Source organism: Hibiscus syriacus, unplaced genomic scaffold (assembly GCF_006381635.1).
Source record: "Hibiscus syriacus cultivar Baekdansim isolate YM2019G1 unplaced genomic scaffold, ASM638163v2 tig00113725_pilon, whole genome shotgun sequence".
Classification (NCBI taxonomy): Eukaryota; Viridiplantae; Streptophyta; class Magnoliopsida; order Malvales; family Malvaceae; genus Hibiscus; species Hibiscus syriacus.
Window position 1 is genome coordinate 196,252 of NW_024063471.1, and position 72,089 is coordinate 268,340.

General features: G+C 36.0%; 2 pseudogenes; both read left to right on the plus strand.

Moving 5' to 3' along the window:
- Nucleotides 1-37,521: 37,521 nt before the first annotated feature.
- Nucleotides 37,522-39,340, plus strand: LOC120187499 (annotated as a pseudogene).
- A 542-nt stretch (nt 39,341-39,882) lies between these two features.
- Nucleotides 39,883-48,024, plus strand: LOC120187372 (annotated as a pseudogene).
- Nucleotides 48,025-72,089: the final 24,065 nt, after the last annotated feature.

Sequence of the window (72,089 nt, forward strand, 5' to 3'; positions counted from 1 at the left end):
TAAAAATGATCTGGAAATTTGAATCTTCAAAACGTGGAGGTTGTTCCACATACACTTATCTTTTATAAAACCATTTAAAAAGTACTTTTAACATCATTTGATATAATTTAAATTCATTAAAACATGCAAATGCTAATAACATTCTAATTGCTTCCATCCTAGCTACGGGAGCATATGTTTCATCATAGTCTATGCCTCTTCTTGAGTATAGCCTTGAGAAACAAGTCTAGCCTTGTTTCTCACTATATTACCACTTTCATCAAGCTTATTCCTAAACCCATCTAGTATCTACAATAGATTTATACTAGGCCTTTCAACTAATGTCCATACTTTACTTCTCTCAATTGATTAACTCTTCTTGCATAGCAATAATCCAATGTTCATCATTTAATGCTTCTTTAATATTCTTAGGCTATGCATGAGATAAATGCAACATAATTATAAATATTTCTAAGAAGATCGAGTTGTTAACCCTTTGGATGGATCACCTATTATTCACCATCCTTGACATAGTTGTATTCCCTTGGGTAAGAGACTTCCCTTTTCAATGGTTGGATTCTCTAGAGGATCTTGAGTTTCCTCATCTTTGTTTTCCTTTGATGATGGTTCTCCAACGTCACGTCCAACGTCATTATGTTATAATACCTACATCATAAATCACACAAGAATCCTTCCTCGGAAGGGATTATCATTGAAAACAACATGTATAGACTCTTCTACAACTAAAATTCTTTTATTAAATACTCATAGCTTTAATTTAAGGAATAACCCAAAAATCATCCTTTAGCATCAAATTTGTCAAGATTGTCTTTACTGTTGTTTAAATAAAACATTTACATCAAAAGGATGAAATAGCTAATGTTAGGAATTTATTTTAAAAAGTTCATATGAGTTTTCTTCAAAATAGGCCTAATCATTACTCGATTAATAACATAACAAGCGGTATTTGTACCTCCGCCAAAAATTTTGGCAATTGTTTTCACAAGAATGGTTGTTGATTAATCGATTGACGGAATGGCCAAGAGGGGGGTGAATTCGCAATTAAAAATTTGGTGGAAGCTTTTGCAAAAATTGAAAGTAATTGCACAGCGATTAGAGTGGTTCGACTTTCTCAATCAAAGTCTACGTCCACTACCTTAGCTATTCACACTAAGGATTTTCCAACAAATTCACTAATTGTTCTTTCTTTTGAGGCCAAAGAGATAACCTTACAACACCTCAAGAATACCCCAATTCTTGAGAAACTCTTTCCCAAAGAGAAGATTACAAATTTGCAACTTACAAGGAAAACCTCATAAGGTAAGATGTTTGCACAATCTAGAATAAGAAAAGAACACTCAAAGATAATTACAAATGAGCAAATGGTGTTCTGAAAGCAAAAATGAATATTGAAAGGAAAATTGGCTTGATTTGCACAAACTTGGTGTTGATGATTTCTCTCTTTTCTCTATAATTCTTATTGATCAAGGGCTTCAGAACTTGTTTAAATAGACCTTGAATCACTTCTGAACGTTGGGGATGATTAGTGAAGATCATATCGTTTTAGTGTGAAAACAATTAATAAAACATTTGGAGCGTGGGGGGAATCGGTACCCCCTATGGGAATCGGTTCCCTAAGTGTAAAATTCAAATATTTCAACCGTTATACAAGGGGGGAATCGGTACCCCCTTGGGGGGGGGGGAATCGGTTCCCTGAGCAATCTAGAATTTTGGCTTTGAAATGGTTCGAATACTTTGTAAAATTATTTTGAAATTGTTTTAAGATTAAACTTAATTTTACACTTTGAGTAATGATTAAAATGATCTTTGAAAGATTTGGAGTAATGTTCTGATATTCGAATAATTCTATCGAATATACTTAGAAAATCATTTGGAAAATCTTAAAATTCATTTAACTTAATTTGTTATATCGAAATATCAAAATGTTTTCAACAATCTCCCCCTTTTTGATATAACAAAACTTTTAGTAATTTTAAGATTTTGAAATCAAGTTTGAAATTACTCCCCTTACTTTAACACTTCTCCCATTTATCATTTAAAAACACTTTAACACTTCTCCCCTTTTTGTTAAATCAAAAAGACATTTTAAAGAATTTAAACAATGTTTGAAACATTTAGCCAATTCATATATATAATATAATCTGCTAAGATCACAAGCAAGAGAAACGTTAGCCATTAGTTTCATAATCAATATTCATAATTAATGTGAAATGGAAAATTGGTCATATATCTAATCATGAAGTTAATGATGCATAATGAATAAATTAATCACACCAAATAGATAATTTCTAACCATTCAAAATCCAAACAAATTCAAAGTCAATCAATCCACAAATTCAAACATTCCAAAATATTCAAAATGTTAAAACAACAAGTTTAGAGTTTAAAGAAAAACATTGAATCACATATCCGGATCAGGAGGAGGAAAACGAGCTCGCATAGCGTCATTTCGTTAGTGAGGTCATTAATAGTGCGTTGGTTGCTTCATTATTTGCACGCATTTCCCGAAGAATTTCTAATTGTTGAGCTCCCATTGTGGATAAATGGGACTCTATAGAAGTAAGCGCGAATCCATAGTAGCGTATTGAAAATCGAATGTCTCCATAAAGGATTGGAAATATGGAGGCATTGAATGCGTTTGTTGTGCTTGCTCTTCGGGCTGTTCCTCGGGCTGCTCAGGTTCATCTTCAGCTTTATCGATGTCTCGCATTAATTGCTCAAGCTCGAGATCTTCGTCAGCTTCGGGTGGAGCTTGTGAAGAACTAGTCCCGGAGTATTTGCAGAAGATCGAACCATTCACCGGTTCCTTATCCTTAATCCATCCCGCTCTCGTTAAGGAAAGAAGGTTAATTTGTTTCTTAAGGGGAAAAACGACATCTAGACCGACTCTAAGCCCATCTTTGGGAAACAGATTACTCAAATGCAACCGTAAACAAGAGATGAACAGAGTTTTTTGTTAGGAACAAGATTTACGGTTTAACAATTTCAGTAAAAAATCTGAGGTAGGTTGATTTTAATATTGTTTTCAAAACAATGTAACCACCAAAGATCTAAGGCTCTAAGAGTAGAATAACGACCTCGATGGTCGAAACCACCAAGAAATCATTAGATGAAGAAACGTTCATGAAGGTCTATGACACTTGCACTATCCCTTCTTTTATAACGAGATCCTAAAACCTATTTTCATTTGAAATCACATCATTATCTAATCCGAATATATTGGCTATGTAAGCTGAGTCAATATATAAGAATTTTCTAGAAGGTAGGAACGAATTCCTATGGTTTCGGTTTCAGTTTGGTTTTTAACACAACGGCATTAGAAAGAAATACGAACAAGTTGATGGTAAACGATGGGTTCAAGGTCAAAGAGTTTATCAAATTTCCACTCTTGTAAAAGAGGAAGATATTTAAAATTGATAGCTAACATAGCTTGACGAGAAGGAATACGTTCTTCCCGAATTTTGTAAGAGTCGAAATATTGATAATACCAAAAATGATTATTTCTAGGACCAGGATGATTGAAACACGAATTTTGAATAGTCAAATTATGATCAATAGGATTAGGATTAGAAATTAGAATAGGTGGAGGATTGGAGGTGGATTGGTTGACGGTGTGAACGACTAGATGAAGACCTAGCACGTTTAGGATTGGACATGGTTTAGGAAATCAGAACAGAATTGATAACCTGCAATTTAGAAAACACATGTATGCAATTCAATCAATCCCAAAACTCAATTGAGTCCTCAATATTTCAAGGTTCTCTAAATCAATCTAATGGGCAAAGTTTTTGAAAACTTTGAAAAATATGGTTTTGAGAAACACTATATGTATAGTTTTCATAACAACAACATAATTTAATCAAAACACAATAATTTGAAAATTAACTTTTTTTTTTAAATTTTGAAAAAAATTTGGAAAATTCTTGTGTTTTTGATGAAATTGGTTGTAATATCTAGTTTCTAATCACTAAACAATCAATGCCCGATCTAAAGTTCATCCTAGAACTAATTAAAACAAGTCCTATGTTCAAAATCAATAAAATAGAGAGTTTAGAAAATTTTACCTTGAAGGATGAGATTGAGTGGATTTTGATGTTGTTTGCACGATTTTAATGATGATTGCAAGTTTAGGAGATGATATTTGAAGTGAATTCCGATTAAAATTGATGATTTGAGGCAAGAATGGAGATAGGGAGAGAGTTGAAAGGGAACGACGGAAGAGAGAAAAGGGCTTTGAACAAAAATAAGGGTTTTGCCCGTGTATAACCAGAACCCCAGGAGGGTATCGATTTCCCTGTGGGGGGGAATCGGCTCCCCTTCAAAGGGGGAATCGGTTCCCTCATGGGGGGATCGATTCCCTCTGCACCAAAATGCTAAAATCCGATTTTAAACACTCAAAATGCTAAATTAATTTCCTCTAGTGGTATTGGCAACTCATATATTGAAAATTAATCATGTTCAACAATTCAATTAATATTTAAACGATATTGAACATAAAATTAATTTTCATCACGAATCATAAACTCCCCCTAACTAATAGCAATGAATGCAATCAAAAATTTCTATTATAAGCATTTTTCATTTATTATTAAAAGTGCTAAAATTATTTTAAACACTCAGTGAAGATAGATTGGTGAAACCTAATTCTCTCCTAAGTGTCCAAAATCGTTCCTTGTCTAAAGTTTTGTAAAGATATCCTAATTGGTGTAAAGTATCAACAAATTCTAGAACTACATCTTCGGACATGGTCCCTAATGAAGTGATGTCTTATTTCAATGTGCTTAGTTCTAGAGTGTTGGATGGGATTTTTAGTTAGACAATAGCACTAGTATTGTCACACTTGATAGGAATGGTACCTACTTCAATTCCATAATCAAAAAGTTGTTGTTTCATCCATAAAACTTGTGCACAGCAATTACCAGCTGAAATGTATTCGGCTTCAGTGGTAGATAATGCAACACAATTTTGTTTCTTTGAAAACCAAGAAATTAGCATATTTCCAAGGAATTGGCAAGTACCGGAGGTGCTTTTCCTATCTAATTTGCATCCTCCATAATCCGCATTAGAAAAAGCATGCAAGCTAAAGCTAGAGTCTCTAGAATACCAAGTCCTAAATAGGAGTGTCCTTAATGTATCTAAAGATTCTCTTAACAGCTAGTAAATGTGATTCCTAGGGCATGATTGAAATCTAGTACATAAGAAAACACTAAATAATGTCCGGTCTACTTGCAGTTAGATAAGTAGAGATCCATCATTGACCTATATAATTTACCTACACATTTACCTTCTTCATCTATGTCAAGCTTTGTGAAGAGCTCATTGGAGTGTCATGAGGTTTCCCATTTTCCAGTCCAAACTTCTTGAGCATATCTTTGACGTACTTAGCTTGATTGATGAAGTGGCATCTTTTCTTTGCTTGATTTGGAGTCCAAGAAAAATGAGAGCTCCCCCATCATGCTCATCTCAAACTCACTTTGCATTAGCTTAGAAATTCTTGGCAAAGAACTCATTAGTAGAACCAATATATATTATCAACATAAATTTGAACTACTAATAAATCTTTACCTTTATGCTTCAAAAACAATGTAGTGTCAACCTTCCCTTTTGAAAAACCTTTTTCAATTAAAAAATTTGACAATCTTTCATACCAAGCTCTAGAGCTTGCTTTAAACCATAAAGAGCTTTTGTCAATTTTAAAACATGATCCGGAAAATTTGAATCTTCAAAACCTGGAGGTTGTTCCACCTACACTTCTTCTTTTATAAACCATTTAAAAATGCACTTTTAACATCCATTTGATATAATTTAAATTCATTGAAACATGCAAATGCTAGTAACATTCTAATTGCTTCCATCCTAGCTATGGGAGCGTATGTTTCATCATAGTCTATGCCTCTTCTTGAGTATACCCTTGAGCAACAAGTCTAGCCTTGTTTCTCACTATATTACCACTCATCAAGCTTATTCCTAATACCCATCTAGTACCTACAATAGATTTATTACTAGGCCTTTCAACTAATGTCCATACTTTACTTCTCTCAAATTGATTTAACTCTTCTTGCATAGCCATAATCCAATGTTCATCATTTAATGCTTCTTTAATATTCTTAGGCTCTATGCATGAGATAATGCAACATAATTACAAATATTTCTAAGAGAAGATCGAGTTGTTACCCCTTTTGATGGATCACCTATAGTTCACCATCCTTGACATAGTTGTACTCTCTTGGATAAGATATTTCCCTTTCTTCAATGGTTGGATTCTCAAGAGGATCATGAGTTTCCTCATTTCTCGTTTCTTCTTTGATGATGGTTCTCCAACGTCATGTCTAACGTCATTTGTATTTATAACACCTACATCATCATTCACACAAGAATCCTTCCTCAGAAGGGGATTATCATCGAAAACAACATGTATAAGACTCTTCTACAACTAAAGTTATTTTATTAAATACACGATAGGCTTTAGAATTTAAGGAATAACCCAGAAAAAATCCTTCATCACTTTTAGCATCAAATTTGCCAAGGTTTTCTTTACCGTTGTTTAAAACAAAACATTTACATTCAAAAGGATGAAAATAACTAATGTTAGGCTTTTATTTTGAAAATTTCATATGGAGTTTTCTTTAAAATTGGCCTAATCATTACTCGATTTACAACATACAAGCGGTATTTGTGGCTTCTGCCCAAAAATATTTTGGCAAATTATTTTCACAAAGCATGGTTCTAGCCATTTCTTCTAAAGTTCGATTTTTCCTCTCAATAACTCCATTTTGTTGAGGGGTTCTAGGTGCTGAAAATTATGGCTAATACCGTTAGAGTTACAAAATTCAGTAAATCCAAGATTTTCAAATTCAGTTCCATGATCACTCCTAACACTAGTTATAGAGTAAACCTTTTTCATTTTGGATTACTTTTGAAAACGTGATGAATTGTTCTAATGCTTCATCTTTAGTATTTAAAAATAGAACCCAAGTATATCTAGAAGTCATCTACCAAGACAAATGCATATTGTTTTCCACCCAAGCTAGTTCTAGTTGGCCCAAAAAGATCTAAATGGATCAATTGTAAAACTCTACTAGTTGATACATCATTAATGGATTTAAAAGAAACTCGCTTTTTTTTTCCTTTAGCACAAGCATCACAGATTTTATCATTATCAAATTTAAGCTGAGGCAACCCTCTTACTAGGTCTCCTTGAATTAACCGTTGCAAAACACTCATACTAGCATGTCCTAGTCTCCTATGCCATAACCAACTATCATGTTCATCCTTAGCAACTAGGCATAAATTAGTCATCTCAAAAGAATCTAAATGCACCATGTATATGTTTCCTATTCTATGACCAACAAGCATAATCCGATTAGATGCAATGTCAATGACTTTACAACCATTAATTTCAAATAAGACATTGAATCCTTTATCGCATAGTTGACTAATACTCAATAGATTAGCTTTAATCCATTCACATATAAAACATTTTTAATTTGTATGGAAGAGGTATTACCTATTGTACCAATACCTTCAATGTGACCTTTTGAATTGTCTCCAAAAGTCACTTCTCCTCTATTTTTGGCGTTAAGCTCAATGAACCGGCTTTTATCTCCGGTCATGTGTCTTGAGCATCCACTATCAAGGTACCATGAATTTGAATTTGTTTCCCGTGCCTTGTAGCAATGCTCCTTTCCCTACAAACATAGATTAATTTTTGATTTTTGGTACCCAAATTCTTTGGGTCCATATTCATTAGTTTCCAAAATCCTAGTCCCCTTAGGTATCCATTTGTGTAGGATTTTTTATCTTTAGTAGTAATGAGTTCTTTAGGAACCCACATACTTCTAATGATTTTTCCATTAGAGGTTCTTTGGGGACCTCTATGATTGTAGTTTCTAAAACTTTTTCTAACAAAGTTGGATTTTGAATTTCCACCTTTTTCAAAATGTTTTGTTCCAACTTTATCAAAGAAGTTTTAAGATCATCAATTTTCTTTTGATGATCATCATTGATCTTTGAAAGTAAATTTTTTCAAATCTAAATTTTTCTTTTCAAACTCTTCTAGTTTGATTTGCAAATCTTTGATTTTACTTTCAAGATCGTTGTTGGTTTTGGATATGAGTTTGTTTTCATTTTTCAATTTTGAAACTCATTTTTATATTTTAAAAATAATTTCTCGTAATCCAAAGCCAACCCATTATATTCCTCTAATAACTCATCATAGGATAAATCATCAAATCGGATGAGTTAGAGGTTACCTTAGAATCTTCCCAAATGCCATCAAGCACAAGTTAGCTACTTCTTGTTCCTCTTCATCGGAACTTTCTTCATCGCTCCATGTAGCCACATGAGCCTTGTGCTTATTCTTTGATTGACCCTTTTTCTTCAATTGTGGGCAATCATATTTGACATGCCCTGGCTTTTTGCATTCGTAGCAAATGATTGGTCCTTCACTTTCGTTCATTTTTGGGCCTTCATTTCGTTTGAATTTTCTTCCTCGATAAGGTCTCATCATTTTTCTGAACTGTTTGGCAAACAATGACATTTCCTTGTCTTCGTCATCGTTATTCGAATCACTCTCATCTTTTGTGGATTTAAGAGTAACTCCAATGTTTTTCTTCTTCTCCTTCTCCTTTGGTGTCTTGTCAATCTTGTCGAGGTCCACCTCATCTTCGAGCATCATTTCATGAGTGAGGAGTGACCCAATTAGCTCTTCAAGAGTTAAGGACGTTAAGTCCTTAGACTCGATGATTGTCGTCTTCTTTGATTGCCACGATTTTGGGAGGGAGTATACTAACTTCCTCACAAGCTTTTCATTTGAAATGATCTCCATATGATTGAGACCATTGACAATCGTTCAAAATTTATCATAGCTTTGATATCTTCATTTGGTTTCATCCTGAAATTTTCATAGCTATGCGTTAGAATACTAATTTTAGATTTCTTTACCTCATCGGTACCTTCATGAGTGACTTGAAGTTTGTCCCATATTTCTTTAGCGGTTGTACACGATGAACTCCTTTCCGTATTCATCTGGTCCAAGAGCACAAAAAATGATATGGATGGCTTTGGAGTTGAGCTGGAACATTCTTGTCTCTCCTTCACTCCACAACCTTGGATGAGTGAGAGGTTTGATGTATCCTTCTTCTACAGCATTCCATGCTCCCATGTCACTTGCTTGAATGAAGTACATCATTTTATTCTTCCAATAGGCATAGTTAGCTCCATTGAAGAAAGGAGGCTTGTTGACGGGCATCGAGTCGAGACCAGAGTCGAAGTTTGAAGCGGAGGCCATTGATGACTTTGATTATCGATATAACTCTTCCCGAATCGACTCAAGAGGCGATTAAACCTTCAAATGAGTTAGGCTCTGATGTCAATTATTGAGTTAATTGATTGACGGAATTGGCCAAGATGGGGGTGAATTGGCAATTAAAAATTTGGTGGAAGCTTTTGCAGAAAATTGAAAGTAATTGCACAGCGATTTAGAGTGGTTCGACTTTCTCAATCTACGTCCACTACCTTAGCTATCCACACTATGGATTTTCCAACAAATTCACTAATTTTTTCTTTCTTTTGAGGCCAAAGAGATAACCTTACAGCACCCTCAAGAATATACCCCAATTCTTGAGAACACTCTTTCCCAAAGAGAATATTACAAATTTGCAAACTTACAAGGAAAACCTCACAAGGTAAGATGTTTGCACAATTCTAGAACAAGAAAAGAACACTCAAAGATAATTACAAATGAGCACAAATGGTGTTCTTGAAAGCAAAATGAATATTGAAAGGAAAATTGGCTTGATTTGCACAAACTTGGTGTTTGATGCTTTCTCTCTTGTTTCTCTATAATTTCTTATTGATCAAGGGCTTCAGAACTTGTTTAAATACACCTTGAATCACTTCTGAACATTGGGGATGATTAGTGAAGATCATATAGCCATTTTAGTGTGAAAACAATTAATAAAACAGTTTGGAGCGTGGGGGGAATCGGTACCCCCTATGGGGAATCGGTTCCCTAAGTGTAAAATTCAAATATTTCAACCGTTATAAAAGGGGGGAATCGGTACCCCCTGGGGGGGAATCGGTTCCCTCCGAGCATACTGGAATTCTTGGAGCCAAACCATTCAGGGGGGAATCGGTACCCCCTTGGGGGGGAATTGGTTCCCTCTGAGAGAAATCTTGAATTTTTGGCTTTGAAATGGTTCGAAATACTTTGTAAAATTATTTTGAAATTGCTTTAAGATTAAAACTTAATTTTACACTTTGAGTAAGGATTAAAAATGATCTTTGAAAGATTTGGAGTAATGTTCTGATATTCGAATAATTCTATCGAATATACTTAGAAAATCATTTGGAAAATCTTAAAATTCATTTAACTTAATTTGTTATATCGAAATATCAAAATGTTTTCAACAATGGTTCTAGCCATTTCTTCTAAAGTTCGATTTTTCCTCTCAACAACTCCATTTTGTTGAGGGATTCTAGGTGCTGAAAAATTATGGCTAATACCGTTAGAATTACAAAATTTAGTAAATCCAAGATTTTCAAATTCAGTTCTATGATTACTCCTAACACTAGTTATAGAGTAACTTTTTTTGTTTTGGATTACTTTTGAAAATGTGATGAATTTTTTTAATGCTTCATCTTTAGTACTTAAGAATAGAACCCAAGTATATCTAGAATAGTCATCTACCAATACAAATGCATATTGTTTTCCACCTAAGCTAGTATTTCTAGATGACCCAAAAAGATCTAAATGGATCAATTGCAATACTCTACTAGTGGATACGTCATTAATGGATTTAAGAGAAACTCGCTTTTGTTTTCCTTTAGCACAAGCTTCACAAATTTTATCATTATCAAATTTTAGCTTTGGCAACCCTCTAACTAAGTCTCCTTGAATTAACCGTTGCAAAACACTCATACTAGCATGTCCTAGTCTCCTATGCCATAACCAACTATCATGCTCATCTTTAGCAACTAGGCATAAATTAGTCATATTTATAGAATCTAAATGCACCATGTAGATGTTTCCTATTCTATGGCCAATAAGCATAATCCGATTAGATACAATGTCAATGACTTTACAACCATTAATATCAAACATGACATTGAATCCCTTATCACACAATTGACTAATACTCAATAGATTATGCTTTAATCAATTCACATATAAAACATTCTTAATTTGTATGGAAGAGGTATTACCTATAATGCTTATACCTTCAATGTGACCTTTTGAGTTATCACCAAAAGTCACCTATCCTCTATTTTTGGAGTTGAGCTCTATGAACCGACTTTTGTCTCCGATCATGTGTCTTGAGCATCCACTATCAAGGTACCATGAGTTTGAATTCGTTTCTCGTGCCTTGTAACAATCCTCCTTTTACTACAAACATAGATTATTTTTTTTATTTTTGGTACCCAAATTGTTTTGGGTCCATATTCATTAGTTTCCAAAATCCTAGTCCCCTTAGGTATCCATTTGTGTAGGATATCCTTATATTTAGTATTAATGAGTTCTTTAGGAACCCATATACTTATAATAATTTTTCCATTAGAGTTTCTTTGGGGACCTCTATGATTGTAGTTTTTAAAACTTTTTCTAACAAAGTTGGATTTTGAATTTTCTCCATTTTCAAAACGTTTTGATCCAACTTTATCAAAAGAAGCTTTAAGATCATCAATTTTCTTTTGACGATCATCATTGACTCTTGAAAGTAGATTATGCAAATCAATATTTTTCTTTTCAAACTCATTTAATTTGATTTGCAATTCTTTGATCTTACTTTCAAGATCATTGTTGGTTTTGGACATAAGACTATTTTCACTTTTTAAATTTTGAAATATCATTTTTGTATTTTGAAAATAAAGTATTATAATCCGAAGCCAGCCCATTATAATTCTCTAATAACTCATTATAAGATAATTCATCTGAATCGAATGAGTTAGAGGTTACCTTAGAATCTTCCCCGAATGCCATCAAGCACAAGTTTGCTACTTCTTGTTCCTCTTCATCGGAGCCTTCTTCATCACTCCATGTAGCTCCATGTAGCCACATGAGCCTTGTGTTTCTTTTTGGATTGACCCTTTTTCTTCAATTGAGGGCAATCGTATTTGACATACCTCGGCTTTTTGCATTCGTAGCAAATGATCGAGTCCTTCTCCTTTGGTTCAATTTTGAAGCCTTTATTTCGTTTGAATTTTCTTCCTCGGTTGGGCCTCATTAATTTTCTGAACCGTTTGGCTAATAATGTCATTTCCTCATCATCTTCATCAGAATCACACTCATCTTTTGTGGATTTGAGAGCAACTCCAACGTTCTTCTTCTTTTTCTTCTCCTTCTCCTTTGGTGTCTCATCAATCTTATCGAGGTCTACCTTATCTTGAAGCATAATTTCATGAGTGAGGAGTGAACTGATTAGTTCTTCAAGAGTTAAGGACTTTAAGTTCTTAGCCTCGATGATTGTTGTCTTCTTTGATTGCCATGATTTTGGAAGTGAGTAAACCAACTTCCTCATAAGCTTTTCATTTGGAATGATCTCTCCATATGATTTGAGACCATTGGCAATCGTGGAAAATCTATCCATCATAGCTTTGATGTCTTCATCCGGTTTCATCTTGATATTTTCATAGCTATGAGTTAGAAGACTAATTTTAGATTCTTTTACCTTGTCGGTGCCTTCATGAGTGACTTGTGGTTTGTCCCATATCTCCTTGGCGGTTGTACAAGATGAAAATCTCCTGTATTTATCCGATCCAAGAGCACAAAAGATAATATGGATGGCTTTGGAGTTGAGCTTGAATATTCTTGTTTCTCCTTCACTCTACAATCTTGGATGAGTGGAAGGTTTGATGTATCCATCTTCTATAATATTTCATGCTCCCATGTCACTTGCTTGAATGGAATACATCATCCTATTCTTCCAATAAGCATAATTAGCCCCATTGAAGAAAGGAGGCTTGCTAACGTGCAATGAATCAAGACCGAAGTCGGAGTTTGAAGTGGAGGCCATTGATGACATGATTATCGATGTAACTCTTCCCAGATCTACTCAAGAGGCGATTAAACCTTCAAATGAGTCAAGCTCTGATGCCAATTTTTGAGTTAATCGATCGATGGAATTGGCCAAGAGGGGGGTGAATTGGAAATTAAAAAATTTGGTGGAAGCTTTTGTAGAAAATTGAAAGTAATTGCACAACTATTTAGAGTGGTTCGACTTTCTCAAACAAAGTATACGTCCACTACCTTAACTATCCACACTAAGGATTTTTCAATAAATTCACTAATTTGTTCTTTCTTTTGAGGCCAAACAGATAACCATACAACTCCATCAAGAATATACCCCAATTCTTGAGAACACTCTTTCTCAAAGAGAAGATTACAAATTTGTAAACTTAATGAAAAACCTCACAAGGCAAATGTGTTTGCACAATTCTAGAACAAAGAAAAAACACTCAAGAATAATACAATTGAGCAAACTGAGTGTTCTTGAAAGCAAAAATGAATATTGAATGAAATAGGCTTGAAAGTACTCAAACTTGAGGTTTGATGCTTTCTCTTTGATTCTTGTTGATTGTTGTTTCTTGTTGTTGATCAATGGCTTATAAGCTTGTTTAAATACTCCTTCAATTGATTCTGAACATTGGGGATGATTAGTGGAGTCAATAAAGTCGTTTAAGTGTGAAAATAATAAATAAAACTACTTAGAGTGTGGGGGGAATCGGTTCCCCCTCATAGGGAATCGGTTCCTTCAGTGTAAAATTCAAATATTTTGACCGTTGAACAGGGGGAATCGGTTCCCTCCGAGCATTCTGTTATTTCTCGGAGCCAAACCATTCAGGGGGGAATCGGTACACACTTGGGGGGGAATCAGTTCCCTCAGGGCAATCTGCCCCTTTTGGTTTGATTTTAATTAAGAAGTTATTTTTGACTCGATTAAGGCTCGAAATACTTTGTAAATTTGTTTAACATATTTTTACACTTTAGTCAGGATTAAAGTGAACTTTGAAAGACTTGGAGCAATTTTTGATATTCGAATAATTATATCGAATATACTTAGAAAATCTTTTATAAAATCTTAAAATTCATTTAACTTAATTTGTTATATCGAAATATCAAAATGTTTTCAACAAGGATCATCTATCGAAGGTGGGGGATCTACTCGTATCTCATCTGTCAGGTCTGCAAATCTAATCGCTCGAACTCACCCACGGCTAGATCGACGACCACGTCTAGCATTCATCTTGGTGGATCTCGAGTTTACTACAAAATATAAATCCTAGGGTTAGATTTACACTTAGAGTCCTAAACACAATTAAACTCGTAAAAACTTTGTGACATGACATTCGTGACTTGTTTTGTAAAACATTTCAAAATTGGATTTTCAGTTTGGACCCACAGTCCAAGGTTTAAAAACATAAAAGCTTTGTTACCAATTAAATATAACCCCCTAGACCCAGTCTATTCGTTTCGACTAAATCTAGCAGATTACATTAAAGATTCTTAAAGGCATTTTCCAAAAATGTTATTCGATAATTTAAATCATATTACAAATGACATTTATAAAAGTATAAAAATATGATACAACTCGTGAGTATAAAACTAAAATCAACCAGGTAAAATAAACATGTAATAAATCTGGAGCACAATAAATTAAATATCAGTAGCAGAAGCAGTAAACATCATAAAAAGATAAGTACTTCAAAAATAATGCACATGTCACTATAATTAAAAGCAAATCGGAAGATAGAACCATTACAACAAAAATATCTATATTAAATGTGCTAATCCTCCAAGTGGCTGATACGGAGTGCCTATCCAAGAGTATCTAAAAGGGGGTAAAACAATTTGAAAAGTTAGTTAGAGGCTCAGTATGTCCCAACAGTGCAGAAATAAAAACATACATTTATGCTTTTAAAATCAATGCAGATCACAATTATTAAAACATTAGAAGAGTTTTTAGTTTAAAAACTCAGAATCGTCCTCCAACTGAACCCACATGCAGTTCCCCAGAACTGCATAACCTAATGGAGTACCTTGGGCCTGAGAGCCTACCCAAGACAATTCTCGGGGCCACAGAGGCTTACCTAAGAAAAATCTATAGGCCGCAGAGCCTACCTAAGGGTCGCATTAGGTTTATAAGGAATTACCAGTTAGTGCTGAACCTATCCAAGGAATTACCAATAGTGACTGAACCTGCCAGGGTCTTCATACCAGATCCCAGAGTACCCTGAAGAAAACATTTTTCAGAGTCTTCATAACCAGTAGTAACAGTAAATCAGAGTTAAGACAGATCAACAATTCAGTAAAACAGTAACCAATGATCATAAGTCAGGCAATCATGCTTTAAATTTCAGTAAATCAAAAATCATGATTCTAATCAGGTAAATTTTACAGTAGTCAAATCAGTTTAAACATTATATTTCAAATCAGAGAAAATAATCATGTAACATCCTCCATACCGGGTTAGTGATCAAATTGTGAAATTATAAAATTCAGTGACCAAAGTAGATAAATTGAATAGTTGAAAGATTTAATGGGAATGTTTTGTGTAGATCAATTAACAAGAAGAGGAACTAAAGGGGTAAAGCAGTCTTTTAATAGGGAAGAATTAATATTAGATGAGGATATTTAAATCCACGTGGAAGGCAAATGAAGAGAACAAAAGTTTCCAGATTTCTCTTCTTCTTCACTTCTTCATCTTCATCGAGAGACCAAGCTAAAGGTGAGTTTTCTTGTTGATTAAATTCTTGATGAATTTAAGGTTTCTTATTGATCCTTAGTTGATAACTAAGCTTAAGGAAAGCTTAGATTATCTTAAAACCATAAGATGAGGAGAATATGAAGAATCAAAGAAAGGAAGTAGAAAAGTGAAATCTTGGATTAGAGTTCCTAATAAGAATTAGAAGTGGAATTTGACTTGTCATAAAGCTAACTAAGATATGAGGTGTTAGAATTCAAATTAGAACATGTTGGAATTTGGGTTAGATTCTTAAATTCTACATGGAGAATTGATTTTTAAGTTTCAAAAGTATGGAATGGATAATAATTAGTTTAAGCAAGAGTATGCAAGTTAAGGATATATAAAGAGGGGAAATATAAAGTCTTAAGTATACTAAGAAGAGATTTTCGTGCTAAAATGACAATTCTGGGAAATGTGCATCGATGCACATTCATTGTGCACCGATGCATCGATGATAAATCCCAGAAATTGTTTAAGGTGCATCGATGCACATGCAGTTCATCGATGCATTAATTTAAAAAGAAAACATCGAATAGGATTTATGCATCGATGCATAAGGAGTGCATCGATGCATCCCCATTAATACAAACATCGAATAGGATTTATGCATCGATGCATGGTGTAGTGCATCGATGCATACCTCAATTAAAAGATGAAAATGACTTTTCTTTTAGCCTAAGAAATGATAGTTTAGAATATATTAATTAGTATACTGATAAGTATCAATGAATTACTATGTAGATATCGAGCCTAAACGAGTTCCGGAACCATCAACAAGTAGGATCAATAGAGGGAAAGACAAAGAAATCTAGGTGAGTGCATATGCATAGCATGAATATGTATTTTATTCAGTTCTAGACTTGTGATAAGTCTAGATTCAATATTTTGATACATGATAGTATTTCATATTATGATATATGACATGAATCCATACCATATACATTATGGGACATGAATATGCAAGAAAAAGTTATATGAGTTATGTGATAAAGGTATGAAAATAATATGTCTACGTGATACAAATAAGATAAATTGTGAAAGCCCATGTTATGTAAATGAGAACTATAGGTATAGTTGGCATGCCAAGGGTAGAGGGTCTATGTGGTCATTCGGGACATATATGTATTCTTTGGAATATGTGTGAGGTCTGGTGAGACACATACTTGATCTTTGACATATGTATATGATTCTTAAGGAATGATATGTGGTCCTTCGGGACATATATGTATTCTTTGGAACATGTGTGAGGTCTGGTGAGACACATACTTGATCCTTGGCATATGTATATGATTCTTAAAGAATGATATGTGGTCCTTATGGACATTATTATATAGCACTACGGTGCAATTCTACGCGGAACTCTGGTGCAATTCTATGTGGCACTTAGGTGCAATTATATGAGCTGTGGTGACAGCATAGTGCACAACCTCACAATACTCACATACCTTAGGTTCTCTGTATGGTACCATAGGCTAATGAACTTACTAAGGCAAACTTATGAATGTGAATTTGATAAGTATATGTGTAAGAAACATGGTTTTGGTTATTGCATTGTTTACATACATCTTATTATTGCAACCCATCTCATTTTGGCAATTACTTTATATTTATTGATATTATTATTGTATTGCCTCACTAAGTCGATGACTTAGCGTGTGAGTGTTTCACACGTAGGATCCGATAAAGTAGACGATCGAGGTTAAGCAGCTGGACAACATTACTCCTGCAACTATCAGATCAGAAGTAACTTAATCAGTAGGTCATTTTGTTATGGAAATGGATGTTGGCATATAATTAAAGAGTTAAGTTGTGTATGCTCTGAATATTTTGGTAAACTTATATTACCATATGTATATTATTGTATTTTTCGTAATATAAGTTCAAGTATTTTACTATTATTTGTAATGAGTTGTGTTTTAAAAGTCAATGTAATATCTCTGACTCGTATCCGGGTTGGATACGGGTTGGGGGTCTTATATTTAATGGTATCAGAGCTATGGTTTAGCCGATTCTAGGCATAAACCAGAGTCTATAGAGTCTTTAAATGGAATACATGCCAACAAATAGTGAGAACTCCTGATCTGGTATAGTATGAGTATGTTGTTTTGCTAATAGAACAATGTGTTTATTCTTATTAGATGTCCGGACATAATAGCTCTCAAAGTGAAGCGGGAGAAGATAGGCCTGCTGAAAGCAGTAATTCACCTGCCCTGGCCAGGCAAAGTGAAGAACAGGCATCTCAAGGAGTGTCTGTGCAAGATCAAGATATGTTCTTCAGAACGTTAGACGCTATTCTAACGCGTCTTCAACCTCCTGCTCCACCAACTCAAAGGATGAATGTAGCAAAAGAGTTGAGAGGTTTAGGAGCTCCCAAATTTAAGGGAGAAACCGAAGAAGGTCTGGTTGCGGCAAATCTTTGGTTAAATGATTTAAAAATCATGTTGGATGGTCTCCACTGTTCTGAAGTGGAGAAGTTAGATGGAGCTGTCTCGTTGTTTGAGGGGTCAGGAGAGAATATGGTGGACGAACGTCACCATGAGGATGCCCAGTGACCAATTGACTTGGTCTTTATTCTTAGATGAATTTAAAAACAAGTACATTGAAGATCAATTTATTCGACAGATGAAGCAGGAGTTTTTGAATTTGAAATAGATGAACCGCTCTGTATATGAGTATGAATGTGAGTTCAACAAGCTGAGTAGGTTTGCATCCGAGCTTGTGCCTACTGAAAAAGAGTCTTGTGAATGGTTTGTGGAGGGTTTGTGCTCTAGATTGAAAGAGATGCTGATAGTATTGAATTTGTCCTCGTTCCAAGAGGTGATCAATCGTGCCAAGGCTCTTGAAAGAGCTCAGAATGAGAGATTTGGGGATTTTAGAGTTCAGACATCAAAGAGAACGGGTGCTTCTTCTAGCTCAGCACCATCAAAAAGGGGAAGAGACTCAGGATTTCGATCACAAGCTAGATCAGAATCAGTTGCATCGTCTGCTAGGGGAGCAAGTCAGGCAAGACCTAGACAGACGCAGTCAGTGGGATCTGGTGTTGGGAGATCTACTCCGAGTCAAGCGAGACAGTGTTAGCACTGTGGGAAAAACCATTCTGGGGCTTGTCGGATGGCTGCTGGGACTTGTTTTCGATGCGGAGATGCCGAACATTTTATCCGGGATTGTCCATTGATGGTTGGTGAGCCTGCACCATCTGAAAGAGTTGGTTCTTTCTTCACAAAGAGGACGAGGAAGAGGCAGAGGAAGGAACCCGTCTGAATTCTCCGCTCAACCTGAAGTTCGGTCAACCGCACGGGTGTACCATCTAAAGAAAAGTGAAGATCGTGATGACCCTGATATTATAGCAGGTACTTTTCAGCTGTACGATAAATTAGTATTGGTATTGATTGATTCGGGTTCTAATTATTCTTATATTACAAGTAAGTTAGTAAAGGAATTGAGGATTCCCTTAGAAGCTACGAGTAATGAGATTATAGTAACAACTCCGTTAGGCCATAGTGCTCGGGTGAATAAAGTCTGTAAGGGGTGTCCCATAAAGGTTCAGGGAATTGAATTCCCTGCTAATCTGATGGAATTACCCTTTGACGAGTTTGAAGTGATTCTGGGAATGGATTGGTTGTTCCGTTACTATGGAGATGTTAATTGCATATTGAAAAAGGTAACCCTGAAAAGTCCAGGAGGAATAGAGATAAGTGTGAGCAGTGAAAAGTTTAATCCCTTAGCAAATGTAATGTCAGTAATGTCAGCTAAGAAGCTATTGATACAGGGATGTCAAGGATTTCTTGCAAATGTGATAGATTTAAGAGCTATAGAGAAAGGGCTAGAGGAGATTCCAATAGTTCAAGAATTCCCTGAAGTTTTCCCGGCTGAGTTGCCAGGATTACCTCCAGATAGAGAGGTAGAATTTCAAATTGAAGTAATGTCAGGAACCGCTCCAATTATAATGGCACCTTATCGGATGGCTCCGAAAGAATTGCAAGAGTTAAAGAATCAATTGCAAGAGTTGTTAGGAAAGGGATTTATTCGACCAAGTGTATCACCTTGGGGAGCTCCGGTGTTATTTGTTAAGAAGAATGATGGATCAATGCGTATCTGTATTGATTATCGACAGCTTAGTAAGGTGACCATCAAGAACAAGTATCCCCTTCTGCGCATTGATGACTTGTTTGATCAACTAAAAGGAGCTTCGGTATTTTCGAAGATCGATCTACGTTCGGGTTATCATCAATTGATGATTCAGGAGAAAGGTATTCCGAAGACGGCTTTCAAAACGAGATATGGTCATTATGAATTCATCGTAATGCCATTCAGAGTAACGAATGCACCAGTTGCTTTCATGGATCTCATGAACAGGATTTTTCAGCCCTATTTGGACCAGTTTGTTGTTGTCTTTATTGATGACATATTGGTTTACTCGAAGTCCATTGAAGAGCACAGCGCACATCTGAGGCTAGTTTTGCAAATTCTCAGGGATAAAAATCTCTATGCAAAATTGTCCAAATGTGAATTTTGGCTAAATGAAGTAATTTTCTTGGGTATGTGATCTCGGCAGTTGGGATTAGAGTAGACCCTCAGAAGGTTAAAGCTATAATGGACTGGGAAGTTCCAAAGAATGTATCTGAAGTTCAGAGTTTCCTTGGACTTGTCGGTTATTATCGAAGATTCGTTAAGAATTTTTCGATTTCGATGATAATACTGCCTTTAACAAAGATGATGAGAAAGAATGTATCGTTTGTTTGGACTTCTGAATGTCAAGAAAGTTTTGAAGCTTTAAAGAGAATTCTGACAGAAACTCCGATATTGGTTTAACCAGAATCTGGCAAGAATTTTGTAGTATACAGTGACGCATCCAATAACAGGTTGGGGTGTGTATTAATGCAATAAGGGAATGTGGTAGCGTATGCATCGAGACAGTTGAAACCACATGAAAAGAATTACCCCACTCATGATTTAGAAATGGATGCTGTAGTATTCGCTCTCAAGATTTGGCGGCATTATCTTTATGGGGAGCGTTGTTACTTATATACAGATCATAAGAGCCTGAAGTACCTGATGACTCAAAAAGAGTTGAATTTGAGGCAACGTAGATGGGTAGAGTTCTTAAAAGATTATGATGTGATAATTGACTATCATCCCGGAAAGGCTAACGTGGTAGCAGATGCTTTGAGTAGAAACGTTTGCAGCTTTACGAGCTATGGATGCAAGATCTTTAACGGAGACTGTGGTCTTTGTGCAGAGTTAACACTTAACCAGCATGGTTGGAACGAATAGGAAATTGCAAAGTAAAGATGAAACGTGTTTGAAAAGAATTGAGCAAGTAAAGAGCAAAGAGATTAAAGACTTTGAGGTTAAGTCAGATGGAAATCTATATTGTAAAGTAAGAATTTCAATACCCGACAATGACGACTTGAAGAAAGAAATATTAACAGAGGTTCATTACAGTCCGTTAACGATGCATCCGGGTGGAACCAAGATGTATATGGATTTGAAGGATCGATTTTGGTGGTCAGGGATGAAACGAAGCATCACCGAATTTGTGTCTAAGTGTTTGATATGTCAACAAGTAAAAGCTGAGCATCAAGTTCTGTCAGGATTATTGCAACTGCTTTTCATTCCTCAATGGAAATGGGAAAATGTTACGATGGATTTTGTTTCGGGGTTACCCTTGACTCCGAACAAAAGAGAATCAATCTGGGTAATTGTTGATCGATTAACTAAGTCAGCATATTTCCTTCCGGTTAGAACGGATTTCTCTATGGAAAAGTATGCAGAGCTGTATATCAGAGAAGTTATTAGATTGCATGGAGTGCCTGTTTCCATAGTCTCTGATCGAGACCCTCGATTCACTTCTAGATTCTGGAAATCTTTGCATGGAGCGTTGGGGACTCGTTTAAACTTTAGTACGGCTTTTCATCCTCAGACTGACAGGCAATCAGAGAGAACTATTCAGATATTGGAAGATATGTTGAGAGCATGCGTAATGGAATTCAAAGGATCATGGGAAAAGTATTTACCGTTGGCAGAGTTCGCTTACAACAATAGTTATCAGTCTAGTATAAAGATGGCCCCATATGAAGCATTATATGGAAGGAAATGTCGTACTCCATTAAATTGGTATGAACTCAAAGATCGAAGTGTTCTTGGTCCGGATTTAATTCAAGATGTAGAAAAAAAAGTTCGAGAAATTCAGCATAACCTCAAAGTGGCCTCTGATCGAAAAAAGTCCTATTCTGATCTTAAAAGAAAAGAGATTGAGTTCGAGGTTGGAGATAAAGTTTTCCTTAAAGTATCTCCTTGGAAGAAAGTATTACGTTTTGGGCGGAAAGGAAAGTTAAGTCCTAGATTCATTGGGCCATATGAAGTTGTTAAGAGAATAGGACCTGTGGCATATCAGTTATCATTGCCACCGGAAATGGAGAAGATCCATAACGTCTTTCATGTGTCCATGTTACGAAGATATAAGTCTGATCCCTCTCACATCATTGCACCAGAACAAGTAGAAGTCCAATCGGATCTGACATATGAAGAAGAACCAGTGAGAATATTGGCTTTTGAAGTCAAACAGTTAAGAAGTAAGACAGTTCTGTTGGTCAAGGTTCTTTAGAGAAATCATAAAGTAGAAGAAGCTACGTGGGAACGTGAAGAAGATATGCGACTTCAATATCCCCATCTGTTCGTACAATGAAATTCAAGGACAAATTTTTTAAGGGAGGGAGATTTGTAACATCCTCCATACCGGTTAGTGATCAATTGTGAATTATAAAATTCAGTGACCAAAGTATAAATTGAATAGCTGAAAGATTTAATGGGAATGTTTTGTATAGCAATTAACAAAGAATGAGGAACTAAAGGGTAAAGGAGTCTTTTAATAGGGAAAGAATTAAATATTAGATGAGGATATTTAAATCCACGTGGAGGCAAATGAAGAGAACAAAAGTTTCCAGATTTCTCTTCTTCTTCACTTCTTCTTCTCCATCGAGAGACCAAGCTAAAGGTGAGTTTTTCTTGTTGATTAAATTCTTGATGAATTTAGGTTTCTTATTGATCATTAGTTGATAACTAAGCTTAAGGAAAGCTTAGATTATCTAAAACCATAAGAGGAAATATGAAGAATCAAAGAAAGAAGTAGAAAAGTGAAATCTTGGATTAGAGTTCCTAATAAGAATTAGAGTGGAATTTGACTTGTCATAAAGCTAACTAAGAAGTATGAGGTTTAGAATTCAAATTAGAACATGTTGGAATTTGGGTTAGATTCTTAAATTCTACGTGGAGAATTGGATTTTTAAGTTTCAAAAGTATGGAATGGATAATAATTAGTTTAAGTAAGAGTATGCAAGTTAAGGATATATAAAGAGGTGAAATATAAAGTGTTAAGTAGACTAAGAAGAGATTTTCGTGCTAAAATAACAATTCTGGGCAATGTGCATCGATGCACATTTAATTTAAAAAGAAAACATCGAATAGGATTTATGCATCGATGCATAAGGAGTGCATCGATGCATCCCCATTAAATACAAACATCGAATAGGATTTATGCATCGATGCATGGTGTAGTGCATCGATGCATACCTCCATTAAAAGATGAAAATGGCTTTTCTTTTAGCCTAAGAAATGATAGTTTAGAATATATTAATTAGTATACTGATAAGTATCAATGAATTACTATGTAGATATCGATTCTAAACGAGTTCCGGAACCATCAACAAGTAGGATCAATCGAGGAAAAGATAAAGAAATCTAGGTGAGTGCATATGCATAGCATGAATATGTATTTTATTCAGTTCTAGCTTGTGATAAGTCTAGATTTAATATTTTGATACATGATAGTATTTCATATTATGATATATGACATTAATTCATACCATATGCATTATGGGACATGAATATGCAAGAAAAAGTTATATGAGTTATGTGATAAAGGTAGAAAATAATATGTCTACGTGATACAAATAAGTTGAAAGCCCATGTTATGTAAATGAAACTATAGGTATAGTTGGCATGCCAAGGGTAGAAGGTCTATGTGGTCATTCGGGACATATATGTATTCTTTGGAACATGTGTGAGGTCTGTGAGACACATACTTGATCCTTGGCATATGTATATGATTCTTAAAGAATGATATGTGGTCCTTATGGACATTATTATATGGCATTACGGTGCAATTCTACGCGACACTCCGGTGCAATTCTACGTGGCACTTAGGTGCAATTATGACCTGTGGTGACAGCATAGTGCACAACCTCACAATACTCACATACCTTAGGTTCTCTGTATGGTACCATGGGCTAATGACTTACTAAGGCGAACTTATGAATTGAATTTGATAAGTATATTGTAAGAAACATGGTTTTGGTTATTGCTTGTTTACATACATCTATTATGCAACCCATCTCATTTTGGCAATTACTTTATATTTATTGATTATTATTATATTGCCTCACTAAGTCGATGACTTAGCGTGAGTGTTTCACACGTAGGATCCGATAAGTAGACGATCGAGGGTTAAGTAGGGACAACATTACTCCTGCAACTATCAGATCAGAAGCAACTTAATCAGTAGTCATTTTGTTATGGAAATGGATGTTGGCATGTAATTAAAGAGTTAAGTTGTGTATGCTCTGAATATTTTGGTAACTTATATTACCATATGTATATTATTGTATTTTTCGTAATATAAGTTCAAGTATTTTACTATTATTTGTAATGAGTTGTGTTTTAAAAGTCAATGTAATATCTCTGACTCGTATCTGGGTTGGATACGGGTTGGGGGTGTTACAAATCATGTGCACATGAGATTTCAAACAGATATTTAAATAGTTATATTGCACACAAGGAACACACATTGGAAAATGGATAAGTCCGAGAATTCTACTGATCGCTGGCTTCACTATGCTCCACGATTGAATGAGAAATAGGGTCATATACTGAATATATCTAAATAGAATATCTAATAGAGTTACATAAATATACGTATTCAACCTCTCGAGGACGAGCGGATCGGAAGAATCAGGTCGAGCAGTCGCACGTCAGGAGATCCCCGAGTACCTTTAACATACCATAACAATAATTTGTCCTTGACCATTCGGTTCAATTAAATGAATAAAATCACTTAAATAAATATGCACTTTTCGGTTTACAGTCAATTAGAGGCTTTCGGTTTGAATTGGAAAAACGACTTCGGATTCGGACTCAGAACTGAAAAACATAAATATGGCTTTTAAAAAAAATTGGCTTTTCAGGTCAAAGTTAACCGGTCGGGTCAAAGTCAACGAGTCGGATCGGGTCAACGGTTTGGGTCGGGTTAGGTCGGCTCAGGCCGATCTAGACCGGTTGGACTGGTTTCTAGAAGGAACCAGAGTGGGGATAAGCCCTACGCGCACGCGACGGCGCGTGCGACGGCAAAACGGTCGGGGTGGACTGCCGACTACTCCAAACACGCTAAAATCCAAAAATTTATTCCAACAATTGCCAATTTCAGTCCAAAACAAATTAAATTCACTCAAACAAACATATGAAATCTTACCCCACCCGATCGATGACGCAACAACGATGAGAGTTGGTTTTGGTCGGGTTCTAGTCGGATATGCCTGGGAAGCGCTATGGTGGTTTGCGTGAGACTAGCTGATGACTGAAATGGTTGAATCGAAGCAAAATCGATACAACGGTTGGGTGCTTTGGCGTTGGCTTCTTCGCGGAAAAGGAATCAGTTTACAAAACGGGATTGGATTGATGGTCTCTGTTGAACCCGAAGGACACGGTGGTGCACCTCACCACCAATAGGAGGAGTCTGGCCGAAGGGTGTCGGGTTTGTTTGGGAAAGAAAGGGTTTGGGTTCACTACAGGGGGTTTTAATTATGGGTAAAACGATAACTAATAAATATTAAAACATATTTATTAAGATTAGACACAAACATGCCCTAGCCTAATGGTTAGGCATGAGTGCCCATCGCGCAGAGGTTAAAATCCCCTCAACCACCAACTCATTAATTTTTCATTTTTTTAGCTAATCAGATAAATGAGTTAATTTGGCTTAAGTCCCTGAACTTCCCATACTTTTGAATTTAGCTTCGAAAATTTAAAATTTTGCAGTTTAGTCCAAAAATAATTAATTAATTTTAAATAAATTTTGGGCATGACAATCATGTCGTGGAATTATATTTATATATATATTTTAATTATGAACGTGATGAGTGTGTAAAGTGCGTAGGCAACCTATTAAAATAAGTATTAATTTATTTTTAGAGATTTTCATATTCAAATAATAATATTTATAAAGTCTGTGTATCCATTATTAATTAATTAAAAGAATTCTAAATAAATATTATTTTATAAGAACATTATACTAATTAAAATATGGTAAACTATAAGATTCATCATTTTGGTTTAAATTTTGTATACTTTTCCTATTTACATTTAAAAAGAGTAAATTACAAATTTAGTAACTAAACTTTACTCTTTTTCCTATTTTATTCATTATACTTTCATTTTTTTTTCAATTTAATCATTGAACTCTATACATTGATTTTTTAATCACTTGACCGTTTTCTCATTAAGGAGACTTTTACATGATATATTTTAATAATAATCTACACATATTTATAATTAAAATTTTTTAAAAATATTAAATATTAATTTCTATCCTCAAACCTTAATCTTAAATTTTGAAATCTCAAAATCACCATCTGATGAGGACTGGACCGGTAAGACTTCTGGCAATCGAAATCCCTCCATACGTTGGGTATTAGAATAGTCTGATTATGAAGGTGATTTTGGTAAGGGTTGCACCGAAAGGATTGCTCACTCTAAACTCTGCAATGCTTTTGCAACATCTTCACTTGGCATAAGTATAACCCAAGCACTAGTAGAATCTTTAATTATTTGAGCTTTGATTCCTTCAAGGGCCCAAACATTGAAATGTAGCAGACATGGTTTCTTTTAGGGCACGGAAAAACCAGAAATGATGCCAAGTGAAGAGTGGTCGCAAAGGGTTTTCCACTTACCCCTGTTTTATAATTCCATATGTTTAAACTATCCTCTCCTTTCTTCCTCCTCCTCCTCTCCGGGTTTCACTTCAGGTGAAAATTGTTTGCGTCGGTTCTGTGCTCTTTTCATTTGATGGTCATATGGCACTTTTGGCTTTCCTTCCCTCTTTCTCTAGATCTATCGAGTTTGTAGTGTTTTAACTACGAATACTAGATTTATATTCAAAATGGTGAGATGCGTTCGGTGAGACCTCCAACGACGGTTGCTGGTGGTGGTCAGAACGATAATCCAAAATCTAGATTTATTTGAGTTGAAGAGACAAAATGGATAGGAAGAAGAAAGAATGAAAGTAGGGGAATTTTAATTATTTCTTTTTATATGTCTATTAATGATTACAAAATTTTTATTTCATCCATGTTATAATGTTGTTAGAAAGTTAACGGTTAAGTGAAAAAATTTAATGTATAGATTTAATGATTAAATTAAAAAATTAAAAGTACAATGAGTAAAATAGGGAAGAGTAAATTTAAGTTACTAAATTTGTAATTTACCCATTTAAAAAAACATAATATTCGATCACTTTTATTTTGTTTCATTAATATATGACCAGAGACAGAGCTAAAAATTTTAAATTACGGTATCATAATTTAAAATTAAAACGTCTAAGTAAAACTATACAAATGTATGCATAATATTAATTCTCGATATATTAATACATAATATGACTAAGATAAAGGTGTAAATGAACAAAACATTTGATGAATTGATCATGAAGCGCTTATATAACATTCATTTATATTTGTTTATAAAAAAATTATATCCGTTTAATAAACAAACGAACACGAATATATGTGTGCTTGGTTCGTTTGTATTTATAAACAAATTTATTTATTATTTATTTATAAGTTCTTTTAATAGTAGTGTCATTTTTATTGTTTTATATATTTTTTATATAAAATCCGTACCCTCACCCCGTTATATTTCTTTTTTTTCCTTATTGTTGGGGCCCACCACTCATTCCTCATCTCACACGCCAGCGGTCGTCAAGACTTTTACAAATGATGGTTATCAGAATCGGACCGGTTAGTGGACCGCTATTAGTTCATTGGTTCAATCGGTAGAATTGATTTGATCAGTCAGAAGAATTGGATGATATAATAATTATTTAAAAAATTAAATAAAAATATTAAAAATATTTAATAAAAAATAATTTTTTATATTATAATCTATATTCAAAGCAAGTCATAAAATATATAAGTTAAAAACCATAAAATCAAGTAAAACAAAATGATTCAAATTAATTACAACATAATATTTAAGGTAAAATATATTAAATAATAAATATAATTATAACTATTAAAAAATAAATTGGGGCTAAAAAAATCATAACAAAATGATATTGTTGGTTTAATTTTTTTAAAAAACAATCTCACATGCTAAGAAACATAGAAGATCATCCCAACTAACTTCTATAAATAATAGAGTTAATTTGACATTCAAAATCATGAAGCCTTTTGGTGAGCATTGAGTGAACTATTCTTTCACTTCAATCAAGCTCGAATTTTAGGCTTCAATCGAGCTTCTAAATTTTTTTTGAGTTCAAGCCTTTTCAAGTTCAAGTTTCAATATTATATTTCGAGTTCGAGTTGAACTTGATAATTTTTAGCTCGTGAGTTTGAGTCGAGTTGAGCTTACTTTTAAAATTTTCAAGTTCGAGTCGAGCTCAACAATATTCGAGTTCGACTTGGCTCGTTTAACAAACGACGTCGTTTGGTTTAATTTTTTAAAAAAAAAAAACAAAATTAACGGTTTTTTTTCGATTTTTTCTGGTTTTTTTTCGATTTTCAGCCGGTCCGGTTTGAACGGTTCAGCGGTTCTGACCGGTTCACTAATAGCGGTTCAACCGGTCTAGATTGAACCAGATTAGACAACGATTCCCGGTTGAACCGGCAGGTCCGGTTCGATTTTCAAAACACTGTTCTATGCACGTGGAACATGCTGAACCTTCCGTGCAGAATGGTAAACGCAACGACCAAACTAGTCCTTCAGTAGCTCCCTATGCTCCGCTTTCGTCTACTTTGTTAGACCTCTCGAATGGTTTAGCCTAGGTAAGTCTGAATGGTGACCATTTCACGTCTAATACTAATCCTATTTCTGAAAACTCTTTAGGGTTGAAGGGTGCTACAATAAAAACTACGCTCAATCATAAGACACATAAAGTTGTTAGTTTTAACGATGAGAGCACGACCAAGGCAGCCATGACTCATAGGTCCGCAGACCAAAGGGTTCATGGCCATGACCAAAGCCTAATACTAACACTGGTGGCAGTGTTAATGTGCACGAGGCTATGGAGGGGGTTTAAACAATCATACTCGACCAGCAGAGGCGAACCAAGATGGTAAGGACAATGCTGGAAAACAGTAAAGGTAGTCTTTCTTTTCTCTACTTTTGTAGCTGATTTAATGGATTTTACTTTATTAACGTGAAATTGTCAAGGGTGTAGTGGGATTAAGTTCCCAAAGATTCTTAGAGAGTATGCATGTTGTGCTTAGGATCGAATTAGAGGCCTTTAGTGTGCAAAACTGATGTGAATGTGATAACCACTACACCACAACAGTTTGTACACTTTTATTAATCCTTGCTTATTTTTCTACTAGCTTTATACTAGTGTTAAATTGAAGGAAATAAGCAGCAACATCCTTTCGTGGTTCTTGAATTTATGCGTACAAGTCTAGGTATTATCCTCATATTGTGTTAAGCCTTGGAAGCAAGTATCAACTACAAAAATACAATCACTTCTCAGGTGGTTGTGGTGATTTTTTATATCAACAAACTGTTTAATAATCTGGAATTGAATAAAAAGAAAAATTATAGAAGAAAAAGTGAAGTACTTCCAATGAAGTCAAGTTATATCCATAATTTTGACAAATGTAACTTATTCTTATGTAATATTGCCAACGAGTCATAAGAAGCGTGAAGATTTTACAGAAGAAAATAAACTTTTCGTAAACTTCATACCATTGTGATTATTTGAAGTTAGGTTTTGTATGTCCTTAAAAATTTTCTATTAATTCTAAACTGAACACTAGATGTATAAATAAATAGAGCGTTCGTTAAATTGTTCATATAACGTTCGTTTGTTAAGTTAAATAAATGAGTATGAACATAATTTTTATGTTCATTTAATAAACGAATGAACACGAATAAATGTGTGTTCGGTTCACTTATGTTCACGAACAACCTCGTTTATGAGATCCTTCATTCATGTTCATGAACAGCTCGTTTACTTTTTTTTTCTACATTTTAAATATTGATGAATATGAACTAACATTTTAAATATTGATGAATATGAACTAAAATGACACATGGTGAAATTTGAAGTTTAAACTATGAAGCTTAAGAAGTTTAAGCTCTAGCGACATAATTTTACCATTTTAGCTTGCAAATGAATATATTCACGAGCATCTAAACGAACAATAAACGAACATGTTCTCGAAAGTTAAACGAACATGTTCGTGAAAGCTACACGAACATGTTCGTGAAAGCTACACGAACATGTTCGTGAAAGCTACACGAACGAACACGAACATGTTCGCAAACACTAAAAAAACGAACACAAGCACATTAAAAAATAAATAAATGAAATGAGCACTATATTAAAAATTTAAACGAACACGAACCGAACATGAATGCCTTTAAAAATAAACAAATGAACACAAATATAACTTTATTCGTTAATGCCCAACTCATTTACACCCCTGCTGAACACTAGCAAAATAATAAATCTTTGTTGGGTAATCTTTCTAAGAAATTGCCAATATGTATTTGTCTAAAAGATTTAATCTTAAAACTACAATAGCTTTAAGCAGCCAGGATTCTACAATGCTACAAGAAACAACAGACTTGATATTGGTGAGCTCTGCATGAACATGATCATTTATGTCATGAGGCCTCCTGTAACAACCCGAATATTTACAAAATAATATTTAATTGAAATTGGAGGTTAATGGTGAAAATTGGTAAATTGTTGGTGACTAAATCCAAATTTATGAGAGTTTATAGGCCATTTTAGAAGTGAAGGAAATCCAAGGACCAAACCTTGAATTTACCCTAAAACTGTTGGCAGCTTTGATTATAAGCGTACATTTGGTTATGATTTTCAGAACCAAAATGCTCCCAATTTTCCTTTCCCATACGCAGTTTCCAACTCCGATTCCGACGCCGTCCAAATTCCGATCATCGTTTTAAAACCACCGTTGTGTTCATCATCGAGCGAGGAACAAACCCTTCAAATTAATTGAAGCGAAACGCGACCAAACGTCGGGAATTTCCAGTCAAAGTAGCGACGGTTTTGTTAGCTCTATCGCCGAGGAAATCTTAAATTCACCGCTGATCGTTGCTCCGTTTACGACACCTCCCGCACCATCGTGTTCCTTGTGCCGTTCCGAGTTCACCGGTGTCAACCTTGTCCGCCGTAGACGGCGGCGCGTGAGGAGGTGGTGCAGTCAAAGATTCAGCCGATTTGAAATCGAGCTCTCCGCAGTTCAAAAATTTGAACCGATCGTTGTAAGTATCTTGAAATCGCTCAAAATAATTTTTAGGCTTCAAGAAGTGTCATTTCTGGGGCATATTATTTCTGCGCGAGGTGTTCAGGTGGATCCCAGCAAGATAGAGGCTATTATGAATTGGAAACGACCAAAGAACATATCTGAAATCCGCAGTTTCTTGGGCTTGGCTGGTTATTATCGACGTTTTGTTGAGGGCTTCTCGATCATTGCTTCTCCTTTGACAAAGTTGTTAAGGAAGAATGTGCTGTTTGACTGGGGCGAGGCACAACAGGAGAGCTTTGAGAAATTAAAGGCGGTTTTGACTCAAGCACCGGTGTTGATTCAACCAGAGTCCGGGAAGGATTTTACAGTGTATAGTGATGCTTCACATTCAGGACTTGGTTGTGTTTTAATGCAGGAAAGTAAGGTGGTGGCTTATGCATCCCGTCAGCTACGGCCGCATGAGAGTAACTATCCTACTCATGATTTAGAGTTGGCAGCAGTAATTTTTGCCTTGAAGATTTGGAGACACTATCTTTATGGAGAGAAGTGTTACATTTTCACAGATCATAAGAGCTTAAAGTATCTTATGACCCAGAAGGAACTTAATTTGAGACAGCGTCGCTGGTTAGAGCTTCTAAAGGATTATGATTGCATGATTGATTACCAACCTGGTAAAGCTAACATTGTAGCAGATGCTTTGAGTCGAAAGACAGTATCGGAGTTGAGGTCTTTAATGGCCAAGATGAAGTTATATGACGATGGCACTTTGTTAGCAGAATTGCAAGTTAAGCCGACCTTGGTTGATGATATCAAAGCTAAGCAGCCCCTTGATAGCTCCTTGCTTTCCATCTTTGAGCAAGTAGAGCAGGGGACAAACTCAGATTACGCAATTGATCAGGATGAAGTTTTATGCTTTAAAGGTAGATATTGTGTGCCTGATGATGCTGAGTTGAGGCAGACTATCCTTACTGAGGCTCATAGTAGTCCATATGCTATGCACCCCGGAGGAGATAAGATGTACCGAAATTTGAGAGAGAGTTATTATTGGATTGGTATGAAGAAAGACATATCTGACTTTGTGGCTAGGTGTTTGACTTGTCAGCAAGTTAAGGCAGAATCAACATCAACATCCATCAGGTTTGTTACAGCCTATCAAGATTCCTGAATGGAAATGGGAGCGTATTACTATGGATTTTGTTACTGGCTTGCCTATGACTCCTTCGAAAAAAGATTCAGTTTGGGTGATTGTTGACAGACTTACAAAGTCATCTCACTTCATTCCTGTGCGAGTAAATTACTTTGGATAAGCTGGCAAGATTGTATATTTCAGAGATTGTCAGATTGCATGGTGTTCCATTGTCTATTATTTCTGATCGAGATCCGAGATTTACTTCGAGATTTTGGAAGGCGTTACATACGGCTTTGGGAACAAGATTGGATTATAGTACATCCTTTCATCCACAAACTGATGGTCAATCTAAGAGAGTAATTCAGATTCTGGAGGATATGTTGCGGGGTTGCGTAATCGATTTTCATGGTAGTTGGGAGAACTTTTTGCCGTTGGCTGAATTTGCTTACAATAACAGTTATCAGACCAGCATTCGTATGGCACCCTATGAAGCGCTCTATGGGCGTAAATGTCGCACTCCGATCTGTTGGACTGAGTTGCGTGATAGGAAAACGTTGGGACCTGAGTTAGTGCGAGAGACGGAGGACACAGTCAGATTAATCCGTGACCGTCTGAAAGAGGCATTTGATAGGCAGAAATCTTATGCAGATCAAAGAAGGAAGGATATACAGTTTGAAGTGGGAGATCGGGTCTTTTTGAAAGTTTCACCCTGGAAGAAAGTATTGAGATTCGGGCGTAAGGGTAAATTGAGTCCAAGATTTATTGGACCATTTCGTATCTTGAAGAGGGTAGGACCTGTTGCATATCAGCTTGAGTTGCCTTCTGAGCTAAGTCGTATTCATGAAGTCTTTCATGTATCAATGTTGAGGAGATACCGTCCAGATCCAGGTCACATTATTCAGGTTGAAGAAGTAGAGTTGATAATTCCTGTGCGAGTAAATTATACTTTGGATAAGCTGGCAAGATTGTATATTTCAGAGATTGTCAGATTGCATGGTGTTCCATTGTCTATTATTTCTGATCGAGATCCGAGATTTACTTCGAGATTTTGGAAGGCGTTACATACGGCTTTGGGAACAAGATTGGATTATAGTACATCCTTTCATCCACAAACTGATGGTCAATCTGAGAGAGTAATTCAGATTCTGGAGGATATGTTGCGGGGTTGCGTAATCGATTTTCATGGTAGTTGGGAGAACTTTTTGCCGTTGGCTGAATTTGCTTACAATAACAGTTATCAGACCAGCATTCGTATGGCACCCTATGAAGCGCTCTATGGGCGTAAATGTCGCACTCCGATCTGTTGGACTGAGTTGCGTGATAGGAAAACGTTGGGACCTGAGTTAATGCGAGAGACGGAGGACACAGTCAGATTAATCCGTGACCGTCTGAAAGAGGCATTTGATAGGCAGAAATCTTATGCAGATCAAAGAAGGGAAGGATATACAGTTTGAAGTGGGAGATCGGGTCTTTTTGAAAGTTTCACCCTGGAAGAAAGTATTGAGATTCGGGCGTAAGGGTAAATTGAGTCCAAGATTTATTGGACCATTTCGTATCTTGAAGAGGGTAGGACCTGTTGCATATCAGCTTGAGTTGCCTTCTGAGCTAAGTCGTATTCATGATGTCTTTCATGTATCAATGTTGAGGAGATACCGTCCAGATCCAGGTCACATTATTCAGGTTGAAGAAGTAGAGTTGAGACCTGATTTGTCATATTAAGAGGAGCCCATTCAGATCTTGGAGAGAGATGAACGAGTTCTTCGGAATAGACGAATTCCAATGGTCAAAGTTCAGTGGAGTAATCGAGGCCCTTCAGAAGCTACTTGGGAGACATTGGAGTCAATGGAGGCTCAGTTTCCTCAACTATTCTCATAAGGTAAATTTCGAGGACGAAATTTCTTGTAGAGGGGGAGAATTGTAACAACCCGAATATTTACAAAATAATATTTAATTGAAATTGGAGGTTAATGGTGAAAATTGGTAATTGTTGGTGACTAATCAAAATTTATGAGAGTTTATAGGCCATTTTAGAAGTGAAGGAAATCCAAGGACCAAACCTTGAATTTACCCTAAAACTGTCGGCAGCTTTGATTATAAGCGTACATTTGGTTATGATTTTCAGAACCAAAATGCTCCCAATTTTCCTTTCCCATACGCAGTTTCCAACTCCGATTCCGACGCCGTCCAAATTCCGATCATCGTTTTAAAACCACCGTTGTGTTCATCATCGAGCGAGGAACACCCTTCAAATTAATTGAAGCGAAACGCGACCAAACGTCGGGAATTTCCAGTCAAGTAGCGACGGTTTTGTTAGCTCTATCGCCGAGGAAATCTTAAATTCACCGCTGATCGTTGCTCCGTTTACGACACCTCCCGCACCATCGTGTTCCTTGTGTCATTCCGAGTTCACCGGTGTCAACCTTGTCCACCGTAGACGGCGGCGCGTGAGGAGGTGGTGTAGTCAAAGATTCGGCCGATTTGAAATCGAGCTCTCCGCCGTTCAAAAATTTGAACCGATCGTTGTAAGTATCTTGAAATCGCTCAAAATAATTTTTAGAAATTTTTCCGGGATTTTTAGGGCCCCGGAGGACGCCTCACGCGCCGCCGCAGGGCGAGTGGCTGCTGGAAACCGGTTCTGACCGGTCTGAACCGGCTTGATCGGTTCGAACCGGTTTGACCGGTCTGAACCGGCTTGACCGGTCTGAACCGGTCTGACCAGTCTGACCCGACCCGACCGTTGACCCGACCCGACCCGACCGTTGACCCGACCCGACCCGACCGTTGACCGTTGACCGTTGACCGTCGACTTTCTTTGACCAAAACTTAAAATGGCTTTGACCGAGCATTAAACGACCGTTAATCTTTTCCGAGTATACCTATCCTGATAGTTTTCGACGTGCCGAATCCGTTTCCGTGGTCCGTTTTGTCAAATTCGAATCCGAAGGTCTCCAAATCTACGGTCAAAGTGGTTGACTTTGACTTTGACCAAGATTTTGAATTTTTGAAAAGTCATACTTTATGTTTTTCGACGCCCTGATTCCGATTCCGCAATCCGTTTGGCCAAATTCAAACTCAAAATACCTCAAATTGATAGTCAAACCCGAAAAATGCTTATATACTTAAGAAGTTTAGCTTTGAACAATTAAATAAGATTTGGGACTGATAAATATTATTGTTTGAAGGTACAAGAGACTCTCCGGATCGTTCGACAGCTCGACCCAGCTCTTCTAGATCAGTTAAACCACGTGTACCAGTATTCACCCGTTCGAAAACTGTAGCAGAGCGTGGTGAAACCAACAATCAGTAGATTTGTTATTTGAATCTATTGTCGAGGTGTGTTCCCTACTTATTACTGAACTGTTTTATTGGTTTTAATATGTGGTACACCGAATTCATTGGTTATTGTTTTATTGATGCACCAATTTAATGTGACAATTTATGGATTATGGCTGCTATCTAATTTTTGTTTTGAACTGGTATATGACCATGTTTTTTAATTTATGGAATTTGTGTCACGGTGCAATTGAATTTTGGAATTGAATTACGATGGAATAGCTCTGATCAAGCTAACTGGGCCTAATGTGACTCTTGAGGGCCCCAAGATGTTTCATTAGGTCGACTTTCCTTTGCTGTGTGCTTAGGGTAAGCTATATGGACTTATTGACTTGGGCTTAAGGATACAAGCTTCAGAGCCTATCCTTAAGTCGGCTTTCTTTTTTGCTATGTGCATAAGTAAGCTATATGGAAAAATTTTGGGAACTACTGATGGTGTACCGGAAAAGGGTTTAAACTATGTTTTCAAAAGTTAAACTCTTTTACGAATTTGTGAGATTACTGGACTATGATTTGTACCTATTGTGATTTTATGGAAATGTTTGGGACACACTGAGCCTAGCTCACCTTTTGAAAATGTTTTCCCCTTTCAGATACTGTTGGTTAGATACTTTGGTTTGAGCACTTGGAGGATCAACATATCTCTTGAAGTAAATCAGATTGTAATGTTTTTATCTGGCAAGTTGACTTTATTTTGGTGACATGGACCTTATTTTAAAATATCGGATTTTATAATGATAACTCTTTTGCTAATACTGCTCGGTTTATTGTGATATTGAATTTGAAGACATGTTTTAAATTAAATTATTATTTATTGGTACTATATTTACGAGTTGGATTTTGATAGTATAATTTGTTTATAATTTCAGGTTATTTATAATATGATTTTATATTGATGAAATAACAGTTTCGAAAAATGTATTTAATAATCATAATGTGATCCACTAAACTTAGTCGAAACGCATAGGCCGGGTCTAGGGGGTTACACCACCTAAACTCGACAAGCTAAACATTTGCAAGAACATTGCTATATATCATATTCTTTGACAGCGTTGTTAAATAAGACCAAGCAAATCATAAGAAGATATTTGTCTTGATTTCAGTATTTTCTCGTAAAGATTTTCACAGAGCTTTTCCCTTTGATTTCCCAAACGAAAAGCCTCCAGCAAGCAAGAGACTTAATCCCTCCGAATTAAATTGAACATCGAGTCCAGCTAAACTGATTGAATGAACTTAGTAATGAAAGAGAATCAAAGAATATTGTTTTCTTTAAAGGTCTCAAATTTGAGTAGCTGCGTTTGTAAGTTTATAAACGAATTGAATGAATACGAACAAGGGTATGTTCATGTTAATTTGTTTAACTTTAATCGAACAAACAGACAGAAATGAACAACTAAATGAACATAATTTTTTGTTTGTGTTCGTTTGTTGAGGGATATAGGTTGTTTGTGTTTGTTCGCTAAAATGATAAACAAACACAAACAGATATAAATCACAACAGTAGTAACCACATAAAATTCATTTATATAAGTTGTAAATTTAGAGTTAATTAACTCGAATATAAATGAATCGATGTCTGAACGTTCACAAACATAAATGAATGAATGAATAATTTATTTGTGTTTATTCATTTAATTAAACAAATATAAAATCTTATTTATAGGATATAAGTGTACTTACACATGTCCCAAACCAACAAGGTATGAATATCAGAACATAACGGTAGTAGAATTATAGGACAAAATCGTTAACACATATGAACATGATGCAAATTAATTAAACGAAATCAATCCAAAGTTATATATCAGAGAGGATGGTGAGGAGGTTGTATCTGAGCCACAAGCTCGACAGCAAATGGACATCAACGGTAGCCAGCGTATGGATCCAGTGCACCAGCGGTTCACTCTACACCTTCGCTATCTATTCCCCAATTCTCAAATCCACCCAACGCTATGATCAGTCAACTCTCGACACCGTCTCCGTCTTCAAAGACGTGGGCGTCAACTGCGGCGTCCTCTCCGGTCTCCTCTACACTTCCGCAACGCTTTTCTATGTGGACCCCATCTCACCGCCGCAACACTTTTCTATGTGGACCCCGGTTGGTCCATTTGGTGGGTATCATCCAATGCTCTCTGGGTTACTTTCTCATCTGGGGTTCCGTCGTCGGCTCGATCCCCCGGTCTCCGGTTGCGGCGATGTGCTTGTTCATGCTTGTGGCTGCGCAGTGCGCACGCTATGAGTTTCTTCAACACTGCTAATGTGGTCACCGCCGTACGGACTTCCCTGAGTATAGTGGAACGGCTGTTGGTATTATGAAGGTATGCCCACGAGAACTTGGAATTTTTCAATTTTTGAAGTTTCCATTTCCGGAGTTCTTAATTCCACGCATCTTTTGATTAGGGTTTTCTGGGTTTGAGAGGAGCAATTTTAATTCAAGTTTATGCGACCATATTCAACAACAGACCCACTTCATATATTCTATTATTGGCGTTGTTTTCCGCCATTAATCCTGCTTATGTGGTTTGTGAGAATTTATGACACAAATGAACCAGGGGAGAATAAGCTACTCGATGATGTTTTGTGTGTTGCTCTGCTCGTTGCTGCTTATCTTATGTCTGTAATAATACTGGAACACCTCTTTGATCTCCGATTTCTTGTTCGAATCTTTACTTTTGTGGTGCTTCTGCTGTTACATTCATCGCCATTGTTCATTGTGCTGAGAGCAGGGGAAAGGGTATCTTATTCGACGAATCGGAGTTTGATTTATGACAAATGGACGTTCATGATGCAAGGATTTCCAGGAGGAAGACAAAGACAACCTTAATCTTTCACAAGCCATGTGCAGTGTGGAGTTCTGGATTTTGTTCTTTTCCATGGCGTGTGGCATGGGTTCGCGGCTCGCCACCGTGAATAACCTCGGCCAAATCGGAGAATCTCTTGGTTACTCGAGCTTCGAGGCCAACACTTTAGTTCTTTGTGGAGCATATGGAATTTCCTAGGCCGGTTCGGGGCCGGCTATGTTTCAGGTCATTTCCTGCGTGTTAAACGATTGGCAAGGCCATTGTTCATGGTCCTCACTCTAGCAATCATGAGTGTAGGTCATGCAGTTATCGCATCCGGTTTTCCTGGTTCCCTCTATGCCGGTTCGATACTAGTAGTCTGTTACGGTAGCTAGTCCCGTCGGATCGATATTTTCTCGGTGAGTCGTCGGGTATATCTATGATTCGGAGGCATCAGGGTCAGGTTGCAAAGGAAGTCATTGCTTCATGTTATCGTTCCTTATCATGGCATCAGCCACCTTATTGGGATCTCTTGCTTTCTTTAGCCTTGTTTTACCTTACGAAAAGGTTTTATAGTCGGGTTATACTCGCAAGGCTGCTGCATTCCTTGTGATCTGGTTGTGAATTGTGGCGTGTTTTTGCATCAGTTTAATGTCCCATGTAACTTAGGTAAGAAGCTCAATTGTCCAAATCGAGTGGTTGGAGCTATTGAAATTAGGAATGCATGGAATTCAGATCCGTCAATCCGATTCTCGAATACATTTGGGTTTTTTTTGGACGATAAGGCCATGTCCCTCCAACGTGAAAAAATTGATTAGATTTGACCCGAGATAATAATATAATTATCTCTTGGATATTTAAGGATAATTATAATAATATTTATCTTTGTGTTTTTGTAATTAGATTTTTATTTTACTAAATTAAAATAAGAATTATATTATATATTAAATCTAGTACAGATTTTTGTCATAAAAATTAAATAGAATTTTAAGTTAGATGAAGTCTTTTTATTTAAAATTGTAAAAGAAAATTTTATCTTAATAAATGCTAAGCATAGGGTTCGTAAAAGACCATCCCTATATTTTTCACAATCCACCACATTAAACACTTCAGTTAAAGAGTTGATTTGCAATAAATGAATAAATACATTTCCATTTACCTGGGGTGTGTGTGAGAATTAGGTTTATAATATCCATCAAAATTTGAACAAGTTCAAACTTGTTCTATAAAGCATGTAATAATTAAGAGCAACAAAACTTTGTATCAAATTCCCAGGCTTTGTGATTCCACTTTTCCTTTCTGGGCTTGCCATTTTCCGTCCAACCAAACAGAAACTCTACCAATTTATTATATAAATATAGGATGAAGTGAATGAAGGCAGGATGGTTTGGACGTTCGGTTCTCCTTTCCCCTGTGCTCCTCTGAAGTCTTAACCCAAACAAACCTCCATCAATATAAATCACCCTAATTCCTTTTCTCTCTCTTCTTTTTTTTGGTTATTGTTTATTTTTTTATGATAATTAAAATAATAGTAATAATTTTCTCTTTCTCGTTTTCTCATAATGGAAATCTCCTACGCTTAATCCCACCGTAACTACCATAAAACCCTCGTTCCGATCTGTCTCTTTTCCAGCGATGTCCCTCGATTCTTCCCCTTCCCTTCCGACCCGACCCGCCTCAAAACGACACCCTGCCTGCTCAAAACGACACACCTTTAACCCAATCCCCGGAAACCACCACCACTGATGGAAACGCTGCGCCGACGCCGATCCCGCCCTTAACGAGGAGCAATCGTCCCTCCCGGGCCTGTACAATCCGAGCCTCCCAGAGGCTCTACGCGCAGCAACAGCTGGCCGCGAACGAGCGCCGGCAGAAGCAGGCGAAGAAGGAGCAGGAACACCCAGCCAGCAGGAGAAGCAAACAAAGGACGAGAATGATGGTTCTTCGTCGCCGCAGCACCCAATGTCTTGCTAATAGCAAGATCATTACTCCGTTAGTGGCGCCGCCTGAGCCGTCTCAGTTGCCTAGGTGGACCATTCGATCAATGTGGGAGTTAGCTTCAGTACTTCATTTCTTGCATGTGAGTTTTCAAATTCATTGTATTGTTTTTGTTTCTATTTGTTCATTACGGGACTTTTCCTTTGTTGGCAACTTACGTGTTGAGTGTAACAGGTTTTTAGGCCGCTTTTGAATATAGCTGTGGGTTCACGGTGGAGGAGTTTGAGACAGCGCTGATTACTCCTAATGATACTTTAGCTGATATTCATATGCCTTTGATGAAGGTTTGTTCTTTTCCTCTTCATCTATTGATATGTATGATTTTATTGTTGGATGCTTTCAACATACCCTTTCTCGTTCCTCTTTTTCATGGTTATTGACATTGCTTTATATCTTATTGACGCAATTTGTTCTTTGTAGATTTGGACTTTTCTCTTCTTCTATACATTTAAGTGTATAGATTTCTGCTAAGGTTTTTCGAACATGGTAGAGTGATAATTGGATGGTTATAGAATCTACTTCTTTATGAAGCTTTTGGTAGCGGATATTTTATGGGGTGCAGTTGTGTAAACTGTTTATCTTATAATCAAGGATTTATTTTACCCTTGTATTCAAGTGCTAGGATTGGCTCTTTGAGAGCAGTAGCTGTTGATGAGTCCCAGGTAACCATTGTATAACACACATGAATTGGCTTTCTTCTTCTTTTGGGTGATTTTCCATTTCTTAGGCCTTTGACTTCTTATATTTGATCAATGAAGTTACAAAGAACATGGACTAGTTATATGGATAAGTTGTTTACTACTTCTCTTTGGAATATTTATAATCCTGGATATATGTTCTCACATGACAAAATTTGGATTTCCCCCCCAAAAAAGGTTGAACTCTGTGTTATCAGTTGAAACCCCTGACCTGAGATATTGTATCTTTAATGAAGCATGAAAATAAAGACACGGAATTGTTATTTTCCTGAATTATGATTGAGAAACTAGCTAATTCATTAAGGTTTGTACTCTCTTGGTTGATTTTCTGTAATACTTTCAATGATCTGGAAAAGTCGAGCAAAAGGAGAGTCTTGATATTTTTTTAATCATATGCTTTTTTGCTTCTTGTTTTCATAGTTAGATCTTAATAAATTCACATTTAGACTTTGTGGTACTTTTAAACTGTGACATGGCACCGAGCATGTGTATTTTGTTATGGAGCCTTCAGGCATTTTTTTTATAGGAATAGGAGGTCTCATTAAAAACCTCCCTCTTAGTGGACCTTATCCGTAAGGTAAGGCCCAACTAGTGGAAGGAGGAAAAGAGTACCTCAATTTATTAATGAAAGCCAAGTTACATAAGACTTAAAAACACTTTTACATACAACATAAGACCTCACACACTCCTCTAGCTTCTAGGCTCAGAAACAGATACCAACTGAAACAGCCAAAAAAATCACCCGATCCCCTCTTTTGCTAGCTTGTCAGCCTCACAATTACAAGACCTTGGAATCCACCTGACAATAAAATTTCTAAAAGAAACAATAGATACAATTTCCTTAACAAAATTTGAAAGGGAAAGAGGAACCAAAGCTTGATCTTTGATCCAATCCACGACCAGCTTACAATCACATTCAATAATGAGTCTGCCCTTGAACAACCATTCTGAAGAAACAAAGATATCAATGCCTCTTTTAACAGCTTTCAATTCTGCTAAATAGGGATGAGAAGGACCAACATGAGTAGTAATGGTTAAAATTTGCTTATAGCCCTTTAGTGCCACTTCTAGTCCAAAAACAACTGTTGTTCTGAATCTGTTTATCCCTGAGTGTGTTATTTGCTTAGAGTAGTGTATCTTGGTTTACAAAGAACCTAGGGCATGGAGAAAGGTTTGTTATGTAACTTATTTGGATTAATTTTTTTGACATGAGATAGCTGGATTAAGTATGGTGAAACATCAAGAAAGAAAACTTTTGTCACGTTATCAATGGTTCTATTTAGCATTGTACCCTTTTTGTGGGATTTATGGCTAGATAACATTTTGGAAGTTATGAACGAGAGGTCATGCTTGTATCGAAGCAAACATGGTGACTTGTGTCATTGCTTTGAATGATGATTCCAGGAGTCCATAATTGTGTGGGAAGGAGCTTCAATGAGTTTTATATTCTTCAAAGGTTAGCCATAGCTAACCACTGATTAAATGAACAGTTCTCTAGAAAGGATTGCAGGTGGCCTCATGTATGAAATTAAAAACTTTAAGTGATTCTAAGCTGTTGGGCTGAACTAAAATTTCCACTCAACATGATTCTACATTCTAAGCTGTGTTCGCTTTGAGTTGGATGAAAATTGTTTATAAGTTGTGGTAATGATTGGAACCTCATCATGTATAGTTCTATTTTTTTATCATATCTATAGTTCCTGGATGCCAGCTGCCTTGTTTTGGTTGCCTGTAGCCCTTATGTCTTCCATCTGTGTATAAGGCAGTTTTTGGGGCAAAGTGTGGATCAGGAATTTGTTTCTAGTTTTTGCAGTTGAGTCATAAAAGTTTATACATGGCCCAAGAGTGACTAGGGATCCTAAAGCATTATAGCTCTTTACACATGCCTGTGATTAGTGAAAGGAGATATAGACTGGTACTTTTATTGAACTGCCCATGTACCTGCTTGCGAAGAAGCTTTTATGATCATAGATAGAATATGTACTTAATGTTGGTAAGACTATTTCTATTAAATTTATTAACTTAAATGGCTTCCCCGAAAACAAGTATACTAAAAGCATTTTTGTCTGGAACTGCAATGTCCTATCAATATACTTAATCCGTTGCAGGCAATCCCTCCAGTTACTCGGATGCCCCTTACACGTGATACCTGGATTACTGTACTTTGCAGAAAATTAAGAGACTGGTGGCATTGGGTAATTTTCCCTCTCTAGTTCTTTTATTTATGCTTGATAATATGCAGCAAACATGCTTACAGCTGTATTTATGCATTTTCTTTGTATGTTTGCAGGTTGCAGATGGGGATCTTCCCATTGTTGCTTCAAATGGGTGAGTTTCCATACATATTACATATTAATAGAATATTCTTAACATATAATGCTTGGTGTTTCTAATGAATACTAATTTGTTAGGGCGGAGATTGAAGTATACAAGTCACTTGATCCTGGAGTTCGTGTTGTGATCTTGAAAGCACTATGTGACATTCGTGTTGAGGTATGTCATCAATAAATTATCTTTTTACTCTCAATTATGAATGCCTGATGTTTCTCTTATCATGATCATGACCTTGATTTTCATTAATTTTATATGATCAATTCCATTCATGTAAATATTAGGGGCACTAAAATTAAAGTTTGCAAATATTACAATAAATCCTGAGTGGCTGAATTCCTGTAGCTTAGGTTTTGGATTGTTGGACATCACCTGTGGTACGGTTCGATTTTTGTCAAATATTGATGCAGTAACATGGATGTCCATACAGCTTTTGCTGTATGTGTTTGGAGTTGTTATCATGAAATTTGAAGGCTTCCTTCTCTTTTAGTTCCTCGTTGCATTGAAGGAATTTTGATATTACCTAAGTAAACAACTACCTGGCGATTACTTTATATCTAAATGTCTGATCCGATCTTCTATGCTATTGTAATATGCATCTAAATGTCTGCTTTGATATTCTATGTTATTAATATGTTCCTTGTAGTTAAGTTGTGCAGCCCTTGCTGAATGGTTCATTCTTGAAGAATTTTCCTTCTTTTCAATCATAGGTCATTATTTCAAACTAATGTAATGTTTTTTAAGTTATTGAGATATGATGTACTGTTACCCTTTGTGTGTGTTTTATTCTGTAAATCTATGTTTCTATAAGCAAGGTGTTTTATTCCAAGTTAACTTTTGCAGCAAGAAGACATCCGGAACTACATTGACAATTCACTTAAACATGGAGTTCAACTTTCAGCCTTTCGTAAAGAACGTATTGGGGGTGATTCTCAGGGAATTAATTACTGGTAATGTCTCGGGCTTATCAAAAAGCTTCTATGTGTTACCCCTTTGTAGCTTGCTTTGAGTGTAGCACCTGGTAGATTATTTATTGTAATTTTTGTTGCTGGTATTTCTCCATTGGTATTGTTGTGTAAGCTATTTGTTTGTTATTTGCACAGGTATGAAGATGATGCTGTTGTTGGTCATCGCTTATACAGGGAAATAAGGAAGCTGAGTTGAAGAAAGCAAGATGAAAGGTTCCCATGTCCCTAATAGTGCAACATATCTGTGGGAAACAGTTGCAACAAATTTGGAGGAATTTCAAGATGTTCTGTAAGTTGTGTTTTTGTATGCGTATAGACTTCTTTTTATGAATTTTTGGGTTTCATATGTTGTTCATATAACGCACCAAACGGGTTCATGCACCTTATATATCCTCAGGCAAATTTGGCTGAAGTATTGATTAGACCATACTGTTGTGATTTATTTTTCTTATTTTATTTTTTCACATGGCTCTGAAAACTGAGTCTGAGGCTGATACGTGTCTTTTAGCTAATAAAACCTTCGGAGCATGCAGGTGCCCTCTAGGAAAAATCCTAAAGTTCATTTAAGTGCTGCCTTTTTTAGTACCTTATGTTCCTTGAGCTAGGTCTTTGGGGTTCAGATTTGAGGGCATCATTGCAATGCCAATTTGTGGAAGAAATGAATAAGGAAACTTCTGCTGACAACAAGGAAAGATTTTGAAAACAAATGGCCATGTTACTGAAGTTTTAACCTAGTAGCATTGAAGTGGTTGGACCGTTGGAGTTTTGCCGGAGCTAAGAAATAGCCACTAGAGATGGATAATGGTTTAAATGATGGCATTAAAGACATGGAGCAGGCACTGAGTGTTCATTTGGTATCCTGGGTTTCATAAGATTATCCTGTGAATCTGCTTACATCTAAAGTTAGATATAAGGTGGGAAGCGGCCACTGTTCATTTTAACTGATGATGTTTTCATGCATGTTTTTTGCGGCTCCTTGTTATCCAATCATCTATTGTTTCTTTATTGTTAGGGTATATGTTCTATAATCATAGATGCCATTATCAGCTTTGATCCTTGCACATCATTGGCACTTAAGTTCCCAGCGTTTTACCCTTGCATTTCTTTGTGGAGTGGACACTAGGATCATAATTCATAACCAAGATGATCCTGATCAAGACAGTAAACTTCATCTTCTGAATCGCATGCATTGCTCGTTTCTTTCTCAAGACCTTCAAGTCATAATGTTAAATTGTTATTGAAAAGTGGCATTTTGGAAGTATCATATATATCATGATGTGGCCATAGAAGTGAATTTCTTGTCATATGGAAATTTGGATGAGGAAGCTATTCCCCCTTCTTACTGTTGAATAACAGACTGAGTTGCGTATATGATCTGTTTTTATTGGCTTGAAAATGCCAAGTTGCTATAGCTTTCATTTCCTAATATTGATATTATCTTTTCATCTGCTGTTGCAGGAGAAACTTTTTGCCAGTAAAAATAGATCGGAAACATCGTTAGGGAAGAAGTTAAAGAATGCCATGCTTCCTGAGATGAAAAGGAACACAAGGTACTAAAAAAAGTTGCTTCTTGCCATTGAGCAGCATCACAGAAACAGTTACCCTTCTCTCAAGGTAACATGCAAATTGTTTCTTAATCCGATTCTTTCTTTTGCTCAGAGGAAGGAGAGGTTACTGAAAAAACAACATAGAGAAGCTCTTCTTCTTAATAACATTTTGGTTGTTGATGGGCTTGGTCCAGGGCGCTCCCTTCGTGACAGAAAACCTGTCACATTTGGTAAAGAACTTTAAAGTCCAACATTCCTTGTTTTTTTACCAGATTTTGCATTTAATTACCAGACTTTTTTTCCGGATTTTTTTTGGTCCTTGCCATAAGTACTGACAGTGTTAATCTGACTTATATGGGCTTGTTAAAGTTCAGATTCTGGGTAAATGCTTTTGTCTGAGCTGATATAGTTTCTCTTATTATTTTGCTTTCAGATTCTGGGTGAATGATTTATCTGAGCTGATATAATTTCTTATAATTTTGCAGATGATTACGATCGGTCAATAAATGAGGCTATTAATATTACTAAGTATGTAATTTAAACTAGATATCTTCCTGAACACACTGATATACTTCCTTTTGATCATAGGTACTTGTTTTTCTGCCTTTAATATGTTCACTGTTGACTGTGTGTCAGGCACAAGCACATCACCGGATCCTCTCAGTGAAAGAGATTTTGCCAAACCTGAACCTTCTGCAAATGGTAAATTGAGTGGTCCTTCACATGGCTTTGAACAGGACAATTACAATATACCATCCCCTAAATCATCTGAATATGATGTGATGATAATCTGTGGAATTGGATCGTAGGTATGATAAACTTCATTGCTGAATTGTTCTTATTTTTTCTGTAATCTTTACCTTATATGTTATATGATCCCTTGTAGCAATCGACGGAGGCAGAGACCTCAACGGTATTCGGTGAAAGAGTTTGTTGAAGCTGTTTCAGACAATGAGGCAGACTTTGACAGTGATGATGATATAGTTGGAGAAGCAGTATATGACGAGGAATACCTAAGAAAAAGAAAACAGAGAAGGCAATCCAGCAGCTCAGAAGGAGATGAGGAGTATCACTGGGATGAGGAAAAATGCTGAAGACGAGGAGGAGGAAGAAGAGGATTCATTTAGTATCAGTGAGGACAGTGATGAGGCCCGAAAGTCAAGAAGTTGGCAGGACGTACTCGGAGGGAAACTAAGCTAAGGTCAGTTGATGAGCTTCAGTCAGGTCTAAGGCGTAGTAAAAGATCCACCAGAAATCGTATTAATTATAGACAGTATGAGCTGTCGGATTGAAACGGAGGCCAATCCTATAAATGAACACACTGATGCAAGTGAGAATGAGTATTCAGAAGAAAGTAAAGAGTCCAATGGTAGTGATGATGACCAGGAAATGAAAGTCGATCCACCTATGGAAGAAGGTATGGAAGAAGGCAACTCAGAGACAATGGAGAAAGAGCAAAGCCGGCCACCTGAGCAATCAAGTGGCAGCAGGCAAGACGAAGCAGATGGCGAACGAATACCACGCTTCCTTGACCTTAACGAGCTAGCTCCGGGTTCTGGTGTTGACGACGGTCTGAATACAATAATGAAAGATGATGATAGCAACGATTTCTAGAGCTTGTCTGGTGGAGATATAATGTAATTTCTCCTGGGGAGAGCAAAGTGTTTGTTAGTAAAATTTATAATTTTGTGATAAGCCTATCAGGAAGTTCGTCGGGATTAGTCCTCTTAGGCTATTCACTCTACCAGCAAGCAATCCGATCAGGGTTTGCAGCCCCATGATGAGAGAGATTTGTAGAATAGGTAGTCATTTTTTAGCATATCTACATTGAAACAGACCTACGGCAGTGCGGTGGATGGGAATTCAGGAGGTTTTAGCTTGTCCACTTGAATGTACAATAACCCTTTTTTTACATTTGTAACCGATAAGAAAATTGGGTTTAGATGGCCTGCCCTATTCTTAGTATTAATTTAGTATTGTTTTTGAAAAAGTAAGGTTGGTTTGGTTTTAGAAAATATTGGTTATTTTCATTTTTATTTTCTTAGAGAATAGAAATGTTGAAGAAAATATTTGATTATAAAATTAGAAAATGATTTCTGAAATAAAAATAAAAATAGTGAAAATATGAAAACATAGAAAACATATTTTCAATACTTCCATTAAAATTATGTTGGAAATGTGAAAATTAATAAACAAATGATCTAGATTATTAATTTAACTTTAATTTGCACGGATTCAGATCATTTTAACAATATTTTTTACTTAATGATTTGAAACTTTCAAATTTTTGTAAAAAATAATATGGTCTATAAACTTTTTTACACTCAATTGAGTCCTGAAACGTTTTTTAATCATTTATTTTTATGTTTAATGTATTAAATATTTTAATAATTTTTTATATTTTATATTTTAAATTTAAATAATTTATATTTTTTTTAAAATTAATTAACTCTTTAAATTTCTAAAAGAATCAATTAGACCCTCGAGCCTAGCAAAAAAAAATAATAATTAAGTCCATCTATTACATCATCATCCATGATGTACTACCACAATATCATGAACTATCACAACAAACCTGCATATTGTCATGTAAGCATCATGACTATCATCATTTATTTCCGTTAGTCAAAGGGTTCAATTGATTTTTTTTCTCAATTTAAGGGTCACGTTGAGTGTTAACAAAAGTTTAAGGGCTACACTAGTTTTCCCCCAAAAGTTTAAGTGCCTCAAATATCACTAAACATGTTTTTTTTTATTTGAACACCACCTTTTTTACTCTCGTTTTATAATAATATTTTTTATTTAATTTAATTGATGTTAAATATGCATTAACATTATATTCTTATTATAAATTAAATTTTTTTTTGTGTTATAAGATTTCCTATAAACTTTATTGTTTTATATTTGCATAACTCACATATTAATTTTATGTAATGATTTTTTAATAATTATATTTTAATATAATTATTTAATAACTATTTGTTCATCTCTAATTTTAAAAAATAGATACCAAATATTTGAACTATTATTTTTCTGAAATCAAGTTTTCATTTATATTAACCAAACATGTTTTTCTAATTTTTAAATATCTAAAAGTGAAAATTATTTCTGGAAATAAAAATAGAAAACAAAAACAAAAAATATTTTCTAAAACTAAACAAACCTTAATATTTTTTTGGGTTGTTTAGTTTAAGATTTAAGTGCTTACTATTATTATAAAAAATATTTTTAAATAAAATAAATGTCTATTATTTTGAAATGTAAAGAATTGGTAATATAGTACGAATAAAGAATCGTTTTGTTTAAAATGCTTTTGACAAAAAGTTCAAAATTATAAATTTTAGTTTTTGAAAACACGTTCCAACTTAAATTAAAGATTTAATTTTGGTGTAAAAAGTTTGCGTATTTGGCATTAATTATTTTTTAAAAAAACACATATTTGGCATTAGTTATTCGTGTTTACACAATTTTGATATGATTAGTTTACATATTAGTTATCTTTTTTTATTAGGTATAATGTCAAAATTAATTTCCAACATTTATGACGATTGTTTTGATCTTTATTCTTTTTGGGAATATTTGGATCTTAATTTTTATTTTATGATAAAATCCCTATTTTCTGGAGCATTTTGATTCTTAATATTTTATTTTAAAATAAAAAAGTCTTATTTTGGAGCATTATCATTTATTAATTACGGTTCCATATGTAAATAGTGTTTTTCATAAATAAATGATATGGCCAAAATGCAACAAAAAAACAATACAAACCAAAGTGATTATTTAGTCTAATGTAAAAACCTTTTCCGACCATTATACGTTTTTATTATTAAGTTTTTTTATATTTAAATATTGTCTTTTCTTTCTTATTAGAAACTTTAATCCGAGATTATATGAATTCGTTCTTTTGCTTTTATATTTGTTTATGCGGTGTTTGTTGAGAAAAGGGCCCATCCATACCCCCATTATTTGAAACTTCTGAAGGGCACACTATGAGCTTACAATAAAATCAAAGCAGGAATGGTCATCAAAATCCTCCACATGCCGCAATGGTCAACACGCGCGAGCTGTGGACCTTTCTAAAAATCCCAACCCCATGTTTCTTTCATGCCAAATTTAGAGTAAATATACATTTTGGTCCCTGAACTTGACTACAAGGTTTACTTTGCTATAAATATCTGTGGTCCAATTGGGTACTTGAATGCGATTACATGATTTAATTTGGTACCTATTTCTTTTAATTCAATTATACATCTGAATTTATTTCTTTTGGGTTCAAATTAGTACTTCAATTTAACTTATCGGTTTAAATCGATTAGGGTTAAATATCCGTTTGGTACCTAAGTTAAGAACCTTCTCTTAAGATGGTACCTAAAAGAATTATGCTCTCAAATTGGTGCCAAATTTTAATTTTATACATTATTTTGGTAATTTTATTTTGAATACATTATTATTTTTATATATATTTTTGATAATTTTTAAGATTTAAAATATAGATGATGGCACCGTCATTGACATATAGTACAATCTTATGTTATTATGTCATCAAAGTTAACATTGTCAGAAAATGTAATGGCCCAATTCATAGTTAATATTGACACATTAACTCGAATCTATGATAATTCAAATAATGAGTTTAATTAACTTGATGGGCTAAAATTTAAATTTCATCCGATGATAACTTAATCCAAATAACATTATACAAAGATTGTCCGTTTGTTTCACTGAAACATTTTTCGGAAAATGTTTTCCATAAAATGAATGACTTTTTTAGAAAAACGTTTTATGGAAAATATTTTATGATGTTTGAAAGATGTTATTTAAATCCCTTTTCCACTAGATGAATTTTTTAAAATTATTGATTACATATTAAATACAATAAATATATTATTTATAATAAATTAATATTATTATTTTTTAAAATTAAAACAATTTATTTATTATTAAAATATTTTTAATAATTTTATTAATAAAAATATTATTAGTATATTTTAAATATCTTTATTAAAATATTATTAGATTATTGTATTAATATTAATATATAATATTATTCATTATTAATAATTTTAATATTATTCTATGAATTAATAAATAATATAAATTTTATTAATATTTATTATATCTTATTAAATTAAAAATATAATATCTTATTTTATAATATTGATTATTTATTATAATATTAAAAAAATAATTATATTATTATAAATATTAATAAATTTTTTAAATATTTTAATAATTAATATTTTGATTAAAATGATATTAAAATATTTATTAATATTAAAATCATAAAATAAAATTATTTGAGTATTATTCTTTGAAGTGAAAAGTTCGAAAATGACTTACGGAAAATCATACGTAAGTCATTTTCCAGAAAACACAAAGGAAATTCTGTTGACCAGTAAAATGTTTTACGTTGACCAATCAGTTTCCTCTAACCAAACACTGAAAAATGAGGAAAACATTTTCTGAAAAAACGTTTTACGTGAAACAAACGAACCCTAATATTAAAAAGGGAATTAATTAACCCATTGAGGCAAATCATGGTTAATCACTTTATTTGGTGTGAGCTTTGGGAGGCAAAGGATGAGTATTCTAATGTTAATATATTATTACTTTAATCTTTTTTCATTCTTTTCTCTTTTATCTCTCTCATTTGGTGGGGTAAGGGTGCTTCAACAGACTGGTGGGCAGCATTATAATGCAAGACCAAACAAGGCTCAGGCAAAACTTACTTCATAATCAAACAAGAGTCGGTGAACAGAATGAAATTCTATGCTTCAAGTGTACCACAAGATTGTGGGGGAAGAGTAAACCCAAGAGAAAATCATACCTGAAGCATTATTAAGACAATCAGGCTTTTTAGATCCACATAAGAAGAGAGTTGTAAAGAAATCTTGTGAGAGATGATGGGATAACACTTCTCCAGATGGCACTCATCGTTTGTCAATCACGAAGAACGTAGAGGGTTGTTTCTGCATAAAAATTGCATAAAGGGCAAAGAGGGTCATTGATTAAACCACGAAGATATCGCAAAGAATTTGTTAAATGATGTTCCCTAAGAATAAGCCAAAGGAACACTCGAATGCGATGAGAGATTTGAAACGCCCAGACAGATTTTCAGAGTGGATTAGTAACATCCCAAAAATCTCAGACAATTTCTGACATTGAAATTATAAAAGGGATCCTATTTCCACATGCAAATATCCGCTCCAAACATACCAAATAGAAGATAAATACTTAAGATATGATCAAGGACATTCATAGAAAGAAAGGAACTAAGAATTTAACATCCCGAATTACGGGTTAGTAGTTTCAGGTTTACCCGAGAGGTAAGTGAACCATGTGAAATTATAAATTAAGTTGTTGGGCTTAATTGGGTTTCTTTGGGGCCCTATTAGTCATAAAAAGGGAATTTTTGAATATAAGCTAAAATGCAAAAGGCCAAAAGTATAATTAGACCATTGAAGATTTTGGAAGTTGATTTTAGGGTTTTTATTGGTGTTTTGGATGTGGGTTCTCATCCCATCTCCTCTTCTTAGATTATTCTTCTCCATTTATCTTCTCATTCTCTCCTTCAAGTTTCCATAGCTTCAAGAGTTTGGTAAGAATCTTTCTATACTCCTTTTGACTTCTAATATGTTTCAAACTCATCCTATATAACCCTTGGTATGCTAAGAATATTGTCTTCCTTTTTGGTTTGAGGAAAAATGGTGGAAAATCAACTAAAGTAAAAAAAAAGGAGGGTGCTTGATAGAAAAAAGAGCTTCACTTCAGGTTTCTAAATTCAAGGTAGTGTATTTCTAATCTTTTGGAGTATTAAGGTTTCATAAATCTATGATTTTTGCTAAGACTTGGTGATTTGAGTATTTTAGGGTTTATTTTTGATTTGTTAACCAAACCATGTTTTAGGTGTTAATAATATGTTTAAATGATGCCTTAAGACCCTGAATAACTTACTAAAGCTTTTGAATAAGTTTAGAAACCATCCCATGTCATTTGGGGTGATTCTTGAGTGATTCCCGAGCTCAAGCAAGTCATTCCCAAAAAAAGGATTGATCCCTCGACCAAAGGGATCAATCCCAAAGTTTCTGTCCAGCAAAGGATCTATCCCTTGGAGAAAAGGATCGATCCCTCGAAAGAAAGGATTGATCCCTTATCTTTTTTGCTCGATGGAAAAGGATGAATTTGCATTCATTAAAGGTCCTAAGTGTTTGTTGAATGTTCTTTTGACCCGTTTAAGGTCCGTAAGGTCTAAGGACGATCTGTAATAGTAAGACTTAGTTCGTGAGGGACATAAATGACCAAGAAAACCTAAAATCACTCATAGGATTAGGTTACATCATATTAAGCGTAATACACCAAAGTATATTCAATCAAGGATGTATAAAGATAGTTGGGGATCAAATATGGTTACAAGAGATATCTGATAAGTGGTACGATGAATATGTCAAATTCAATACTAATAAAAAGTATGGGGCTTCGAGAACGTTAGTGAACTGGGAATGGATAAGTCGTTCCACTACTTCAAGGGTTTTGGGAGAAGTACGATAAGAGCATTAGGAGTGTTGTTACCTAGTAATGAACCCGAGTTAGTTATCGGGCTAACTAGTGGTTCAGTCAGTGAACAACAAGCATAATCGACAGAAAATCATGAAACACTTAGTTATCTCGCTGAAGTCAGAAATGACTAAAATACCCTTTAAGTGCTAATTAACCTTTCCTTAACATCCTAGGAGAGAGGAGAAGCGAGATAGTTCAGGTGAGAGGAAATAGCCTCACCTGAATTCACTAAGATCGGTAACGAGTAAATGAGCTACTTTGATTTCCTTAAAGCATCGACTAACGTGTGTTAAGACGTTAGTTTTACAGAAAGACTTATAATAATAACGAGATAATAATAATTGTGTGATAACCATAATAACCTTATGAGGTAAGATTCCATAAGACTCAGGCCCTTGTGTATAGCTCGGGAAACGGTGAGGACACCCGAGTTATTTTAGCAGTAGAACGATCGTCTTGTGTGCATAGAATATCTGGATATATCCAAGTCAGTACAAGATGCACTTTAGTCACTAGTTGAACGTGATATTGATACTATGTGACCCAGACACGTTTCGAGTACTCAGGAGGAATAGACTAGCCATGCAAGGTGCTGATACCGTGTGACCTGAACCTAGCCTAAGGTATTGGGAGGTTCCGATGCTATGTGACCCTGACCTCGCCTGAGATACTTGGGAGATGCTGATGTTGTGTGACCCAGGTCTACCCAAGGTACATTTATTAAGCAAACAAAGGTGTGAGTTCCATGATGCTATGTGACCCTGAGCTACACCACAGTGCTTACTTATTGTTGAGTGATAGTTCTGGCGACTTTGTGATACCGGGTAAAATCATTGTGTTTGGCATGGTGATGCATTATAGGATGATAATGAAGTTAGAGACTTATTACTTGTATACTCATGATGGGGCCCTTAGAAAAGACTAAGGGAAGCATGAGACGTAGATTCGAGGGATAAAATTAGAGGACATTACGTGGGTAGCACTGATTAGAATCATGCTTGTACCTACTGCTTAGTACTATGTCTCTAGCATTATTTAGTTTATGAAATTCTTATGTTGCTCTAGATTAGCGATTATACTGCTGAGCTTTGTAATCTCAGCCTTCGGATGTTTTCCGTTGACAGATCCGTAGTTTGAGCAGTTTGTAGAGCTTCGTCGCCACATGACTTCTAATATCTCCGACAGAGTATTGTACTGTAGCATTAGTAGGCATGTGTATTCATAGAACCCTACTTAGGTATTTGAGTTGTAAACTTCAAGATGTATTATTTTGATTTAAGTCATGCATCTCGGAGCTCCGGTTTTATTATGAACAATTTATTATGTTTTATTATGATACCAGTCAGTAAATTTCAAAAGAAAATGAATAGGTTTTGAGGATCAGGGGTTGCCTCGATAACTAATGTGGTACTTTAGGCCTAATCGGGTTTAAGGTGTTACATTTAGTGGTATTAGAGCATCAGGTTGAGTCGGTCTTAGGACAAAATGGTCATTTTTAGTAAGGTGTCTGTGAATACATGCCCTTAGGTGCTCAACGTACTTGTATAAGTCTGGAATCTTGATGGTGCCTCCCTTTCTAAGTTTGTATTGTAGAAACTTGTAATGGTTGATAGTTTTGAGCATGATCTCGAGGATAGTATGTAGGGCTGAGTCTCTCATCTCAATAACGTTAACAAGGAGTTCATGCCAAGAGCATAGGACAATTGAGTCTCATTAAGCGCAAGAGTCACAGAGGTGACCTTCTTCAGAGGTTTGACCTCTACTTTTAGAGAGATAGTGGACACCATTCCTAGAGTGTAAATTGTGCAGCCGATCACACAGGTATATCAGTTCCGATAGAATATCCAGTAGAGAGACTGAGGAGGTATAACACATTTGACTTCTACGGTTAAGGCGTCGATGAATCGATTTTAACCGATCAGTGGTTGAGGGAGGCCATGATTACTATGAGGCAGTTGCACCTTATGCCGGAGGGTACATCACTGGTTTAATCATGGGTGATGCTATCGATTTGTAAGAGACTATAGAGATAGCTCTATATCCGAGGGTGCCTATATGAGATCAACTCATAGAGAAATTTAGAGTCAAGTAAGTTGGTGAGGTATACATAGATAGTTTGAGGATGTAGTTCTCTTAGTTAGTTCAGGGAGATCGTTCAGTGTTTGAGTACGAGAGATATTTCCTCAGATTGAGTCGTTACACTCCAAACCTAGTTACGATCGAGTCTTTAAGATGCAAGAGGTTCCATGAGTAGTAGGCGATAGACTCGCCTAGAGTGTTTTTCAGAGTCATCACGACATGTTAAGGATGTGGAGAGGGTGCAGGCTATGATGAAAAGTTGGTTGGGTAAATCAGGTATCCCAAGTATGAGGACTTGTGTTCCAGTAGACTGATCTCAGTTAATGACCAAGAGGAGATGAGGTCCACGAGAGTAGAGGAGAGGTCCACGAGAGTAGAGAAAGAGTGGAGTCAGCTTTGTCACTCCAACCGAGTCAGAGTGCAGATATTGGGTCTTGTAGAAGACCACTAGCTTCCTCGTCTATAGCAAACTCTGGAGGTTGTGATAGAGTTTTGAGGTATCCAGAGTGCGAGCATTATGGAAAATATCATCGAGGGAGGTACTTAAAGCTTTTTAGGAAGTGCTATGGATGCGGATCCTTGGAATATATGGTGAAGGATTGTCCTAGTTCGGTTGGAGCTTGTTCTATGCTTGGACATGAGAGTAGAGTAGTTATTTGACATGTTTTTGGTTCTACGAGGTTCGATCCTACTCGTTAGATAGCAGAGAAGCAAGGTCAGGATGTCGATAACGCAGATGAGATGCCAGGTATGTTTTCAGATGTCTTAGTTTTTTGTGTTTCTTCAGTTAGCATATGTGCACACATTCTTTTATAATGACCAGTGAGCTAAGTAAGAAAAGTATTAGTGTGAAGGATCTTAGAATGAGGACCCAGGTGTCGAGTAGGTCAGCCTTAGCAAAATGAGCAATGCTATCTCATATATTATTTGATAGTTCGTGTTATTGACCCGCAGAAAAAATTTAAAATGTCGAGTTCAACATTGAAGATGAAGATCTCTACAAGATTTAAGTATACCAAGTTTCTCTAATCAGTATGTCGATTGCTTATTGTCAGAAATATCAGGATATGTCTCAGTCAGTGCTAGAGCACTTTGGTTTCTAATTGGGCACAGATGCCCCAAGTACCCTCGAGGAGTAAGTTATCCAAGTATATGTTTTGATACAACAGTTATGAGATTTCCTCTGATTTCATCAATGTACATTCGTGCACAATCGGTAAGTGAGTTAGCTAAGTGAGCCAAGCCTTGACAGTAGTTTCCTTGCGTGGTATGTGAGGGTGAGCTATGTATCACACCTAGTATCATGTGACGTTGCTTAGTACCATATATTTTGGATACATTGGGTTATAGAAAACCAAGTTCGTTAAGCATCGTATGACTAGCATCAGATGTCATCATTTAGCTCAACGATGTAAGTGTTAACGTGTGCAAGATATAGAATCTCAAAACCCCTAAGTCAGAGTTTAACCTTATGAGATCTCTGCTTTGTGATGTGTTCTCTCTGGGAGAGTCAAATGTCGTTAGTTATGCTCGATAAATGTTTAATTTTTAGTTGTGAATACCTTAAATGTTCGATCATGTGAGCATTGCATATGTAAGTTGCAAGATATATAAGAAACAATCATGTAACGTAGTTAAGTAGTGAACTAGAGTTACACAGCAGAAGCATAGAGATTAACATTAATTGAGAATAACTATCATATCTTCAGTAGTTGGTATCGAGACGGTGTTGGTAAATACCGCAAGATCTTAAGGTATAACACATTGGGTTTCTTATGTTCGATAAGTAAAAGAGGTTATCTGGTTAGACATTGAGTTAACTCGATTGAGTAAGATTTGTCAAAGAATGTCATAGAGAATACAATGAATGGACGAGTAGTATTATCCTTATGGAATATTTCGAGCGCCCTGCATCAGATATAATGTGATGTTATCTTTCGAAGGTTTTCGCTTAAAGTTCAACGTTAGCAATGCCCTCAGGAAATTGTAGATCAATTTTGTGACTTTCGAGCCTTATGTTAGAGTCTAAGGATTTCTTCCATCAGAATCAGTTTTGATATAAGTTAGGTACTTCAAGGTTCCTAAGTATTGACTTAAGGATAAATCATTGATTGAACTGAGTAAATTTTGAGGATGAAATTTCTTTTAAGGAAAAGAGAGTTGTAACACCCCAAATTATGGGTTAGTAGTTTCGAGTTTACCAGAGATGTAAGTGGACCATGTGAAATTATAAATTAAGTTATTGGGCTTAATCGAGTTGGCTTTGGGGCCTTATTAGTCATAAAAAGGGGATTTTTAAATATAAGTTAAAATGTAAAGGACCAAAAGTGCAATTAAACCATTAAAGATTTTGTAAGTTGATTTTAGGGTTTTATTGGTATTTTGGAAGTGGGTTCTCATCCCATATCCTCTTTTTAGATTCTTAGTCTTCATTTCTCTTATCATTCTCTCCTCTAAGTCTCCATAGCTTCAAGAGTTGGTAAGAACATCTTTCTCCACTCCTTTTGACTTCTAATCTATTTCAAACTCATCCTATAACCCTTGGTATACTAAGGATCTTGTATTCCTTTTTAGTTTGAGGAAAAATGGTGAAAAATCAACCAAAGTAAAAAACGAGGGTGCTTGATAGAAAGAGGAGCTTTATTTTGGGGTTTTAAATTCAAGGTAATGTATTTCTAATCCTTTGGAGTATTAAGGTTTCATAAATATATGGGTTTTGCTAAGATTTGGTGATTTGAGCATTTTAGGGTTCATATTTGATTTATCAACCAAATCACGTTTTAAGTGCTAATAATATGTTTAAATGATACCTTAAGACCCTGAATAACTTTTGAATAAGTTTAGAAACCAACCTATGTCATTTGGGGTGATTCTTGAGTGATTCACGAGCTCAATCAAGTCATTCCCAGAAAAAAGTTCGATCCATCGACCAAAGGGATCGATCCTAAAGTTTCTATCTAGAAAAATCAATCGCTTTTAAAAGGATCGATCCATTGGGAGAAAGGATCGATCCCTTTTCAAAAGGATCGATTCCTTGGAGAAAATGATTAATCCCTCGAAATAAATGATAAACCCCCTTCTCTGTTTGTTCGATGTAAAAGAATGGATTTGCATTCATTAAAGGTCCTAAGTGTTGTTGAATGTTTTTTTGACCTGTTTAAGGTCCGTATGATCTAATGACAATCCATAATAGTAAGAATTAGTTCGTGAGGGACATAAATGACCAAGCATACCTAAAAACACTCGTAGGAGTAGGTTACATCAAGAGTTAACATACAATACACCAATTATCTTCAATCAAGGATATATGGATAGTTAGAATCAAATATCATTACAAGAGATATCTAATTAATGGTATGATGAATATGTCAGATTTAGTACAGAAAAAAAGTATGGGGCTTCGAGGGTTTGGAAGAATTACGATAAAATCGTTAGGAGTGTTGTTTCCCAGTAATGAACCCAAGTAGGTATCGGGCTAACTAGTGATTCAGTAAGTGAACAACAAGCATAATCAATAGAAAATTTGGAAATGCTTAGAGATATATCTGAAGTTAGAGATGACTAAAATACCCTTTAAGTGCTAATTAACCTTTCCTTAACGACCTAAGTGAGAGGACGAAGCGAGATAGCTCAGGTGAGAGGAAATTGCCTCACCTGACTTCAGTAAGATAAGTAATGAGTTACTGAGCTACTTTGATTTCCTTAGAGGGGCAACAACTAACGTGTGTTAAGATGTTAGCTTTATAGAAAGACTTATAATAATAACGAGATAATAATATTGTGATAACCATAATAACCTTATGAGGTAAGATTCCATAAGACTTATGCCTTTATGTGCAACATGGGAAACAGTGAGGACGCCTGAGTTACTTTAGCAATAATCGTCTTGTGTGCATAGAGTATTCGGATATATCCAAGTTAGTGTAAAATGCACTTAGTCGCTAGTTGAACATGGTACTGATGACGCAACAATGTCGACCATATACTATATTAAGAACTAACTAGAGATGCCTCGTATACAACAAGTTTTCTATAATTGGAAGTGTTATGTATGACTCATAAATATACCGGTAAAGAGGATAGAGGATAGAGTGGAGTGAGCGAAGCGAACATCATATGTCCTTACAAAGAAAGTCTCGTAGTGGGGGTTGTGCCCCCGCGGTATGGTATAGGGTTATTTTTGTAAATATATACCAGGGTTTATTTATTATAAAAGGAGATGTAATCTAAACCTATGAGACATTGAATGAAAAACTAGCGCTGCCTAAGGCACCGAGGATGTAAGCACATTTCTGAACCTCGTTAAAATTCTTGTGTTCTTTCTGTTTTCTTTACCTGATTATTCAACAATTAGTATCAGATGTCAGGAGCCAAATTTAAAGTTGTGAAATTCGATGGTCAGGGTAACTTTGGATTATGGCAAACAAGGGTGAAGGATCTGTTGGCGCAGCAAGGGATCCTGAAGGCTTTGCGACCTATAAAGCCGACAATGATGGAGGAGGAAGATTGTGAAGAGTTGCAGCAATGAGCGGCAGGAACCATACGATTATGTTTGGCGGACGAGGTCATGTATCACGTCATGCATATGTCGTCTCCATATGAAATTTAGAAGAAGTTGAAAAGTCAGCTTATGTCCAAATCCATAATGACTAAACAATATCTAAAGCAGCTGCAGGATGATCATGATTTGGAGCAATATGTTAATGTATTCAATCAAATCATTTCTGATTTGGCTCAGCTTGATGTGAAAATTGAGGATGAAGACAAAACGATGATTCTGTTGTGTTCATTGCCTCCCTCTTACGAATACATGGTGACTACTCTTACATATGTGAAAGAGACTATCAAAGTTGAGGAGATTACTGCAGCCTTGTTGGCTCACAACCAGCGAAAGCATAATGCAGGGGAAAGCTCTCAAGCTGATAGCTTATATGTCAAGGGTAATCGAGACCTTGGACGGAAGCCAGAGAAGGCAGAGTCTGGGAAGCGGAATTTCAGATCCAAATCTAGGGATAAGAAGACAATTCATTGTTACAAGTGCATAGAGGCGAGTCATATGAAACGAGACTATTCAAAGTTAAAAAAGAAGACTGATGAGAAGCGTGATGACTCATCCAAATCTGTGAATGTGGTCGAGGATGAAAATTATGATTGCAGTGAGGGTGATATGCTCTCTATTTTAACGACTCAATTGACGGATGTTTGGATTCTTGATTTTGGATGTTCTTATCACATCACGCCAAATAGGGAATGGTTTTCGACATACAGGTCGGTTAATTCTGGTTCTGTTTATTTGGGTGATGATCAATGTTGCAATATTGTTGGTATTGGTGATGTCAAAATTAAGATGTACGATGGTTCTGCTCGGACATTGTGTGGTGTTCGGCATAACCCAGATTTGAAGAAGAATTTGATTTCTTTGGGCACTTTGCACAAGAATGGTTTTATCCCTAAGGTTGATGAGGATAGGGAAACCATTCAGATTGTTAAAGGAGCTTTGACTGTGATGAAAGGAAATATGACTGTAGGAATATTTACAGATTGTTAGGGAGTACCGTTGTAGGTGGAGTTCATTCTGTTGAGTCCTGTGATGATACCAAACTGTCATATGTTTCTTGCTCATTTTAGGGAACGTGGTATGGTTAATTACATAAAATAAATCTGTTGCATGATGTTAAAAGTTGTAAGCTCAATTTCTGCAAGTATTGTGTTCTTGGTAAACAGACTAAAGTTCGTTTCAAGACTAAGAAGCACACAACTGAAGAGATTCTTGATTATGTGAATTTTGACGTATGGGGGCCTTCCACGAAATCGTATTTGGGTGGATCTAGGTATTACTTTTATTGATGATTTTTACAAAAAGTTTGGGTGTATTTTTTGAAACAGAAGTCTAACGTTCTTGAGAAGTTTAAGCTGTGGAAACCTTAGGTAGAAAACCAAACAGGATGAAAAATCAAATGTTTGCGGTTTGACAATGGTACAGAGTACACAGATTCACAGTTTCTAAACTTTTGTAAGGAGCATGAGATTAAGAGGTATTTTACAGTGTGCAAGACACCACAACAGAATGGTGTTGCGGAACGGATGAACAAGTCATTGAATGAAAGAGCCAGATGTTTGCGGTTGAATGCGGGGCTTCCCAAACACTTCTGGGCTGAGGCTGTTAACATGGCGTGTTATCTTATCAATAGATCGCCAAGGGAATCATTGGCTGGGAAAGTTGCAGAAGAGGTATGAACTGGTCATGATGTTACTTTTGATCACTTACGGATTTTTGGTTGTCTTGCTTATGTGAATCCTGCTGATGATAAATCAAAACTTGATGCAAAGTTGAAGGACTGCATTTTTCTGGCTTACAAGAAAGGCATCAAAAGATTCAAGTTCTGGGATCCAGTTGCGAAGAAAATTGTGATCAGTAGAGATGTTGTTTTTGATGAACAACCCATGTTGCAACAGAAGAAAGACACGACAGTGGTGGATTTCAAGCAGTTTCCAGATAAGAAAATAGAAACTTCTCAACCGAATTCTAGTGGTTCCGTTACGAATGATTTGCAGGATTATAGTCTTGCCAGAGATAGGGTGAGATGGACGAATATAAAGCCTCCGAACATATTGGGTTTTGAAGGTTTGGTCTCTTTTGCACTTACTGCTAGTAGTGATGATCCAGTTACTTTTCATTATGATGTTACTAGTCAAGAAAACGATAAGCGGATGGCTGCCATGGTTGAAGAGATGGAGTCTTTGAATCACAATCGTACATGGGAATTAGTTCGCCTTCTTGAGAGTAAGAAGTTGATTGGTTGTAAATGGGTGTATAAGAAGAAACGAACAGTAACAGAAAAAGAGGGGGAGAAGTTCAAGGCTCGTTTAGTAACAAAGGGTTTTTCACAGCAGAAAGGAGTTGATTATGATGAAATTTTTTCTCCTGTGGTCAGACACACTTCAATCCGAGTAGTACTTGCATTGATGGCTAGTTGGGATTTACATTTAGAGCAGATGGATGTTAAAACTACTTTTTTGCATGGTGATTTAGAGGAGCAGATCTACATGCAACATCGTGAAGGTTTCATCAACCTGGAAACGAGCATTTAGTTTGTAGATTGAATAAATCTTTATACGGGTTGAAACAGTCTCCGAGACAATGGTACAAATGGTTTGACTCCTATATGATCAAGATTGGCTACAAGCGATATGAGTATGATTGTTGTGTCTATGTTAAGAGCCTTGATGATGGTTATTTTATTTTTCTGTTATTTTATGTTGATGATATGTTGATGATTGGTTGCAAATGGGTGTATAAAAGAAACCAGCAGTAACAGAAAAGAGGGGGAGAAGTTCAAGGCTCGTTTGGTAGCAAAGGGTTTTTCACAGCAGAAAGGAGTTGATTATGATGAAATATTTTCTCCTATGGTCAGGCACACTTCAATCCGAGTAGTACTTGCATTGGTGGCTAGTTGGGATTTGCATTTAGAGAAGATGGATGTTAAAACTCCTTTTTTACATGGTGATTTAGAGGATCAGATCTATATGCGGCAACCTGAAGGTTTCACTCAACCTGGAAATGAACATTTAGTTTGTAGATTGATGAAATCTTTGTATGGGTTGAAACAGTCTCTGAGACAGTGGTATAAACGGTTTGACTCCTATATGATCAAGATTGGCTACAACCGTTGAGTATGATTGTTGTCTATGTTAAGAGCCTTGATGATGGTTCTTTTATTTTTCTGTTATTGTATGTTGATGATATGTTGATTGCTGCGAAGAACATGGATGATGTTATTGGTTTGAAAACCTTATTGAGTCAGGAATTTGATACGAAAGATTTAGGTGCTGCAAAGAAAATTCTTGGAATGAAAATTTGCAGGGACAGAGACTCAAGGAAACTGTGGCTATCTCAACGGGGTTACGTTGAGAAAATGCTAGAAAGGTTTGTGATGAGTAGCGCAAAACCAGTGAGCACTCCATTTGCAAATTACTTTAAGCTTTCATCAGAACAGTGCCCTAAGAGAGATAAGGAAGTTGAATATATGGAAAAGGTTTCGTATTATAATGTTGTTGGCTGCTTGATGTATGCAATGGTATGTACTCGTCCTGATTTAGCTCATGTTGTTAGTCAAGTTTGTAAGTACATGTCTAAACCTGGTAAGTAATATTGGGAAGCAGTCAAGAGGATCTTTAGGTACTTAAAGGGTACTGTGGGACATAGAATTGTTTTTGGTAGTCAGCGGGATAATCCTTTGGTTGTAGGATATGTGGATTCAGACTATGCGAGCGACTTGGATAATAGAAGATCTACGACAGGGTATGTCTTTACTCTTGGTGGAGGGCCTATTTGTTGGAAGTCTACTGTTCAATCTGTTGTGGCATTATCTACAACTGAAGTTGAATACATGGCAGCGGCTGAAGCTATAAAAGAAGTTTTATGGATTACTGGTTTAGTGAAGGAGTTGGGTGTTCAGCAAGGTGGAGTTCAGTTGCTTTGTGACAATCAAAGTACTATTTACTTGGCTAAGAATCAGGTATATCGTGCTATAACTAAGCATATTGATGTAAGGTTTCACAAGATCATAGAGTTGGTTGCATCTAGAGAGATTTTGTTTTAGAAGGTACATACTGATGAGAATGCCGCTGATATGTTCGCCAAGCCAGTTACGACAGACAAGTTCATGCATTGCTTGGACTTGTTGAATGTTTTGAGTTGTTAAAGAAGTAAGGTAACCCAACCCACATTGAATGTTTCCTAAGGCAGGATATTCTCCAAGGTGGAGATTTTTTAGGTATGACTCTAAATATACTGGTAAAGAGATATAGGATGGAGTGGAGTGAGCGAAGTGAACATCATCTATCCTTACAAAGAAAGTCTCGTAGTGGGTTACGATTATGTGGGGTTAGGTGTAGGGGCGCAGGCCTCTCGTATGGTACAGGGTTATTTTTGTAAATATACCAGGGTTTATTTATTATAAAAGGAGATGTAACCTAAACATATGAGACATTGAATGAAAAACTAGCGCCGCCTAAGGCACCGAGAACGTAAGCACATTGCTGAACCTCGTTAAAATTCTTATGTTCTTTCTGTTTTCTTAACCCGATTATTCAACAGGAAGTTCTACTGTAAGGTGCCTAAAATAAGACTAATAAACGGCGTGACCGGTAAAAAGGTAATAGGTTAAGCGAAGAACAAATTATTATAATCAAAACCGAAAAGTTTTATATCGGAGTAACATAACATGTTGCACTAAAATGTTATACAGGGTAAAAATGAGTTATAATCAGTAATGTTATGGATACTATTAACATTTTAGGTTTCACCTAAAAGATTACCAGAGTTTAAGTTGACAACGTTAGACATTCCCACGATAAATATAAGTTAAAGCTGAAAATGTTATGAATATATAAGAAATACAATTGCACCAAGAATGTCATGATTTACGAAGAAACAAGTTGTGGTCTGTAATATTAATATTTTTATTTATAAAATAAGTTGTGCCCGTCATAGTTCACTAAGAAAGTAGGTTACAATATGGAATGTTAATACTTTTATTAATAAAATGAGTTGCGCCTAAAATGTTATCAGAAGTTTAGTTGATGGAGCCTTAATTTTCCATGATAGGAAAATAAGTTAAGAGTTGAAAATGTTATGACTATTATAAAATGGGTTGCGCCGAAGAATGTCATGGCTCACTAAGAATAGGTTGAGATATTTAATATTAATATTTTTTAATAAAATAGGTTAAACCTATGTAGTAACGAAATTAGACGGTAAATAAAACAACTAATCGTTAGCTAATCAGCTAAGGAAAGGGAAAACACGAAGTTTAATATGATCTTTGGATACTTCCTCTAATTTTATGCTTGAACAAACCATGTGAAATTCTGTGTGATGTTATCAGAATTTTAGTTGATGGAGCCTTAAATTTTCCATGATAGGAAAATAAGTTAAAAGTTGAAAATGTTATGAACGATTATAAGAAATATGGTTGCGCCCAAGAATGTCATGGCTCACTAAGAAATAGGTTGCGATATTTAATATTAATATTTTTTTAATAAAATAGGTTAAACCTATGTAGTAACGAAATTAGGCGTAAATAAAAAACCAATCCTTAGCTAAATCATCTAAGGAAAAAGGGAAAACACGAAGTTTAATATGATCTTTGGATACTCCCTCTGATTTTATGCTTGAACAAACCATGTGAAATTCTTTGTGATGTTTGTACAGGTTTTCATTTGAAAAATCATGTGTAATGTCCCGAATCCATGGTTAGGAGTTTTGGGCTAACCTGAGAGGGACTTTAGATAATCCATTAGTTTCAAGGGAGCCTTGGTCTAAGAATTTTTTGTGTTTGCTTGGGTTGAGTCCATTAAGCCATAAGAAAGGGTGTTTTTTAATCATGAACCAAATGTAGAGCGACCAAATGAGCAAATAACCCATTTTTCAACCAAAGGTTAAATTCCATTAATTGTTGATGATATCACCATCTGAATCCTCTTCTTTTTTTACCTCAACCTTTGTCTATTCCTCTCCACTCTTCATCCACCTTTTTCCTCAAGAGCCAATGCAAAGGTAGAACTTTAAGAGGCACAAGCATTCTCTGAGAATTTCAAGGTAAGAACCACACTCCACAACTTCCAAGCTTTCATGCAAGCTCTCATTTGCAAGATTTGGCTTAGCTATCCAAAAATGGGTTTTAGGGGGGGTTTGTGGAACCTTAGGTTCTAGCTTATTTTTATGGATTTGAGCTGTAATGAAATGCTTTATCTTCATCCAAAGACCCAAATTGAGTTAACAACTCATTTTCATTATTTATTTAGTGAAAGAGCAAGGAGAGAGTTCTAAGGCAAAGGCAAGGATAACTAGTCCTTGGGTGAGTTAAGACATTTTCAGCAGCTAAGCATCAAGGTAACACATTTTTAACTTGTCCATACCACATATAGGTCATTAATGTGCATAGATGGGTTGTGTAACTTATAAATCATGCTAGAGTAAATCTATGGTAAATTTTACGTTTGATGTTTGTAAGCATGAAATGTGACTCCTTTTGACCCCTAAGACCTAAATAAGATTATAATAACATTTGTTAGCCTTTGAGGATTGAATGGGTGAGATTGATGCAAGATCTTGCCTAAACAGGGCACTCTAGGTCGTCGATGTTGATATTAGAAGAACATTATCGATATTATTCTCTACGAAGTGTAAAAACAAGGGCTTTTTATAAGGGTAATATCGATACTTATTCAAGGAGTATCCATACTCGTGGTCTAGTCTTGATACTCAAGGGATGGCATCGATACCGGTAAAAAGTTTAGGATTCCAGTAGTTTTTTTTGTTATCGATACTCATAGGAGTATCAATACCAAGGTAGAGTATCGTACTCCAATAGGAGTATCGATACCCAATGACTAGTATGGATACTGATGGCACTCTATCGATACCCTTATCATGACTTGGGTAATTTTTTCTAGCTAACTCAAGTGTTCGGATTTGGGGTTTAAGGTCACATGAGCTTTATACTATAATACAAGTGGAAATAATTAATATAACTAATTTTACAATAAAAATTAAGCAAGTTAGGACAACAGAATTGCCATTGTATGATGCTAGAGAATGGTTTGGACACCCGAGTTACTCTAGTTTTATGATGATCGTCCTTATGCGAAATATCCATATATTGTTTGATCAGGTATGTATGATGCACATAAAATTTCAAATCGTATATCTTATTCGGAAGCCGGTGTGGGTTCAAGATGAGCTTTAAATACACGTAAAATTATGGTCCTCACTCTGAAACCCTCGAATAGGCAGGATAGACAAGGAAGTTAAGTTCTGATGCACGTAAAATTTTGGTTCTTGCCCTGAGACTATTCTATCTCAAGATAGGCTAATGTGTTATCCGAGATGCACGTAAATTCCTCCGACCGCATCGCTAAACCTATCTCATTTTTGTAATGTATTTTTACATAATCATGGCTTTATACACCGTCATGTTCATTTAATTAATGCATGTAGTATTGCATAGTTATTATTTTGGCACTGAGCTTGTGAGCTCAATGTATGAAATGTGTTTCCATGTGCATGTCAGTAGAGGATTGACGAGGAGTCTATCGTACCGATACATTCCAAATCAACCATTTTAGAGTATGACTTGAGTCTGCTAGAGAGCATGAATTTATGTTGACCTTGTAATTATTTTGATTCATAACTCTATTTTGGTTTATAAATTTAGTTAGTGTATTTGTACAAATTGGGAGACTCCCGTATTTTGTAAACTTGAATAATGAATCCTTATTTACATTATGATGAATGATATATTCGATGTTTTATAAATGGTTTAAAAAGAATTTTTGGGTTGACCATTTTGATGGTTTCGTGTGACATAGTAATCAATGGATCTTCAGGTTAGACTGTATTAGGTGTTATATTTAGTGGTATCAGAGTGTCCAGATTTAGTCATTCCTAGAACCCGTGGATCAGAGTCAATAAGTGTATGTATGAGTACATGCCTATAGTCTCAATAATACTTAGGTTTTAGAATGGTGATAATGACCCTATTCCCTTTCTAATTACAAAACATATATCATGACTGATAATATTGATCCTAGTCATTTAGTAGGAGGAGAGTCACGTCTCTCTCACTAGTGGTTATGGTGATGAGATTGTCTCGAATTGTGAACATGAGGCACCGGTGGACGCAGGCATGGAGGAAGCTACATTCTTTCGTGATCTGACTTTAACCCTTAGGCAGATAATCTATGCCATTCCGAACTTATTCTACATACCATCTCCCCCACCCGTACCTCTAGTACAACCGATATTAGTGCCTCAAGAGTCTCCGATCGAGAGTCTCTGTAGGTATAAAACTATCAATTTCTTTGGATTTAGGATGATAAACCCTTTTTAAAATAACAGTAGCTCAGTGAGACACTACTACTTATGTCAGCTTCGCCTCACTTTTGAGGAAAGTTAGAGTGCGTCACCGTCCTCTTGAAAGGTGATGTGATCGATTGGTTGGAGAACATAGAGATGACATTGGAGCTAGAGAGAACCAAGGTGTACTACATGTTAGAGTTTAGATGGAAGTACATATGAGAGGCCTGGAGCGACGATATAAGGGACTAGTTTTCTACACCTGACTCAGGCACATGATGGTGCTGAAGTATGAGAGTGAGTTCCTCAGATTGAGCTGTTATGCCTCAGAGTTTGTTTCTCCAAGGCTTACCATCGCAGGAGGTTTAGGAGGACCTCTACCTGGATATCCTCACCCATCTGGTAGCTGGCCTTCCCCGTATCTTTATGGAGTTGACCTATCAAGCGAAAGTGGTGGAGAGGATCCTATGTAAGAAGCTCAAGCTGTGAGCAATTCAGTAGGTCAGAGTCGAAGGTTTTCAGAGAAGGCTATACCATCTCTCATCGACGAAGTGGCGAGGGTCCTTGGAGTTCGGGACCATCGTCAGGGTCGTCTAGAGGAGTATCTCAGAGTTCAGATCTCGGGGTAGGTATTTTCCTTTAGAAGACTCTTATCGTCAGCTTTTGGTTCAAGCGCCAGTAGGTCAAACTGGGTACCAGTTCACCTAATGTGCTCTCTGTGGGAAGATGCACCTTGGAGGGTGTTATCGGATGACTGGAGGTTACTTTAGTTGTGGGTTCTTAGACCATTTTGTCAAATATTATCCCAATCTTAGATTACGACCCTTATTTTATCACAGGGATCTGTATCATCCGTTTAGTGAGATAGAGGGTTCACGAGAGGTGGTAGAGCTGTTTCAAGTCAGTCCAGTAGGGGTACTGCCATATCAGAGTCCAACCAGGAACCCATAGTTTCCTTCTGCCATTATGTTGTCCGATCTTAGGGGAGTGTGATACTACTAACGTGATTTCAAGTATTTTTACAATGTTCTCTGTTCCTATTATTGCATTAGTTAATATGAGCTCCACCCACTCTTATATTTTTTTATGATTTATTTCGAGAGAAGAATTCCCAACTGATGATTTAGAAATAGGGTTAGAGTGTCTAGTCCCATATGATTAGATGTCTTGGTTGATAAGGTTTACCGTTGATGCCCCTTGGGGATCAAAGGTTAAGTATTTCTAACATACTTAATAGAGTTGCCATTTTGGGAGTTTGATGTGATATTAGGCATGGACTGGCTGTCAGAACAATGCTAGTTCAAGGTGCCAGGGACTAATTGTATGGTCAACTATCATCCATGTAAGTGAACGTTGTTGCAGATGCGTTGAGCAGGAAGACATGGTAGAGTTATGAGCCGTACGTGTTTGAGCCTGACTAGTTCGGGTGGTTTGTTAGCCAAGTTATGGGTTAAATTTGAGTTAGTGGTAAAGTTAAGAGATTGTAGGGTTCGGATGATCGCTTAAAGTCTCGTAAAGCAAGTCCGCCGATGAGAGGCTTCAGGTTATGATTCGCGCGATGAGAATGTTATAATTCAGAAGTTGGTTGTGTGTACCTGTGGTAATGTAATTGCGCATAAGATCCATCATGAAGCGCATTATAGCCCCTTGCAGTCCATCTGGGTAGCAAGAAGTTTTCAAGAGCTTCGACCATTGTATTAGTGTCGGCATGAAAAGGAAGGTATCCGAGTTTTTTACCAAGTGCTTAGTGTGCAAACAAGTCAGGTAAGCATCAAGTCCCTTCGGGTTTACTTCAACTGATTCAGATACTAAAATAAAAGTGGAAAAAGTGACCATGGATTTCATGATCGGTCTACCGATGACAAGATTTAGGTATATAGGGTGTGGTTACAGTGGACCGTTGACCAAGTATGCTCATTTCCTTCCAGTTTGGAGGACTACTTGTTGGAGAGATTAACGTCGTTGTACATCCACGAAGTAGTAAGGTTACATGGAGTCTTTTATCTCGATCATATCCGAAAGAGATCCATGTTTCACCTCTCAATTTTGGAAAACGTTACATGACGATTTGGGTACTAAGGTACACTTTAGCACCCCCTTCCATCAATCGACAGATGGATAATGAATGTATTATTCATACTTTGGAAGACATGTTTAGGTGCAAGCATCTTGGATCTGAGGTTAGTTGGGAAGATCACTTACCATTGGTGGAGTTTGCATCAACAACAGTTATCAAGGAAGCATCCAGATGGCTCCGTATGCATCCATGTATGGGTTAAGTACATAATCCGTTATGCTTGACGGAGATCAGTGAAATTAAAATCAAGGTCTCGACATAATCTGAGAGATCGAGGAAAAGTCTAATTAATTTAAAAAAGACTGAAATAATATCTAACTGACAAGATCGTATGTTGACATGAAATGCAAGGACATAGTTCAATGAGAGACAAGGTGTTTCTCAAAGTTACCCCGTGGAAAAAAGGGATTTCATTTGGGCGTAAAGGAAAATTAACTCAACGTTTCATAGGTCCTTATGAAGTTTGGAGAGGGTTAGACCAGTGGCTTATTGGTTGACCTTACTTATGGAACTAGAGCACATCTATAACGTATTTCATGTGTCCATGCTAGGATATCATCCGATCTATCCCTGTCATACCCTTGGAATAGGTTGAGGTAAGTCAGACATAACCTAAGAGAAGCCGATCAAGATCTTAGCTAAGAACAAGGAATTGAGGAATAAGAGGATCCTTTGGTGAAAGTTTATGGAGGAACCATGGTGCAGAGGAGCGACTTGGGAATCTGAAGAGGATATGCAACTCAGTATCCTCACATCTTCTATTCAAGTAAACTTTGAGGATAAATTTCTTCTTAGGAGGAAGATTGTAATGCCCTGAATCTCGGGTTAGGGTTTCAGGCTAACTCGAGAGGGACTTTAGATAAATCTATTAGTTCAAGGGACCCTTGGTTTAAGACTTTATGTTTGGGCTTGGGTTGGGCCCATTAAGCCATAATAAGGGTGTCTTTAATCAGAACCAATGTAGAGTGGCCAAATGCGCAAATAACCCATTTTTCAAACCAAAGGATGAATTCCCTTAATTGTTGATGATATACCATCTGAATCCTCTTCTCTTTTTCACCTCAACTTTTGTCTCTTCCTATTCCACTCTTTATCTCCCTTCTTTTTCTCAAGAGCCAATGTAAAGTTAGCTTTAAGCTTTAAGCACAAGCATCCTCTGAGAATTTCATGGTAAGAACCACACTCCATATCTTCTAAGCTTCCATGAAGCTCTCATTTACAAGATTTGGCTTAGCTATCCAAAAAATGAGTTTAGTGGGGGTTTGTGGAACCTTAGGTTCTAGCTTATTTTATGGGATTTGAGCTCTAAGGAAACATTTTTAGCTTCATCAAAAAACCAAAGTGAGTTAAAAACTCATTTTCATTATTTGTTTAGTGAAATAGCAATGAGAGAGCTCTAAGGCTAGGGGTAAGGAAAACTAGTCTTTTATGAGTTTAGACATTTTCAGCAG